The sequence below is a fragment of the Cetorhinus maximus genome, chromosome 23, assembly GCF_964194155.1.
Source record: "Cetorhinus maximus chromosome 23, sCetMax3.hap1.1, whole genome shotgun sequence".
Lineage (NCBI taxonomy): Eukaryota > Metazoa > Chordata > Chondrichthyes > Lamniformes > Cetorhinidae > Cetorhinus > Cetorhinus maximus.
The window spans coordinates 43,227,302-43,288,793 of NC_135901.1; the positions used below are offsets into that span (position 1 = coordinate 43,227,302).

General features: G+C 44.1%; 6 non-coding genes across 6 annotated transcripts; 5 read left to right on the forward strand and 1 right to left on the reverse strand.

Moving 5' to 3' along the window:
• Positions 1-25,122: 25,122 nt before the first annotated feature.
• On the forward strand, positions 25,123-25,194 carry trnae-uuc (transfer RNA glutamic acid (anticodon UUC)). Its single transcript has one exon. It is a non-coding gene; the product is annotated as a tRNA-Glu (tRNA).
• Positions 25,195-30,499: 5,305 nt separating this feature from the next.
• trnan-guu (transfer RNA asparagine (anticodon GUU)) lies at positions 30,500-30,573 on the forward strand. Its single transcript has one exon. It is a non-coding gene; the product is annotated as a tRNA-Asn (tRNA).
• An 8,596-nt stretch (positions 30,574-39,169) lies between these two features.
• On the forward strand, positions 39,170-39,242 carry trnat-ugu (transfer RNA threonine (anticodon UGU)). The gene has a single exon. It is a non-coding gene; the product is annotated as a tRNA-Thr (tRNA).
• Positions 39,243-42,351: 3,109 nt separating this feature from the next.
• trnai-uau (transfer RNA isoleucine (anticodon UAU)) lies at positions 42,352-42,446 on the forward strand. The gene is made up of 2 exons: positions 42,352-42,389; positions 42,411-42,446. It is a non-coding gene; the product is annotated as a tRNA-Ile (tRNA).
• Positions 42,447-48,729: 6,283 nt separating this feature from the next.
• trnas-uga (transfer RNA serine (anticodon UGA)) lies at positions 48,730-48,811 on the reverse strand. Its single transcript has one exon. It is a non-coding gene; the product is annotated as a tRNA-Ser (tRNA).
• A 5,887-nt stretch (positions 48,812-54,698) lies between these two features.
• trnal-uag (transfer RNA leucine (anticodon UAG)) lies at positions 54,699-54,780 on the forward strand. The gene has a single exon. It is a non-coding gene; the product is annotated as a tRNA-Leu (tRNA).
• Positions 54,781-61,492: the final 6,712 nt, after the last annotated feature.

The following is a 61,492-nucleotide window of genomic DNA, read 5'->3' on the forward strand; positions in this document are numbered from 1 at the left end:
GGACTGACAGGGATGGATTTTGGAAACTCCTTTTACAGGGGTTTAGAAGGGGAGGATTTACACACAGCAAACTCAAACCAGGAGAAATGTTTGTCTCTTAATTTCTATCTTGGACTGACGGTTAGTGTTTCTGTAAATTTCTGATACTGGATCTTCGAAGTTAAGGGTTGACAGATGGGAAACTCAAATCAAATATCAATTCAGATCTGGCAGAGTCACTCGATTCGTGAGGATCTGAATATCATCGGCCTTTAAATCTGGAAGGTAAACAGTTGGCCTGTCTGTCTGTGGGCAAAGGTTACTTGTAGGAGAAAGAATAATTAACTAGGGAAAGCCAACTTCCATAGGGTGAGAATGGATCTGACGCAGTAAAGTGGAATCAAAGGTTGGCAGGAGAAACTGTAATTGAGGAATGGGCTGCCTTAAAGAGGAAATAGATCAGACATAGTAATGACATATTCTTACAAATGAGGAAGGTGTGGCTAACATATCCACAGCTCACTAAATAAGAGAAGAGATTAAGATGAAGATGAATAAGTCTGCTAACAGAGATATCAGGTGGCTAATACAACCGAGAGACAGGATAAAGAAAGAAGATTCAGAGAGAAATTGGAAAAAGAAAGTAAGAGAAGCAAAGAGAGAGTATGAGAAGAGACTGGCAGCTAACATGGAAGGAAATCAAAACGCTTTCTCTGGCTGATACCTAGTAACAGGCCGGTAAAAGGAGAAAGGGGCTGGTTAGGGAGTTAAAAAAAAGGTGATTTACCCATTGGCACAGGGGGCATGGATGAAGTATAATTGAATATTTGGCATCTGTCTTTACCAAAGAAGATGATGCTGCACAGGTCATGGTTAAAGAGAAGGTAGTTCAAACACTTGTGGTGTTTAATATTGATAAGGAGAAGGTATTATATGGGCTGTCTGATAAAGTTGACAAGGCACCAGGATTGGATGAGATGTATCCAAGGATACTGAGGGAATTCAGAGTGAAAATTGTGGAGGCACTGACCATATTATTCCAATCTTCTTCAGACCCATGAGTGGTGACAGAGGACAGGAGAATTGCAAATCATACACCTTTGTTCAAAAAGGGTGTAATGATCAGCCCAGCAACTACCAGACCAGTCAGTTTATCCTTGGGGGGGATAATTCTGGACAAAATTAATAGACACTTAAGCAAATGTGGGCTAATTCAGGAAAGCCAGCACAAGTTTATTAAGGGAAAATCATGTTAAACTAACTTGCTTAAGGTTTTTCAAGAGTTAACAGTGTGGTTGATGAGGGTAATGCTGTTAATGTGGTGTACATGGTCTTCCAAATGGCATTTGGTAAAGTGCCACATAACAGACTTGTGAGCAAAGTTATAGCTCATAGAACAAAATGGGCAGCAGCAACATGGGTACAAAATTAACTGAGTGACGGGAAACAGAGAGTAATGATTTTTCAGAATGGAGGAAGGTTGAAAGTGGATTTCCCCAGGAGTCAGTGTTAGGACTCCTGTTCCTATGACCTAGACCTTGGTGTTCAGGCACAATCTTGAAATTTATGGGCATAGACTGTGTAGAAGGTCCTTTCTCTGGTGGACCTTAGTGAAGCAGTTGACTTTTTGTGACAATCCAGTATCTTTCATAGTCACTTTTCCCTCGTGCCAGCCTCACAAGTTCCCAGATTCATTCAGCTCAGTTTCATAATCTGTTTTTGTGGGTTCTCTCTCACTCCCTTTTTTCTGTTTTAAATTAATTTCACAGGATATTAGAAGGAGAGGATTTGCAGTCAGGAAACTGAAACCAAACATCACATCAGGATCTGATGGATTTTCACAGTTTATTGTAACCTGAATATCATTGGATTTTGAACATGGAAGGAAAAAGCACCGTTGACAGTGGGGAGAAACCATACACGTGTTCTGTGTGTGGATGAGGCTTCAGCCAATCATCTGACCTGGCAGGACATAAATGCAGTCCCAACAGGGAGAAACCGTGGAAATGTGAGGACTGTGGGAAGGGATTCAATTACATGGAAAGACATCGGTGCAGTCAAACAGCAGAGAGACCATTCATCTGCTCCGAGTGTGGGGTGGGAGTCACTCATTCATCCTACCTACTGAAACACCAGTGAGTTCACACTGACGAGAGACCTTTTAAATGCCCAGACTGTGGGAAGTACTTCAAAAGTTCCTGGGAACTGATGTCCCATCAACGTGTTCACACTGACGAGAGACTGTTCAGCTGCTCTCACTCTGGGACTGGGTTCAGGTGATCATCTCATATGACTGTGCACCAATGAATTCACACTGGGGAGAAGCCATTTACCTGTTCCAAGTGTGGGAAGGGATTCACTCAGTCATCCAACCTGCTGAGACACCAGCATGGTCACACTGGAGAGAGGCATTTCACCTGTTCAGAATGTGGTAAGGGATTCACTGATTCATCCCATCTGGTGACGCACCAGCGAGTTCACAGTGAGGAGAGACCTTTTCAATGTCCAGACTGCGGGAAGTGCTATAAAAGTTCCGGGGACCTGATGTCCCATCAACGTGTTCACACTGACGAGAGACCATTCAGGTGCTCTCACTGTGGGACTGGGTTCAGGCGTTCAGCTAATCTTATTTCACACCAGCGAGTTCACACTGGGGAGAGACCTTTCACCTGCTCCGAGTATGGGATGGGATTTACTCAGTCATCCAACCTCCTGGGACACCAGCGAGTTCATGAGTAACTACAGTGATTGAGTTTTGCAACTGAACCATGTTTCACTGGGGTCTGTTTCTGCTGATGTTAGTAAACTGCAGCCCAGTTATAGGTGTTAACGTTCTGGATAAAAATAAAATCATTAAGCTTTTTATTAAATAGATGATGTTGAATCTTTTTACTATCCCTAAGACATTAGTTCCTTTCGAAGGGCTCTCCCTCTCCCCTGTCTCCTCCATATTCACCTCCAGCAACAAGTGTGAGGAGCTCATGGAGCTTCTTTGTCACTAAGATTGAGACAATCCGATCAGCTGCCTCTGCTGCTTTCTTCCCTTCCACGAGCCCATTGGGACAAACTTTCTCTAAAGATCCCTCATGTCCGATTTCTGAACCCACATCTTTCTCCAGTTTCTCTCCCATCTCCCCTTCCTGCCTTCTCAGAGCTCACTTTGTCCATGAGACCCACCTCCTGCTCCATCGACCCTATTCCCGCCAAACTGCTGATCACCCATTTTCCCCATGTTCACTGATATTAATGGTTCTCTCTCTCCTGGTACTGCCCATCTCTCCTTCAAATCTGCCATCATCACCTGTCCTCAATAAACCCAACACTTGACCCCACGATCCTATTAAACTCCCGCTCCAGCCTCCTTTCGCTCTCCAAAGTCCTGATCACCTCCCAAATCCATGTCCACATTTCCCAGAACTCCATGTTTAAATCCCTCCAATAAGATCTCTGTCTCTGTCACAGTATCGAAACAGCTCTTCCCAAAGTCACCAATGACACCCGATGTGAATGTGACAAAGGAAAACTCCCTCATTGTCCTTCTCGGCCTGTCTGCAGCCTCTAACAACGTGGACCAAACCGTCCTCCTCCAATGCCTCTGCACTGGTGGCCAGCTGGGTGGGACATGATGAAACAATGTACAAACAATTCAAGGGCTGACTGACTTCAAGAAATAACCGGGCAGACAGGGAATGTCACAGTTACAACAAGGAGAGTCCGTGGTTTCAGTGAATGAACCGACAGAAGGGTGTTGTGGAGAATCTAAAACACTCGACATGAGTCAGCTGTGTGATGGAAAAGCAACATTAACAACAAATATGGGGATACAGGAGAGCCCCAAAGACATCTCATCGATAGAAGTTTCTCCCGTACGTTTGGAGTATTTTGTAGACATTACAGCATTGATGATGATTACAGAATGAACCGTGTGCCTTTGTTTATAATTTCGATCCTGTACGTTCATGCCTATGTAGAAATGGTCTGCACCCATACCTGGTTCCTCTGTTATTCCCCTCCCACCCCACACCACAAGTGCACTCCCTCTGACCTTTTCGACTTTCTAGCTCCTTCTCACTGTCTCCCTTTCCATCAAAAATCAGCAAATTGTTAAAAAAAATTTGTTAGCAATATTAAAAAAGACTCAATACACCATGTGTTTAACACAAATCTGATTCATCTGATTTTTATACAGAATATAAACCCCTATAACTGGGCTGGAGTTTATTAACATCAGCAGAAACAGACCCCAATCAACATGGTTCAGACCTGGATGTGATTCACAGCAAAATCCAATCACTTGTTAATTGTGAACTTGCTGGTGTTTCAGCAGGTTAGCGACTGAGTGAATCCCTTCCCACACTCTGAGCAGCTGAACAGCCTCTCTCCAGTGTGAACTCGCTGGTGTACAGTGAGTTGAGATGACCATCTGAACCCAGTCCCACAGTGAGAGCACCTGAACGCTCTCTCGTCAGTGTGAACACATTGATGGGACATCAGTTCACTGGAATTTTAAAGCACTTCTCACAGTCTGGGCATTTAAAAGGCCACTCGGCAGTGTGAATTTGTTGATGTGTCTGTAGGTGGGATGACTGAGTAAATCTCTTGCCACACTCGGAGCAGCTGAACAGCTTCTCCCCAGTGTGAACCTGCTGGTGTCTCACAAGGTTGTTTGAAAGGGTGAATCTTTTCCCACACTCGGAGCAGCTCAATGGCCTCCCCGCAGTGTGAGTTTGTTTGTGTCTCAGCAGGCTGGATAACTGAGTGAATCCCTTCCCACACTCCGTACAGGTGAATGGCCTCTCCCCAGTGTGAGCGTTCTGGTGTATGGTGAGTTCTGATAAATATATGCTTTCTTTACCACCTGATCCACCTGTCCTGCCACCTTCAGGGACCTGTGGACATGGACTCCGAGGTCTCTCACTTCCTCTACCCCTCCCAATATTCTCCTGTTTATTGTGTATTCTCCAGCTTTGTTTGCCCTCCCCAAATGCATTAGCATGAATTTTCTTTCTCTTTTACAGCTGATTTAAAGTTGCAGATTTTGCTCCAAAGGTTAAATTGGGATTGATATTCAAAGTTAGCTATTTAACTGCAGCAACAACTTCAGCTGGGAGTCAGTGAATTAAGAGGAAAGATCCCAGACAGCGGTTCTTCAAGGTACACTGCAGGCCCCACAGCTCAATCAGCTCCACTCTCAGCTCAGGAGAGCTCAACAACTCCAGATCCTGTGCACAGGGGAGTTCTCCTGGTGCAGTGGGACCAACATTCGTGCTTTAACTAAAAGCACCAAAAAAACTAGATTAATCAGTTAGTCTGATGGCTGTTTGTGGAATCTTACTGTGCACAAACTGGCTGTCATGAAACAGGAACAACTTATATAAAACATCCCAAGGTGCTTCAGAGGAGTTTCATAAAGAAAAAACTGACAAGTCACATAGGGAGATATTAGGGTCAATGGACAAAGCCGTGATTAAAGAGGTAAATTTTAACCAACATCTAATCAGGAGAGAGAGGTGGAGGGGTGGAGAAGTTGAGGGAGAGAATTTCAAAGCTTCACACCTAGGCACGGCCATCAGTGGTGGAGTAATTAAAATCAGGGATGCCAAAGAGGCCAGGAGGATGAGTGCTGAAATCTAGGAGGATTGTAGGACTGGAGATTAGAGAGATAGAGAGGGATGAGGCCATGGAGGGATTTGAAACAAGTATGCAATTTTAAAATGGAGACATTGCTTGACCAAGAGCCAATGTGGGTCAATGAGCACAGGGGTGATGGGTGAACGGGATTTGAGGTGAGAACACACAGAGTTTTTGATGATCTCATGATTCCGTGTGGGACGGGGTGAATGTGAGAGCCCGGCCAGAAATGTATTGGAATCATCCAGTCTAAAGGTAACACAGACATGGATGAGAGTTTGAGCAGATGAGCTGGGGGTGGGGTAGAGACAGGCGACATTATGGAAATTGAAATATCTGGTGTTAGTGATGGTGTGGATATGTGGTCAGAAACTCACCTTTGGGGCAAAAATGACACCAAGATTGTGAACAGTGTGGTTCAGCCACAGACAGTTCCCAGGGAGAGGGATGGACTCGGTAGTTAGGGAATGGAATTTGTAGTGTTGATCGAAGACAATGGCTTTGATCTTCCCAATTTTTAATTGGAGGAAATTTCTGCTCATCCACTACTGGATTTGGGATAAGCAGTTGGATAATTTAGTAACAGTGGAGGAATGGAGAAGGATGGTGGTGAGGTAGAGCTGGGTGTTGTCAGTGTACATGTGAAAACTAACACGGTGCTTTTGGATGATGTCACCGAGTGGCAGCATGGAGATGAGAAATAGGAGGGGCCAAGGATAGATCCTTCGGGGACACCAAGTACAAGGACTTTAGAGAGGAAAGGGAGGTTGGAGCTGGGGCAGTAGTTTGTGAAGACAATGGGGGATCAGAGATTGTTTTTTTCGATGGGTGATGACGATGCATTGAAAGGTGAAGAGGGACAGTCCCAGGAGAGAGAGAACACCATTAACAATATCAGCTACATGGAGAAATTAGATGATCAGCAGTTTAGTGGAATAGGATCGATAGATCAGGAGGTGGGTCTCATGGACAAGATGTGCACTGAGAGGGCACGAGGGGAGATGAGAGAGAAACTGGAGGAAGATGTGGGTTCAAGGTTCAGACAAGGGGAACTTTAGAGACAGTTTGACCAAGTGGGCTAGTGGGAGGGAGGGAAGCAGCAGAGGCAGCTGATCAGATTGTCTGAATCTTAGTGACAAAGAAGCTCCATGAGCTCCTCACACTTGTTGTTGGAGATGAGGGTGGAGGAGGCAGGGGAGAGGGAGAGTCCTTCAAAAGGAACTAACTTGTGTTCGAGGCATTAAAAAGATTCAACTCACAGTATTTCATACAAAGCTGATTTATTTGACTTTATCATATATATTTTTTAAATATTAAACTTATAACTGGGCTGAAATTTACTAACATCAGCAGAAACAGACCCCAATGTACATGCTTCACTCCTGGATGAGACTAACAGGAAAATCCACTCAATGTTACGAGTTACTTGTGAACTTGCTGGTGCCTCAGCAGGCTGGATGACTGTGTGAATCCCTTCCCACACTTGGAGCAGGTGAATGATCTCTCCCCAGTGTGAGTTCGCTGGTGTACAGTGAGTTGAGATTATTCCCTGAACCCAGTCCCACAGTGAGAGCACCTGAACGGTCTCTTGTCAGTGTGAACACGTTGATGGGACATCAGGTTCCCAGAACTTTTGTAGCATTTCCCGCAGTCTGGGCATTTAAAAGGTTTCTCTTCAGTGTATTTAGCTGGTGTGTCAGCAGAGTTGATAATTGAATGAATCCCATCCCACACTCGGAGCAGGTGAACGGTCTCTCCCCAGTGTGAACTCGCTGGTGTTTCAGCAGGTTGGGTGACCGAGTGAATCCCTTCCCACACTGGGAGCAGGTGAACGGTCTCTCCCCTGTGTGAAGTTGCTGATGTTGATGCAGCCCTGATGATCGGGTGAACTCCTGCCCACACTTGGGGCAGGTGAACGGTCTCTCCCCTGTGTGAACTCGCTGGTGTTGTACCAGCCCTGATGGTCGCGTAAATCCACTCCCACAATCGGGGCAGGCGAACGGCTTCTCCCCAGTGTGAACTCGCTGGTGTCTCAGCAGGCTGGACGATCGAGTAAATCCCCTCCCACATAGGGAGCAGGTGAACGGTCTCTCCCCAGTGTGACTGCGTCGATGAGTTTCCAGCTCAGACGGGAATCTGAATCCCATTCCACAATCCCCACATTTCCACGATGTCTCCCCACTGTGAACGGTGCTTTGTCCGTCCATGTTCAATAGGGCGACTCCGTCAGATCCTGATGTGATGTTTGGTTTCAGTTTCCTGACTGTAAATCCTCACCTTCTAACACCCTGTGAAATTGATTTAAAACAGAAAAAAGGGAGTGAGAGAGAACCCACAAAAACACAAAGGCAGGTTGTGAAATTGAGCTGAATGAATCTGGGAATTTGTGGGTCCGGCACGAGGAAAAAGTGACCATGAAAACTGCTGGATTGTCATAAAAACCCAACTGGTTCAGTGATGTCCTTCAGGGAAGGGAACCTGCCACCTGGTCTGGGCCAACACAAGACTCTGGTCTCTTTAGGAGCATAAGTAGAAGGAACAAGAGAAGTCCTAACACCCCTTCGAGTCTGCTCCACCATTCAATACGATCGTGGCTGATCTTGGGCTTCAACTCCACTTTCCCGCCCACTCCCCATATCCCTCGTCTCCCTGAGAGACCAAAAATCTCCCCATCTCAGCCTGAAATATATTCAATGATGGAGCATCCACAACTCGCTGGGCTGGAGAATTCTATGTGACAGAGGGAAAGAGAGACAAGGGGAGTAGGAGAGGCAGAGAGAGAAGGGGATTGGGAGAGGCAGAGAGAGAATGGGAGTGGGAGAGGCAGAGAGAGAAGGGGAGTGGGAGAGGCAGGGAGAGAAGGGGAGTGGGAGAGGCAGGGAGAGAAGGGGAGTGGGAGAGGCAGGGAGAGAAGGGGAGTGGGAGAGGCAGGGAGAGAAGAGGAGTGGGAGAGGCAGAGAGAGAAGGGGAGTGGGAGAGGCAGAGAGAGAAGGGGAGAGGGAGAGGCAGGGAGAGAAGGGGAGTGGGAGAGGCAGGGAGAGAAGGGGAGTGGGAGAGGCATGGAGAGAAGGGGAGTGGGAGAGGCAGAGAGAGAAGGGGAGAGGGAGAGGCAGAGAGAGAAGGGGAATGGGAGAGGCAGGGAGAGAAGGGGAGTGGGAGAGGCAGAGAGAGAAGGGGAGTGGGAGAGGTAGTGGATGAGGAGAGGTTCGATATAGATCTACAACTAAACCAGAACTTTGACAAAACTTCCCAAACCCTCAACCTCCACCACCTAGAAGGACCAGGGTAACAGGTGTATGTGAACACCATCACCTCCAAGTTCTTCTCCAAGTCATACATCGTCCTGGCTTGTCTGACATCCAGTACTGGATGTACAGAAATTTCCTCCATTTAAATATTGAGAAGATTGAAGACATTGTCTTCAGTCCCCACTACAAACTCCACTCCCTATCCACCGACTCCATCCCTCTCCTGACAACTGTCTGAGGCTGAACCAGACTGTTCACAACCATGGTGAAATATTTCACCCCAAGATGAGCTTCCAACCACATATCCACATCATCACCAAGACCGCCTATTTCCACCTCAGTGACATCGCCCGACTCCAGCCCAGTCTCAGCTCATCTGCTGCTGAAACTCTCATCCATTCATTTGTTATCTCTAGACTTAACTATCCTAACACACTCCTGGCCGATCTCCCACATTCAACCTCCCTGTAATCTTGAGGCCATCCAAACTCTGCTACCCATGCGCTTACTCACACCAAGTCTTGTTCACCCATCGCCCCTGTGCTCACTGACCTACAAAGGCTCCAGGATAAGAAGCAAAATTTTTAATTTCTCATCCGTATTTTCAAAACCCTCCAGGATCTCACCCTCCCTATCTCTGTAATCCAGCCTCACAACCCTCTGAGGTATCTCAGCTCCTCTAATTCCAGCCTCCTGAGAATTCCTGATTTTAATTGCTCCACCATTGGTGACCATTCTTTCATTTGCCTTGGCCACAAGCTCTGGAATTTCCTCCCTAAACTTCTCCACTTCTCTTTCTCCCCTTTAAGATGCTCCTTAAAACCGACCCATTTGACCAAGCTTTTGGTCACCTGCCCTAATATCTCCTTATGTTGCTCAGTGTTAAACATTGCTTTGCAACATTTCTGTGAAATGCCTTGGAATATTGTCTTACATTGAAAGTGCGATATAAATACAAATTATTGTTGTTGATCTGGATGTATATCAATGTTCCTTCCTCATCGCTGGGTGAATAACCTGTAACTCCTTACCTAACATCATTGTGGGAGCACCTTCACCACACGGACTGCAGCGGTTCAAGAAGGTCAAACATGATCTTCTCCACAGGCAACTGGGGATTGGCAATATTTGCTGGTATCTGTGGAGAGAGAAACAGAGCTAACATTTCAGGCCATGCAGAATGAATTACAGAGAATAAAAATTACTTAGAATTTGATGGTCAACAGAAGCTCAGAAGTGGAAGAGAAATGGATTATAGTGCGAGAAAAACAATTCCTGACTATGAAAGATGGGAAGGTAAAGCTGGGAAGACAGCAGCACATGGTCAGGTTTGGGGAGCGATGGAAACTTCCTTTAGACACTGTCGGCAGAAGTAACAGTAAAATCCTAAATGGAGCTAAAATACGCCCATAACTAGAGACAGAGGAAGTTAGACAATGGCAGAGAAGTGATCGGGGGGCAGAGGTGAAACAGAGGAATGGATGAACATGGATTTAGATCCACAGTAAAGAAGTCACACCAGCCCATGAGGCATGAAACCTCTTACAGATAACAGAGCACTGCACAAAAGTCTACATTGTAGATAAATGGTCAAAAACATTCAGCTGTGAAATAAATTCAGAGTTTGTAATGTTAAACTCTCCTGTTGGAGCCTGCAGCTGGAAAGATATCAGAAGCACTGGAGTCAGAGAAAAATCTCCCAGTTGAGGAAATACCTGGGGAGCGGGTTGATGTCACTGTGTAATTGTCGATGTGTGATGATGTCACAGTGTAATTGTCGATGTGTGATGATGTCACCGTGTAATTTTCGATGTGTGATGATGTCATACACACGGGCACAGAACATCCGGGTCTGTGCAAACCAGTGATCACCACACATTGTGAAGGATGTGAGGGTCCTTGAGAGGGGGCAGAGGAGATTTACCAGAATGGGTCGAGGGATGAGGGATGTTGTAAGATTACTTTGGAGAAACTGGGGTTGTTCTCCTTAGAGAAAAGTAGATTGAGGGGAGATTTGAGAGAGGTGTACAAGATTATGATAGGTTTAGATAGGGTAGTTAAAGAAAGGCTGTTCACAGTATCTGATCATAAAAGGATTACATGAATACAGATTTAAGGGATTACAAATTTAAGATTTGGGGCAAGATCTACAGGAAGCATATGAGGAAAAAATTTTACACAGCGAGTGGCAATGACCTGGAACTCAATGCTTACAATTCGAGGCCGATAATATCAAGTTCCGATGAATCAAGTCATTCTGTCAAATCTTAATGTGAAGTTTTGTTTCCGTTTCCAATCCGCAAATCCTTCCCATTTAATATCTCAGGATGTTGCCTGGGATGGAACATTTAAGTTGTGAAGAGAGGTTGGATAGTCTTGGGTTGTTTTCGTTGGAGCAGAGAAGACTGAGGGGCGACCTGATTGAGGTGTATAAGATTATGAAGGGCATGCCAGGGTGGATAGGGAGCAGCTGTTCCCCTTAGTTGAAGGGTCTGTCACAAGGGGACATAAGTTCAAAGTGAGGGGCAGGAGGTTTAGGGGGAATGTGAGAAAAAACTTTTTTACCCAGAGGGTGGTGACGGTCTGGAATTCACTGCCTGGGAGGGTGGTGACGGTCTGGAATTCACTGCCTGGGAGGGTGGTGGAGGCGGGTTGCCTCACATCCATTAAAAAGTACCTGGATGAACAGTTGGCACGTCATAACATTCAAGGCTATGGGCCAAGTACTAGAAAATGGGATTAGGGAGGTAGGTCAAGTGTTTCTCACGTGTCGGTGCAGACTCGATGGGCCGAAGGGCCTCTTCAGCACTGTGTGATTCTGTGAAAAAGGAGTTTACAAACAATCCATCACTGTCAATCCAGGACATAAATTAAGAGACAAATATTTCTCTTGGGCTAAGTTTGCTGTGTGTAAATCCTCCCCTTCTAACCCCCTGTAAAAGGAGTTTCCAAAATCCATCCGTGTTAGTCCAGGATAGAAATGCACAACATTCTGTCCTCCAGCTACCTGGACCAGTATGACCGCGCATGCGCGCTGCTGCACATTACCCCCTATAAATATGGCGGCCGTTTCCCCCATGCTGGTGAAGAGAGAAATCCAGACTTTTTCGGTCCGTTCCCTGCAACCGCAAACCCCGTACCTTGTTATTTGAGGTCTTCAACCTGCACTGTGTCTTTATGAAGCCTCCCTGCCCACTCCGCTGGCTCCATTCCTCCTCACACACCCACTAACTCTGTTAGTTTGCTCCACTCGATATTTCCTCTCCCGCTCTGAGCAGATTCAGTCTCAGACCAGCACTGCGCATGCTCATGAAACAGACCGCATTGCGCACGCTCCAAGCACATACAATAGTGCGCATGTGCGAAGAACTTTTCTCGTGAGAATAGGGCACATTCTGTCCCGCAGCGAATGCTGGGTGATCGCTCCGCCATTGAAGGGTGAAAATGTCGGATAGAAACCTCTGTCATATAGTCAGATACGATGGGTGCCATTGGGGAAAGGCATCAAATTGTTGAATCAATTGATACAGCGACCAAATTACTCTGGGCTCCACCATAATTCTCTCCTGGGTGTAATGAACAGCAGAACAAACCACTAGAGTTAGATCTGAACTCAGTGGAATCTCAGCAGTTGCGGTGAGTTGGTGGCTTTTAAACCGTCTTTTGCCACTAGCAATCCTCTGATTGTGGATCAAATCCTTTGAACCTTTAAAGATGGAGTGTTAACATGTGGGCAAACTAAATAAAGCCCTTTGTTCATGTGAAGTATCTGAAAGGCCTCCCACCGGTGTCATGAAGCTATTAATGTACATAATATTTTGGAAAATACTTTTCTTTTAAAATTGAGGTTTAGTCTGTGGGTGTGTCTTATTTGGATTAAGGCCAGCTAGCCTGGGTGCTTTGATGTGTGCTAGTTTTGAGATGTAAGAGGAATAACGTGCATTTGCATTTTTTAATAGAGTATTCAACAAGTAGGGTGAAAATGGACACCTACCTAGCAGCTACCAAGCAATATGTTTATATGTTTTAACAAAATTGGTATTATGAAAGGACTTTCATTGTTTAAATGTGGTGTTCAAAGAGGCTGGTTGGGAAATGAGAATTTGCATTCAATCAGTGATACTGGGGACAACAAGACAATCATTTTGGGTGTGCAGAACAGAGGCAACGTGAGATCAAAAGGCAGCTGCAAGCCTCCAATTGACTCCACAAGGAACAAATGAAAAGAACCTCATTTTGAATTCGTATGGTGAAAATGCTTTGCCTGGTGTCTGGTTAAGTCTATGGGTTGCTGTTGCCTTAATGGAGATTAGTTTGGGAATTTTTAAAAAGTTCTGAGAGTAATAATTTGTAGCCATGTGTATATATATATTTTCATCCGTGTAAATTACTAAAATGTTTCATTTTGTTTAATTTAAAACTTCGAGAGCTGATTCCTGAATTTAGGGTCGCATCTCAAACATAACACTTAAAATGATAGGTTGTGACAGTTGTTTAAGGTTTCCCTCTGGGAATTTTAAATAACTCCACTTTACCAACTGCATCAGTCATAACACCGGCGAGACTGTGTTGCTGTGTCAGTAATTGGGATGATAGGGCGAATCCCTTTCCATTTCCACCTGGTGAACAATCTGTTTACAATGTGAGCTTACCTGCACGTTTTCAGCTCAGACATGGATCTCGAAATCTGCTGGTAATGGGTTCCACATCCTTAACACTACATAAGAACACGGAGCAGGAGTAGGCCATTAGGCCCCTCAAGCCTGCTCCGTCAATTAATAAGATCATGGCTGACCTGACAGTAACCTGAAATCTGTACCCCGTCTACCCCCGATAACCTATCACCCCCTTGCTTACCAAGAATATATCCATCTCTGCCTTAAAAATATTCAAAGACTCTGCTTCCATAGTCTTTTCATGAAGAGAGTTCCAAAGACTCATGACTCTCTGAGAAAAAAAAACTTTGCCTCTCTGTTTTAAATGGGTGACCGCTTATTTTTAAACAGTGACCCCTAGTTCTAGATTCTCCCACAAGAGGTAACATCCTCTCAACACCCGCCCTGCCAGGTACGCTCAGAATCTTATATGTTTCACTAATCAGGTAAAGAAAAGCAACATATTACAGATGCTGGTCATCTGAAATAAAAACAGAAAATACTGGAATTCTCAGCAGACCTGGTAGCCTCTGTGGAGAGATAAACATAGTTTTCATTTCAGGTCTGTAATCTTTCATCGGAACTGCATTACATCTGAACTATAAATTATGCCTCTCAAATCAAAGATGCTGCCAGATGTAGTCAAGGAACTCAAAGAGAAAATGAAAATCCGCTTTGAGGAATGGAATCAGAGAATGAAGGGTGAACAGTCCGACTGACCAGAGACAGTCAAGGCACCTTTCCCTTCTTTAAGACTATGGAAAATTGACTCTGATGTTATCTGTGAAATTAACTGATCTGAGACATTTAAATGATTCTCGTTATTGCACATCAGGAATCCAAACCTAATATCGGCTTCGGGACAATCAGAATACTTGGAAACAGACAATACAGCAAGAGGCTTGAACGGAGACGGCATCGGTTGTAGGAGAGCTGGTTCCCGGTGATATGGTTGGGCCTGCAGTGGGCGGGACCAGACTGTTTCCATGTGTTCACAATGAATGACCCAACTTTTATTTTGGAAGCGCAAGACGGATAGAGAGCGATAGTCATCTGGGTAACAGCAATCTGAAGATTTGACTCACTGACACCCTGGTTAGGATACCTTGTAGACTGAACTTCTATAAGTCTCTGAGGCACAATTGGTCAGTGTGTTTTCTTGTTAACTGAAAGGTTGGTGATTCAAGACCATCCCGGAGTGAAGCTTTTACTGTTTTCCCCCATCAACATTCATTGTCATGCAGTTCCGGGTTGTCATTGGGTACTTGGGCTACAAGATAATATCCCCAAAACGGTTCCAGATCTACTGTTGTCCAGTGAGCTCCCGCACAAACAGCTTTTTGAAAAATATTATTTTTCTGTCAAATATTGTGAGAAAAGATTTCTACGAACTATGTACCTTCATCTAACCCAGTAGAAATGTAAGAAACTATTGGTTTCAGACAAACCCATCAACGATTCCCTCATCCTCAGCTCCACCGTGAGTGAGACAGGGAAAAGCAGCAATATTCCGGCCCCGCACTCTCCAATCACCCGCTGCCAGCAGAAAGCAGCAACTGCAGCTTCAACCAACGGGTTACTGCCCATCCCTGGGACGCGAGATACTCCGACCCGGGCCAAACCTCCAACTACAACGAGCACAGGCTCAGGAAAACGTAGGAAAATTATATCCCGGTCACTAAACCTCCGAGCAGCATTTACAGAATTCCCGAGTGAGTGAGTCACAAATAAAAATCGCACCACCTTTCCAAGTCTTTTCACTGTAAAATTCCTTCATTTTATCGAAAATCTGACTGTTGAAGATCTGAAAATGAGCACCATGGGATTTGTGTGACTGAGTTACTTGTTTTCCATTGTTTGTCCGTCAGGTTTGCAATTCAATTTGTGTGGATGTTGAAGGTAATCTGATTTCAAAATGAGTTCATAAAGCAGATAAATATTAAATCCAGGAACAAATCCTGTGGAAAATCGATCACAGTATTTGGAAGGAGGTGCAGCTAGGAAGTGGAAGATGTGAATGATGTTATTAATGATTGAGAGGAATGCATTGCAACCTTGGGGCTTTTGTAGGATGATTACCTTACACACTTTGATATTCGGAACAAGCTGAGGTATCAGGTTGAAAGCAACAAGTGTCTCCATGTGTGTTGGGATATGAAGCGGACCTTGATCACTTGCCCAGCTAGCTCAATCGGTAGAGCACGTGACTCTTAATCTCAGGGTCTTTGGTTTGAGCCTCTTTCAAAAAGGAGAAAAAAACTCCAACTAATCGCTGCAAGGCAGGCATTCACCATTGAAAGCAACTGGCAGACATCAAATTCAAAGCACTTTCATGTCGCATCTAATTCTGCTTCTGTCCCTGTCTCGTGTCCAGCTCCCAGGTCAATTAGCTGCTGGATGCAGACAGAGTCAGTTCGTGGGAAAGTCAGACACAAGGCAATAAATTTTCAGACAATCTTGCAGGGTAAAGAGACACCAGGATCTCATCTTCCTGATCCCCCCAGATTCTGATTGCAGGAATGTCCACAGTGCCTATTATCCACAGTCACACTCTCCTTCTAGTCTGTTTGTACGTTGTGCGAGCACATTATAGTACGATGTTCAACTTTGAAATTGTTCATATTTTCACACTGGATTTCAATGTGAAGAACGCAGAGCTGTGATAAGCTTATATTGTTCAGCAGATGTACTGCAAGAAGGTACATAGCAGGCTGATGGTAACAGTGCTCTTTGGACGTGGTGAGCTCCAGTGAAGAATTGGCACCATTAATGTGTCGCTCAATTAGTCTCGTGACAAACCTGGTCCTAGAAATGACAAGAAAATTCGCTGAATTTTCTCCGTGTTTTGGCTTGTTAAGAGCCGAATACAAGGAAGAAAGTATATGTCGCTCGAGTGGGTTATGAATGGCAGAATGACCCGTGTTATTGGGAAACATAAAATTATAAAAGTTAGAGCAAAGAAAGAGGCCATTCGTGCTGCTTTCAAAGAGCAGGGTGATTGAACAGGAGTGATAGTTGTGACGGTACAATCAGTAGAGAGCAACATTTGTCCTTCTCCCACCCATATTTTGCCTCGCACCCACATCTCTGGTCAGTGCTTTACAACCAGCCCTACTCTTCAGCCATTCCCTCACTCCGCCTCTGTGTTCTCCACTTGTTCCAAGTGTGATTTTTCCAGCTCCGAGGCGATACTCTCACTCTTCCGCTTCTGGCAGAGCTGCTAAATGTTTTCAATCAATAAGTAATCAATACTTGCTTAAACAATTTCTCGAAATCCACAAACCTTTATTCTTTGACTGGGAATCGAACCCAGGCCACAGCAGTGAAAGCGCTAAATTCCAACCACTAGACCACAAGGGAAGCGACCAAATCATTTCTCGAGCTGGCTTATCTATGCTGCTTTTGCCTCTTTTTGTTCCATCTCAAATCTCTTAAACCACAAAACTGCCTGTTTAGGTTCAACACAAACGACTTCTTCAGCCAATGAAAATAACGGTATCTGTGAGCAGGAACATGAAATTGACAGTGAGGTGAAATAGTCCCACAAGCTGCTCATGTGTACCTTTCAATTTCCAAAACCCTCCACCCTATTCGCTGTTGGTCCACTGGAAGCGCCGATTCCTGGTCAGTTGTCATCAGGGAAACTGCCAATAAACTGAATATTTGGCTTTTTTTTCATTCCCGATCTCTTCACCAGAGAAAACTTTCTCCGTCTTGTTAAACTTGAACTCAAGTGACTTCTTCACTAATGAGTAGCACCATTGCTGTTTGCTGGAACATGAAGTCGATACTTTCCTACTTTAAGACAGTTCTTAAAGTCTCCCCTTTGACCGAGCTTTTAGTCCTCTGACTGAATATGTGGCTCAGTGTCACACTTTGTTATATAATGCTCCTGGGGAGCGCCTTGTGACGTTTCATTTGGTTAAAGGCGCTTTATAAATATAAGTTGTTGTTGTAGGATATACATAGAAAGGGCCAATCTCTTATTATATCTTTCATGCTGATATTTTTCTTTGTTTTATCCATTCTCGGGATGTGGGCATCGCTGGCTAGGCCAGCATTTATTGCCCATCCCTAGTTGTCCTTGAGAAGGTGGTGGTCAACTGCCTTCTTAAACCGCTGCAGTCCGTGTAGTGTAGGTACACCCACAGTGCTGTTAGAAAAGGAGTTCCAGGATATTGACCCAGCGACAATGAAGGAATGGCAATATATTTGCAAGTCAGGATGGTGAGTGACTTGCAGGAGAACTTCAAGGCGGTGGCGTTCCCATCTACCTGCTGCCCCTGTCCTTATAGATGGTTACAGTCGTGGGTTTGGAAGGTGCTGCCTAAGGAGCCTTGGTGAATTCCTGCAGTGCATCTACAACACTGCTACGGTGCGTCAGTGGTGGAGGGAGTGAATGTTTGTGGATGCGGTGCCAATTAATTGGGCTGCTTTGTCCTGGATGGTGTCAAGCTCCTTGAGTGTTTTGGATGCTGCACTCAGCAAGGCAAGTGGAAAGTATTCCATCATACTCTGACTTGTGCCTTGTAGATGGCTTTGGGAGAGTCAGGAGATGAGTTACGCATCACATGATTCCTAGCCTCTGACCTGTTCTTGTAGCCACAGTATTTATATGGCTAGTCCAGTTCAGTTTCTGGTCAATGGTAACAACGAGGATATTGACACTGGGGGATTCAGTGATGGTAATGCCTTGAACATCAAGGGGCGATGAATGGATTCTCTCTTGATGGAGATGGTCATTGCCTGATACTTGTGTGGCACGAATGTTATCTGCCTCTTGGCATCCCAAGCCTGGATACTATCCAGGCCTTGCTGCATTTGGACATAGACTGCTTCAGTATCTGAGGACTCGCGAATTGTGCTAAACATTGTGCAATCATCAGCGAACATCCCCACTTCTGACCTTATGATGGGCGGAAAATCATTGATGGAGTAGCTAAAGATGGTTGGGCTGAGGACACTATCCTGAGGAACTCCTGCAGTGATGTCCTGGAGCTGAGATGACTGACCTCGAACAAGCACAACCATCTTCCTTTGTGCTCGGCATGACTCCAACTAGTGTAGAGTATTCCCCCCTGATTCCCATTGACTCCAGTTTTGCTAGGGCTCCTTGATGCCACACTCGGTCAAATGTTGCATTGATGTCAAGGGCAGTCACTCTCACCTCACCTCTGGAGCTCAGCTCTTTTGTCCATGTTTGAACTAAGGCTGTAATGAGATCAAGAGTTGAGTGGCCCTGGCGGAACCCAAACCGGGCATCAGTGAGCAGGTTATTGCTAAGTAAGTGCTGCTTGATAGCATTGTCAGTGACCCCTTCCATTACTTTACTGATGGCAGAGAGTAGACTGATGGGGTGGTAATTGGCTGAGTTAGATTTGTCTTGATTTTTGTGTACAGGGCATTCCTGGGCAATTTTCCACATAGCTGGATAGATGCCAGTGTTATAGCTGTACTGGAACAGCTTGGCTAAGGGCGCGGTAAGTTCTGGAGAACAAGTTTTCAGTACAATTGCCAGAATATTGTCAGGGTCCATAGCCTTTGAAGTAACCAGTGCCTTCAGTCGCTTCTTTATATCATGTGGGGTGAATCGAACTGGCTGAAGACTGGCATCTGTGATGCTGGGGACTTCTGAGGAATGCCGAGATGGACCATCCACTCGGCACTTCTGGCTGAAGATTGTAGCAAATGCCTTATCTTTTCCACTGATGTACTGGGCTTCCCCATCATTGAGTTTGGGGATATTTGTGGAACCTCCATCTCCAGTGAGTCGTTTAATTGTCCACCACCATTCTCGACTGATTGTCACAGGACTGCAGAGCTTAGATCCGATTCATTGGTTGTGGGATCACTTAGCCCTGTCCATCATTTGCTGCTTATGCTGTTTGGCATGCAAGTAGCCCTTTGTTGTATCTTCACCAGGTTGACACCTCATGTTTAGGTATGCCTGGTGCTGCTCCTGACATGCCCTCCTGCACTCTTCACTGAATCAGGGTTGATCCCCTGGCTTGCTGGGGATGGTACAATGGGGGATATGCAGGGCTATGAGGTTACAGATTATGTTCAAGTACAATGCTGCTGTTACTGATGGCCCACGGCGTCTCATGGATGCCCAGTCTAGATCAATTCGAAATCTATCCCATTTAGCATGGTGGTAGTGCCACACAACACGATGGAGGACATTGTTAATGTGAAGACGGGACTTCGTCTCCGCAATGACTGTGCAGCAGTCACCCCTGTCAATACTGTTATGGACAGATGCATCTGAGGCAGGCAGGTTGGTGAGGATGAGGTCAAGCATGTTTTTCGCTCACCACTTGCTGTAGACCCAGTCTAGCAGCTATGTTATTTAGGACTAAGCCAGCTAGGTCAGTAGTGGCACTACCGAGCCATGCTTGGCGATGGACATTGAAGTCTCCCACCCAGAATACATTCTGCACCCTTGCCACCTCCAAATGGTGTACAACATGGAGCAGCACTGATTCATCAGCTGAGGGAAGATGATACGTGCTAATCAACACGAGGCTTTCCTTGCCCACATTTGACCTGTTTCCAGGAGACTTCATGGGGTCCGGAATCAATATTGAGGACTCCCAGGGCAACTCCCTCCCGACTGTGCCGCCACCACTACTGGGCCTGTCCTCGGTGGGACAGGATATACCCAGAGATGGTGGTGTCTGAGGCATTCTCTGTAAGGTACGATTCCATATGTCAGGCTGTTTGCTTGACTAGTCTGTTAGGCAGATGTTAGTAAGGAGTACTTTGCAGGGTCGACAGGGCTGAGATTGCCATTGTCGCTTCCAGTGCCTTGGTCAAATATTGGGTAGTCCGTTCATTCCTTTTATGTGTCTTTGTTACAATTGAGTGGTCATTTCAGGGGGTATTTTAAGAGTGAACCACAGTGCTGTGGGCCTGGAGTCACGTGTGGCCAGACGAGGTAAGATTTCCTTCCCTAAAGGGCATTAGTGAACCAGACGGGTTTTTACAGCAATCCACACTCGTTTCACCAATTACAGTGGAAATATCACAGTCGAGGACAAACACAGAGGCAGAGTGTGGGAATGAAAGAAGAAGAGAAGGGATTCGAACCCGGAGTGTTACCCTGGCTCCCTTGACTATTAGTCCAGCGACAATACCATCCTATTAGCTTTCCTAATTACTTGCTATGTTTGCATGCTAACCATTACATCTCGGAGCCCGGCAATCTTTCACCATTTAGATAATATGCTTTTTCATTCTTCCTGCCAAAATGGACAATTTCACATTTGCCCACATTATATTCCATTTACCAGATCTTTATCCATTCACTTAATCTATCTATGTCCCTTTTCAGGTCCTTATGTCAACTCCACAAATTACTTTTCCAACTATCTTTCTGTCGTCAGCATATTTAGCAACCATTCCTTGGGCAATCATCCAACTCATTTATACACATTGTAAAAAGCCGAGTCCCCAGCACTGATCCCTGTGACATACCACTGATCCCGTCAACAAGAAAGTGAGCCATTTTTCTTAATCTCTTTTCCTGTTAGCTAGCCAATCTTCTATCCATTCCAATCTGTTACCCCCTCCACTATGAACTTTTACTTTCCACAAAAAACACTTGATGTGTCACTTTATAAAATGCCTTCTGGAAGCCGAAGTGCAGCACATCCACCAGTTCTCCATTATCCATAATATATGCTAATTCAAAGAACTCTAACAAATTGGTCAAAGACGATTTTTCTTTAACAGAACCCTGTTGACTCTGCCTGATTACCTTGAACTTTTTAATGTGTTCTGCCATAACGTCACTAAAAATAGCATCGAACCTTTTGTTTCCTGTCTCACTCAGTTTTGGAGCCAACGTATTACATTTGTTGTTTTCCAATCTCATGGGATCTTGCCCAAATATAGGGAATTTGGAAAATTAAAACGAATACATCAAATATCAGATAAATCTGGGATGTTACTTGTCTCCTCTGAACTGCGCAGGCACCTGGCTGGAATGTTAAGCGGTGACGTCATGCAGCAGCACTTTTGGTCTTTGTTTTGAAGAAATGGAATTTGGCTGTTCTCATTAGGAATGCTGGAGACAGACTGATCAACAATGTCATCATCAAATGGCAAAGCGCAGTAAGAGAGCCTTCCACTTATCCTTTCTATGCCTAAGCTTTCTAAGAGCCTCCTCATTCATCCGATTTTCCTTCCTTCTCTGCATAACCCCGATTTCCCCCTCTCAACTTATTCTCCAATTTCACTTGGAAAATACTGATTTAATAAAAATGATATTGAAAGATGAGAAGGAGCTTCTACGGTGCCCAGTCTGCTAAATTCTGCAGCGTTACCAAAGTTTCCTTGACTCAATGACACCAAGAATTGCACTTATGATTATTCCGTAGCTTTTGAACAAAAAAGTACTTAAACTGTTGATTTGGATTTAACGAAATTTATTCTGATCAAGCATCTCCTCGTTTTCTCAGTCGATATATACAATCTTATTGCTCTTGCTGTAGAACCTGTTGGGAAAGGTTTGCTACAGCTATACAAAGCCCTGGTTAGGTCACAACTGGAGGACTGTGTGTAGTTCTGGGAACGGCACCTTATAAAGGATCAATATTTGCATTGAAAGTTTCAGAGGAGCCGCATTGATTAAGTTGGTGGGTTTTGGAAATAGGAAGTTCTACATCTGCAACTATTACATTGAGGAAACCTAACGCAGACTGGGTGACCACTTTGCAGAACACCTTCAATCTGTCCACAAGCATGACCCAGGCCTTCCTGTCGGTTACCATTTCATCACCCCATCCTGCTCTCATGCCCACATGTCTGTCCTTGGCCTGCTGCAATGTTCCAGTGAAGCCCAACGCAAAGTGGAGGAACAGCACCTCATCTTCTGCATAGGCACTTTGCAGCCTTCTGGACTTAACATTAGTTGAACAACTTCAGACCATGAACTCTCTCCTCCATTTACACACTTTTTAAAATCCCTTTATAAAAATGTATTTTATTTACTTTTTTTTTACTCATTTATTCATTATTTCATCCCCCTTTTTATCCCTTTTCAATCCTTTTTTCCCAACTACCTCCCTCTCTTCCCACCCCACCCCAACTCCAAAAGCGCCATCTGTTACTCGTTCCATGTTGTTCTTTCCCAGAGTGCTGACCCTTGTTCTGCTATTCACACATTCTGCTTTCGTACTTTTATGCAACTATCAGCACCTTCTTCAGCCCTCACCACTGCCATTAACACTCCCTTTTTATTGTGTCCTTGATACGTTTGTCAGTCTCTCCTTAGCTCCCACCTCTCGCTGACATTCTACCCAGCTTCACCTGCTCTATCCTCCCCGCCCCCTCCCCACCCTGCCCCACTTGAACAGTTTAAACCCCATCACTTTTTACTTCTCTTCAGCTCTGAAGAGTGGTCACATGGAATCGAAACGTTAACACTGTTTCCCTCTCCACAGATGCTGTCAGACCAGCTGAGTTTTCCCAGCATGTTCTGTTTTTATAATATATAAGAGGTGCTTGGCTAACAAGACGGCAGACGGAGAAAAATGTTGCAAAGACTGAAGTAACTCACTTGGTCGTAAAAGTAATTTTTAAAAAGCAACAAAGCAGGACATGTTTCAAAAGGTGAGAAAGTTGTGTGTTGATGTGCAAAGAGACTTGGCTATGCTTGTATAAGGAAGACAGGAAGTTGTATTAGTTCCTGCAGCAGCGTGTTCGACCAACTGAAAGTTTGGTGGTTCAAAACCACTCGGGGACCAAACTTCCGATTCTCCACCCACCCCCCGCCATCAACACTCATTGTCATACGGATCTGTGTTGTCAATGGCGGCAAGAAAATTTTCCACAAATGTTGCCAGTTCTAATGTGAGTTTCCAACCAGAGAATCTTCCGCGTGTAAAGGAAATGTGATAACTACTAGGCTACGACAGCAACATGCAGCTCTTTGCAGAACATCAAACTATGCTGTCTTATTGCACTGCAGGACCTTGTTTTGTGGAAGTACAATTCGGTGGAAAACCTTAGCCATGCAGCAGAGAAATTGATCTAACATTAGAATCATCAGGTGACAGAGCACATCAGCAGCTCATTCAACACCTCACACAAGTGCGAACAAACTTACGGAAAATCCGCCCCCATCTTTCCCTCTAATTTCCGAGCCATGCATTTTTCAGAAGATCATTCAAAACCTGGAGAAGTATAAATGTCACTTTGTTTTGAGATGATGCATCCGGTTACTATTTAACAACAAACAGGAATGATGCAACCTTTCCCTACATTTAATACTGTTAATGCTTCAAGCGGGTAAACTTTCCGTGTGTGAGAGACCGTGATCCCTATTACCCTACACAAACCCTGCAATGTAGCGGGGAAACTTTCCGTGTGTGAGAGACCGTGATCCCTATTACCCTACACAAACCCTGCAATGTAGCGGGGAAACTTTCCGTGTGTGGGAGACCGTGATCCCTATTACCCTACACAGACCCTGCAATGTAAAGAGCCCAATTTCACACACACAAGACAGAGAGTCGGGATTTTTCAGGTTGGAAAGACGTAACTAGTGGAGTGCCACAAGGATCAATCCTAGGACCTCAATTATTTACTATCTATATTAATAACTTGGAGGAGGGGCAGAGTGTAATGTATCCAAATTTTCTGACGATACAAAAATAGGTAGGAGTGCATTTTGTGATGAGGACATAAGGAATCTGCAAGGGGGTATAGATTGGTTGAGTGAGTGGGCAAAAAACTTGGCAGATGGAGTTTAATGTAGGAAAGTGTTTGGACGGAAGAATCAAAAGGCAGTCTATTATTTAAATGGAGAGAGACTCCAAAAAAGTGCAGCACAGAGGGATCTGGGTGTTCTTGTGCATTAAACACAATAGGTTAGCATGCAGGTGCAGCAAGTAATTAAGAAGGTAAATGGAATGTTGGCCTGTTTTGCTCGTGGTTGGAGTTTAAAAATCTGGAAGTCTTGTTACAACTGTGCAGGGTGTTGGTGAGGCCGCATCTGGAGTACTGTGCACAATTTTGGCCCCCGTATTTAAGAAAGGATATACTGGCATTGGAGGCAGTTCAAAATAGATTCAGCAGGCTACTTTTTGGGATGAAGAACAGCGAAACAGGTTAAACCTTTATTCATTAGAGTTTAGAAGAATGAGGGGTGATCTTATTCAAACCTACAAGATTCTGAGGAGTCTTGACAGGTTCATGTAGAGAAGGCGTTTCCACTCGATCTAGGGAACATAGTTACAGAATAAGGGAGCACTAATTTAAAACTGAGATGCAAAGGAATTTCTTCTCTCAGAAGGTAGTAAATGTCTGGAATTCTCTACTCCAGAGAGTTGTCGAGGCTAGATCATTGAAAGTATTAAAAGGAGAGGTAGATAGATTTTTGAAATATCGGGGAATTGGGGGCTATGAGGAGCTGACACGAAAGAAGAGTTGAGGCCTGGGCAGATCATCCATGATCTTATTGAAAGGCTTGAGGGGCCTTTCCTGCTCCTTCTTCTCATGTTCTTATGTTCATTTGAAACGTGTCTCTGGTGAAAGGGGTCGGAAATAAAAATAAAATGCACAGGTAACATAGATAAGCCAGGTTGTAAAAATTTAGCGCAGCTTCCCTGGTGGTCTAGTGGTCAGGATTCGGCACTTTCACCGCCGTGGCCCGGGTTCGATTACCGGTCAGGGAATGATAATTTGTTGACCTCGTGCAAACAATGAAAAAGAGTTTGGATAATTCCGTTAGAGAAATGCCGATCACCTTTGCCGGAATCCGTGGCGTGGGAGCTTGAACTTTGCACCAGAGTTGGAAATGTCATCCGGTTACACCCGGTAAGGAACAAACACAGGGGTCAAGATAGTGAATGAGAGAAGGGCTGTGATCGGCTGCAAAGCGCTGACAATAGAGAGGATGCTGCACGGCAAAATTTAGCGGTAAGAGGGAAGATTTTACCGTTTACATCGGCACAAATATCTCCCAGATCTGGTCCCAAATCTCGTGTTAAATGAGGAGAAAACTCCTCGCTTAATCTTCCACTTCTTAGCTGCACCTCCTTCCAAACATTGCAAACTCCCCCTGCATTTTCCATCCTGATATTTATGTCTGTAACATTTTGATATGAAACTGCACAGCTAATGTGAATAAAGTGTGTGGTGGAAAAAATGTGTTCACCGCCTCGGGAACTGAACCACATTGACACACACAGAGGGACACACACAGACATATACACCGAGAGTGACAGAAGACAAGGGTTTGTCTCTAAGGAGAGACAAAGACCCAGAAAGCAAGCATATCACCAACCTGGCTCGGTTTTTGTTCCCCTACGACAAGTTTCGTGAACGTTTTCATGAATGAACGGAAATAGGAAAACCCCCTTGGACGATTTAGTGCTTGGATGGATTTGATTGAATCTAACCGAGAATTAACTCTGCAGACACAGAGTTAAAACCAGGAATAATGAGCAGCGGGGAAACCCCAATGGATTTGAACTCCATCGCCTTAACCACTCGGCCACGGCAACTGACCCTATGGACAAGTTAATGTTGTTGGTATATAAGATGACTACAGCAGAGAGGCGGACTTTCGGCCCATCTTCTCCGTGCTGGCTGTCTGGAAGAAAACTCAACTACTTCCACTGCCGTGCATTCTCACAAAAGCAATTAATATTTGTATTGCCTCTCCTCCTTCCAGTTAAAATTAAACCCAATACACGCCCGCATTCACTTTGAGCTGGCACTTTGTCATCAGAGGAGAGCATTCAAAGTTACCCACAGCTGAACCACCTGTAACTTTGGCAGCGGATCCACAAATATGGACCTGAATCCAGCGCCTGAGGCCGTTCGGCCAGGCTACCTCTCTCAACCTACTGTTTTCCGTCGCCTTGATGGTGTTTCCACTGAACACTAAACATTAAAAACATCGAAAAAGGAACAGGAATTAGCCATCAGCCCCCTCGAGCCTCCGCTACCACTTAAGAAGTTCATGTCAGATCCCCAAACTCAGCACCAATTTCCCATCTGATCCCGATAGCCCTTCATTCACTTAAAGTCCAAACATTTATCCATCTCAGCCTTCAATATACTCATCGACTGAGGATCCACAGAGCTCCAGGCTACAGAATTCCAAAGATTCACAAGCCTTTGGGTGAAGAAATGTCTCCTCACCTCAGTCCTAAATGGCTGACACATTATCCGGAGAATGTGAGTCCAGTTCTAGACGCTCCAGACAGGGGAAAACAGCCTCTCAGCATGTTCACTGTCACTCAGGAATCAACCCAGTGAATCTTGGTTGCACACAGACAGCGAGTGAATGGAGGGAACAAAGAGCACAAAAGTGAACAGAGATCGAGACACAGGCAGAGAGACTGAGAGAGTGAAAGAGAGCGAGGCAGATATACAGGGACAAAAAGAGGCAGACAGAGGGAGAGAGAGTGGTAGACACTGAAAAGAACAGATACACTTCACCATTTCCACATGATTGTTAACTTAGATTGACAGACAGAAAGAGAGAAATAAAGACTTACATTTAAACAGACCCTTTCACCAACCCAGGACAACGGGAAGCCCTTTAGAGTCAATGAAATCTTTTTGAAATGTAGTCACTGTTGTAATCTAAAAGCAGAGAGAGTTTGACAAAAATGCTGATTCAGTAGATGAGAAAATTCGATCTTAAGAAATCCATCTCAATGTAGAATCTTTCTTTCAATCTCCTAAACATTTCATGGTTTGTTTGATGCAGATTCAGCAGATGTAAATCTGCAGGTGAGTGAATAAATTTCACCTCGAATCCCTGACGAAACAGGGACAAAGCATCCCGTTTCTAACAGGTCCTCTCTCAGCCTTCTCTTTTCTAGAGAAAAGAGCTTCAGGCTGTTCAGCCTTTCCTGGTGATTATAACCTATCCGTTCCTGGAACATTTGTGAATCAACTTTTATATTCCTGTTCCTTCCGACACCCGACAGCAGTAGAAACAGTTCCTAATGTCCGAGTGATTTCAGTTTGGACTATCTGTATTTAAAAATTCATTCTCTCGATGTGTCCATTGCCTTAGCCACTCAACCACAAGGACTCGGTGTCTGTCTGTTTAAATGTTGCTCAGTGACAATTTCGTTCATCCTCCACTTTGTACCTAACCGACCCTCAGAAGCTGAAAAGTCTTCATTCAAAAAAAAGAAAGAAAGCTCCTCTTGTATATTTTAAAACTGCTCTTTTTATTCTCTGTACCACCTTAATATGAAGCCACACAACTAACGTGAATAATGTTTGGATGGTGAAATGGGGAACTGAACCGCATTGAAACACACACAGGAATATACACTGAGACTGACAGAGGGCAAGGGTTTGTCTCTAAGGCGAGGCAAACATCCAGAAAGCAAGGCTTTGTTTTTGTCCCATTTCTAGCTGTAACTTTTCTGAACGCTTGCAGATGAATGGAAATTAGAGAACGCTGGGGGTTTTGGATGTTTTTTATTCAACTTAGTCGAAATTTAATTGTGCAGGTACACTGTAAATTTCAGGAATGATAAGAAGAGTAGTTGTCAGGATTCCAGCCCACCTGTGGAGACCCCAATAGATTCAAAACCTGTTGCCTTAGCAAGACAGTCGCGAATCCAAGCCCCAGATTTGCTTGAATGTAGTTTGTATAAAATCATAGACGGCTACATCAGACGGTCATTCAGCATATTGTTCACATGCCGACTCTCTGGAAGAGCAACTCACCGACTGCAATTTCACACCCCGCCTTTTTCCGACAGCAACTCATATTTATATTGTCTCTCCTCATTCCCCCGATCAAAGTAAAACACGGCACACTCCGCTGGGTTTAATGTGAGTTGGGATCTGTTGGTTCAAATGGGACAGCTGCATATTCTAAAAGGAAGATAACTTGAACGTTTGGCGACGGTGGGATTCGAATGGAATCTATGTTTCTATAGAGACTGGAGCCTTAATCCAGCGGCTTAGACCACTCAGCCACGCCAACAGTTTCTAAAGGGCTAGTCATAATTTACTTCACTGGTCTTGCCAACGGAAAGAACAGAAGCAAAGGAGTAGGGCGGGGGGGGGGGGGGGGGTCATTGGGAAACTCGAACCAGTTCCGCCAGTGAATCAGATCATCCTGCACTTTGTAACAAACAGAAATCATCTCCACTGCTAACTTCTTTTTTCAATGTTTCATTATTTCGATGTTTCAAATGATGTTTATTTTTTTCCTTTGTGACTCTGCGTGTTTACTCAATGAAATGTTGGTAATAGATAATGAGATTGTATATATTGACTGAGAAAAATGAGGAGATGTTTGGTCAGGGTAAATATTTTTTGATAATTCGATTTGACATCAACGATTTCAAAAAATTTGAAAACTGTCAAAGGTTTCAGAATCCAACTCTTCAGGTCAGGAAAACTTTGTTAACTTTCAGACATTGTGCATAGACACAGCAGAGGGCCCTGCATCTCTTTCAATATTGTTTTTTCTTAACGCAGAGTTTTCAAAATGGAATTGGACAATGACTTGAAAGGGAGAAAAAGATCAGGGTTATGGAAAGAGACAAATAAATTGAGATTAACTAGAAAGCTCGTTAAACAAAACTAACATAGATTGATTGTCCGAAAGACCTCTTGTAGAGCTGTGCCATTTGATGATGATATTGTTGATCAGTCTGTCTCCAGCATTCCTAAAGAGAACAGCCAAATTCCATTTCTTCAAATCAAATATCCAATGTGCTGCTGCATGACGTCACCGCTTAACATTTTAGTGAAGCCAATTGAGCCTTTGTGCTGTTTTCTGTTTCTGTGGTGAAGTGATTTTCATGCTTGTCTAACACATGAAACGTTCTCCGGTTTAAAACTGGGCAGAGCCATAATCATAATTTGTGGGTTCACGTTGAAGCCACGTGACCTGGTCAGTGTTTATCCCTCAACCAAGAGCACATGGTCTGCTCATTGTGACGTGCCTGCTTTTGGCTGTTTCCTGAGCGGTGATTGGCTGCCGTGTTCCCTGCATTACAACAATGACTCCACTTCAATAAAAGCAAAACTGCGGAAATCTGGAAAGGAAAACAGAAAATACAGGAAAAACTCAGCAGGCCTGACAGCATCTTTTGAGAGAGAAACCTGCTGAGTTTTCCAACATTGTCTGTTTTTATTTCTTAATTGGCTGGAAAGTGGCTTGAGACATCCACTGGTCTGGAATAGCGCTATTAAAATGCAAGTCTGTCCTTCTTTAATTATCTTAAATCCCATTCCTCTGGTTGCTGACCCCCGTCAGTGGAAACAGTTTCTCCCCATCTGCTCCATCAAACCGCCCCGTCCCCGTTGCCCCCACCCCCATCACTTTGAGCAGCTCCGTGAAATCTCCGTTTAACCTTCTTTGCTCCATAGAGGACAATCCCGGTCTCCATAAACTCTCCACAAAACTGAATTTCCTCATCTCTGGACATGATGCAATGCGGAGGATTGAGACGAGATTTTGGAATATATTGTCAGTTGGCAGGTCGGAAAATGGAGAAAGAACCAAAACAGAACTCTCAGTCTCCAGCTTTGTGAATCTTCAGATATTCTTTGGGAACCGGAATCAGAGGAGAATGAAGGGTGAACTGTCCGACTGACCAGAGACAGTCAAGGCACCTTTCCCTTCTTTAAGACGTTGGAACATTGACCCCATGTTATCAGTGAAATTAGCTGATCTGAGACATTGAAAGGATTCTCGTTACTGCACCTCAGGAATTCAAACTTAATATCGGCTTTGGGACAATCAGAATACTTGGTAACAGACAAGACAGAGAAAGACTCGAAGGAAGACGGCACCGGTTGTAGGAGAGCTGGTTCCCGGTGACAGGGATGTGTTTGCAGTGGGTGGGATCAGACTGTTTCCATGTATCCACAATGAATGTCCCACCCTTTATTTTGGAAGAGTAAAACTGATAGAGAATAATTGTCATTCCTGGAGCAGCAATCTGAAACTTTAACTTGATGACACCATTTTAAGCAGTTGCGTCGGTCTCTGTGGCGCAATTGGTCAGCGCGTTCGGCTGTTAACCGAAAGGTTGGTGGTTCGAGACCACCCAGGGACGAAACTTCCCCTTTTTTTCAGCATTAATTGTCACTCAGTTCCCGGTTGACATTGACTACTGGAGCTGAATGTCAAGACCCCGGAAAAGTTGCCGGCTCCACTATTATCCAGTGAGCTCCCAGGTAAGCAGCTTTTTTTCGAATATTCATTTCAAATATAATGAGAAAACATTTAGACCTACCATGTACCGATATCCAACACACTGGAAATTTATGAAGTTATTGGATTCAAACAAACCCATCAATTGTTCTTTCTTCCTCAGCTGCACAGTGAGTGAGACAGGGAAAAGCAGAAAAGCAGCAATATTCCGGCCCCGCACTCTCCAATCACCCGCTGCCAGCAGAAAGCGGCGACTGCAGCTTCAATCAGCGGGTTACTGCCCATCCCTGAGACGCAAGATACCCCAACCAGGGCCAAACCTCACAACACACCGAGCACAGGCTCAGGAAAACTCAGGTAGATTATATCACGGTCACAAAACCTCGGAGCAGCATTTACAGAATACCCGAGTGAGTGAGTCACAAATAAAAGTCACACCAACTTTCTAAATCTTTTCACTGTCAAATTCCTTCATTTTATTCAAAAACTGACTGATGTGAATCTGAAAATGAGCACCATGGGATTTGAGTTACCGAGTGACTTGTTTTACAATGATTGTCCTTCAGATTTGCAATTCAATTTGTGCTGGATATTGAAGCGAATCTGTTTTCAAAATGAGGACACAAGCAGTTAAATGTTGAATCCAGAAACAGATCCAGAGGAAAATGGATCATAATGTTTGGAAGGAGTTGCAGCTGAGAAGCGGAAGCTATGAATTATGTTATTGATGATTGAGTGCAAAGCACTGGGGCCTTGGTCAATCGTCGTGTCCCAGTGGTGAAAACGATGCTTTTAAAATCCACTGGGGTTTCCCCAGGAAAGTTCCAATCTTACCGACTGTGCTTCTTATATTGCTGATTTCAACCTGGTGTCCACAGAACTCTCGGATCAATGGAAGAAAAAATATCCAAACATTCTCCTGATTTTTGGACTCTAAGGGAATGAAGGGCGATCGGGATCGGGTGGGAATTTGGTGTTGAGGCTGGAGATCCGCCATGATCTTATAAAGTGACGGAGGAGGCTTGTGGGGCCTTGTGACGTATTGTTGCTGCTTTGATTCTGTTCTATTTGAGTAGCAATGCTAGGAAAGGCGATGAGCAGTAATAATGAAGCTCGGTTTCAAATACCACTTCCACTGCTGCTGAAATTGTCCTTTTGGTCGAAAAAGTGGCAGCTCACAGTTAAAGCAGGTGTGTGTGGTGTTTCACTTTAACAGAAATACTGAGAGACAATAAAATATAAATGGCTGTGGAGAAAAGGCGGGGTTGTTGAATTAGCTGTGAAACTTGTGCAGGACAGATATTCGCCTCCAGCTCTTTCTGCCCATCCAGGTCAATTAGCTGCTTGATGCAAACACAGTCAGATGGTGTGAACGTAAAACAGAACGTGATCGGTTTACAGATAGCAGCGGACAGAGACACCAGGATCTTCCTGATTCGCCCGAGTACTGATTACAGGAATGTGCACAGTGCCGATTATCCACAATCTCACTTCCCTTCCAGTCTTGTCTACGTTGTTCAGCTTTGAAAATGCTCATATTTTCACATTGGATTTCAATGTGAAGAAAGCAGAGCTGTGAAAAGCTTATATAGTTCAGCAGATGTACTGCAAGAAGTTACATAACAGGCAGACGATAACAATGCTCTTTGGACGCGGTGAGCTCCAGGGAAGGATTGACACCATTAATGTGTCGCTCAATTAGTCTTGTGACAAATCTCGTGCTGGAAATGACAATAAATCTCGCTGAATTTGCTCTGTGCTTTGATTTCAAACAAGCCGAATACAAGGTAAGAAAGTACATCTCGCTCGAGTGGGTTATAAAATGGAAGAATGACTCGTGCTGTTGGGAAACATAAAATTATAGAAAGTTGCAGCACAGAAAGAGGCCGTTCGGCCTGGCGTGCAGCTGTCAACGTGCAGTAATGATTGGTTGATCCATCAGGAGTGATATTTATGTCAGTGCAAACAGTAGGCAGCCAAATTTGACCTTTTCCCACACATATTTTTTCTGGCGCCACCAGCTCTGTGGTCAGTGCTTTGCACCCAGCCCCTCTCTTGTCCTCTTTTCATTCCCTCACTCCGCTTCTGTCTTTGTTCTCGACTTGTCCAAATATGACATTTCCAACTCTGCGGCGGAAGTTCAACTATCACCCCACTGGTTCTGGTGGAGCTGTTAAATTTTTTCAATCCATAAGTAATTAATACTCATTTTAACAAGATAACAAATTTACATTCCCTGATCGGGAATCGAACCCGGGCTGCTACTGAGAAAGTGCTGAATCCTGACTACTAGACCATCAGGGAAGCTGTCATCTTAATTTCCGTGCTCCTCTCCCCCACTCTAACCTGTATCTCTCTGAACTTGCTGCACTCCGTTCTCTCAGGTCCAACCCTGACATTGTCATCAAACCCGCCGACAATGGTAGTGCTGTTGTTGTCTGGCGCACTGACCTCGACTTCGCAGAGGCTGAGCGTCAACTCGCAGACACTTCCTCCTACCTGCCCCTGGACCATGACCCCACCACAGAACATCAAGCCATTGTTTCCAGGACTGTTACTGACCTCATCTCCTCTGGAGATCTTCCTTCCACAGCTTCCAATTTCATAGTCTCCCAGCCTCGGATGGCCCGCTTCTACCTCCTACCCAAAATCAACAAACAGAACTGTCCCGGCAGACCGATCGTGTCAGCCTGTTCCTGCCCCATGGAACTCATTTCTTGCTATCTTGACTCCCTTCTCTCTCCCCTTGTCCAGTCCCTTCCCACCTACATCCGTGATTCCTCTGACACACCGACATCTTATCAACAATTTACAGTTCCCTGGCCCCAACTGCCTCTTCTTCACCATGGACGTCCAATCCCTCTACACCTCCATCCCCCACCGGGATGGTTTGAGGGCCCTTAGCTTCTTCCTCGAACAGAGGCCAGAAAAATGCCCATCCACCACTACTCCCCTCCGTCTGGCTGAACTTGTTCTCTCACTGAACAATTTCTCCTTAAACTCCTCTCACTTCCTCCAAATAAAAGGTGTGGCTATGGGTACCCGCATGGGCCCCAGTTATGCCTGTCTCTTTATGGGGTATGTGGAACATTCCCTGTTCCAGTCCTATTCCGGCCCCCTCCCACAACTCTTTCTCCGATACATCGATGATCACTTCGGTGCTGCTTCATGCTCTCGTCGGGACCTGGAAAAATTTATTAATTTTGCTTCCAATTTCCACCCCTCCATAATTTTCACATGGTTCATTGCTGACAATGCCCTTCCCTTCCTTGACCTGCCTGTCTCAATTTCTGGTGATAGACTGTCCACTAATATTCATTACAAGCCTACCGAATCCCACGGCTACCTTGACTACAACTCCTCACACCCCGCTTCCTGTAAGGACTCCATCCCATTCTCTCAGTTCCTTCTCCTCCGTCGCATCTGTTCTGATGATGCCAATTTCAAAAACAGTTCCTCTGACATGTCTTCCTTCTTCCTTAATCGAGGTTTTCCACCCACAGTGGTTGACAGGGCCCTCAACCGTGTCCAGCCCATCTCCCGCGCATCTGCCCCCACACCTTCCTCTCCCTCCCAGAACCATGATAGGGTCCGCCTTGTCCTCACTTATCACCTCACCAGCCTCTGCATTCAAAGGATCATCCTCCGCCATTTCCACCAACTCCAGAATGATGCCACCACCAAACACATCTTCCCTTCACCCCTACCCCCGGCAGCATTCCGCAGGTATCGTTCCCTCCGGGACACCTTGGTCCTCTCCTCCATCACCCCCTACACCTCAAACCCTCCCACGGCACCTTCCCATGCAACCGCAGAAGGAGCAACACCTGCCGCTTTACTTCCCTCCTCCTCACCGTCCAAGGATCCAAATACTCCTTTCAAGTGAAGTAGCATTTCACTTGCACTTACCTCAATTTAGTCTACTGCATTCGTTGCTCCCAATGCAGTTTCCTCTACATTGGAGAGACCAAACGCAGACTGGGTGACCACTTTGGGGAACACCTTCGGTCTGTCTGCAAGCATGATCCAGGCCTCCCTATCGCTTGCCATTTCAACACACCACCCTGCCCTCATGTCCGCATGTCCATCTTTGGCCTGCTGCAATGTTCCAATGAAGCTCAACGCAAACTGAAGGAACAGCACCTCATCTTCCTATTAGGCACTTTACAGCATTCCAGACTGAATATTGAGTTCAACAACTTTAGATCATGAACTCTCTCCTCTATCCCCACCCCCTTTCCGATCCCCCTTTTTTACCAACAATTTATGTATTTTTTTCTTTTCCCACCTATTTCCATTATTTTTAAATGAATTTCCATCCATTGTTTTATCTCTACCTTTTAGCCTATTTCGATCCCTTCCCCCCACCCCACCCCCATTAGGGCTATCTGTACCTTGCTCGTCCTGATTTCTACCCTTAATGTCACCTATTAGCACATTTCTTAGCTAATATCACCACCGTCAACATCTCTTTGTCCTTTTGTCTATGACATCTTTTGGCAATCTCCACCTATCACTGGCCCTCTAGCCAGCTCTACCTGTCTCCCCCCAACCCCCCCACCCCCCCCGCCCCCCACCCACCCCCCCACACCCCCCCACACCCCACCCCCCACCCACTCCCTCCCCCGCCATAAAACAGCTTATATTTCAGCTCTCTTCTTTTTTTCCTTAGTTCTGTTGAAGAGTCATACGGACTCAAAACATTAACTGTATTCCTTTCCGCAGATGCTGTCAGACCTGCTGAGTTTTTCCAGATATTTTTTTTTCTGTTTTTGTTAGGGAAGCTGTCAAGTTGCTTTCAGTTTGGTTTATCGACGTTGCTTTTATCCATTTTTCCATTTTAGATGGAACCAATTCTTCAGTCAATGACGACAACGGTTTCCGTGAGCTGGAACAAGAAATTGACAGTGAGATGAAATAGCCCCACAAGCTGCTCAATTTCCTAAACCCATCACTGCGGCTCCTGTGAAACTGACAAGGGAACACACGGCAGACATTCATCACTGAAAGTAACTGAGACACATCAAATTCTAAACTCTTTCATGTCTCATCTCTTTCTGCTTCTGTCCCTGCCTCGCCTCCAGCTCCTTCTACCTGTCCAGCTCCCAGGTTAATTAGCTGCTTGATGCAGGTACAGTAAGTTCATGACATGGAAAGCAGGGACTGGGAATGTGGGACCCACGGATTTTAGAAATAGTGAGTTTGCAGGTGACATGGAAAAGATAAACTAGAATCTCATCTTCCTGATTCTCCCAGATACGGATTACAGGAATGTGCACAGTGCCGATTATCCACAGTCGCAGACTCCTCCCAGTCTTGTGCACGTTGTTAAGCTTTGAACCCACTCGCAAGAGTGGATTATAAAATGGCAGAATCAGTGTGAAAGAAGTAACCGTGATGTTAGGAAATATCAAATTGTAGAAAGTTATGGTAAAGAAAGAGGCAATTCGGCCCTGTGTGCTGCTTTCAAAGAACTTTAAAGAAGGGTCATACGGAAATACATTAACTTTGTTTCTCTTTCCAGACATGCTGAATTTTTCCAGCATTTTCTTTTTTTATTTAAATCCACAGTATTTTGTTTTTATCTCTGGATTTCCAGACCATGACAATGCCACTACGCCACCTCCTGAATGCCAACAAATTAATAATAAAATACGAATGTGTTTGGATAGGTTTTTTTCCTATTTAAATGATAAATCCTCAGGCGGCAGGATTCGAACCCATGTGTTCATTTTTAACAACAAATGTAAATTATTGAACATTCAATCACACTTAAATGAGCAAGTTTGGATCATGCTCTTACCCGGTTTCAAACCGTTGCTCTGCCACATGTGAAATGACCGTGAACCCCCACTGCCTTGCACAAACCCTGCGCTGTAAAGAGCCCAATGGAGCTGTCTGGAAGGTTAAACGGTGACGTCATGCAGCAGCACTTTGGGTCTTTGTTTTGAAGAAATGGAATTCGGCTGTTCTCATTAGGAATGCTGGAGACAGACTGATCAACAATGTCATCATCAAATGGCACAGCGCAGTAAGAAGATCTAAGATGGAAGCAAAATACTGTAGATGCTGGAAATCTGAAATAAAAACAGAAAATGCTGGGAAAAACTCATCAGGTCTGGCAACATCTGTGGAGAGAGAAGCTGAGTTAACGTTCCGAGTCCATATATTTCTTCTTCAGAGTCATGCCGACTTGAAGCATTAACTCTGCTTCTCAATCCACAGGTGTTGTCAGACCTGTTGAGTTTTTCCAGCATTTTCTGTTTTTACTACAACGTGAAGCCTTTCACCCCATTGTATCTGTGCCAGCTATTTTTAAAGAGCTAACCAATTCTTCTCAAATTCCTTCTCTCTTTACTTAAACGCGAGTTTTCCCCCTTTCAATCATTGTGCATTTCACGCTTGAAGAAGGAGTTTCTGCAGAATCCATGCACAGTTTGCCTTCGTTAACAATGTTTCCCTGACACAATGACATGAAGAGTTGGACTAGGATTCCTCAGACAGTTTTCTATACAAACATTATTTATTTATGCAATTGATTTCATTTCGAATTACAAAAGAACTTTATCCTGATCAAGCAGGTCATCATTATTTCTGAGCTGATATCTACAATCTATTTCCATTTTCTCTCCAAACTGGAGAGCTGGATTCAGGTTCCAGTCTCTGGAGGAGTGGGTCCAAAACCCACCGCTCCCAAATTTTCAGTTGCTTCCCACTTTTGGGCACGTTAGGAATTCACTTTGGGTGAGCAAGAGACAACTCCAGTTTAATACGGGGAGTGGGGCGGGTTGTGGTCCTTTATCTTGACAGGGTGAACGAGGGGAGACAATGTCGATAGAAACTGGTGTGGAGGAAAGGCGGGTGTGTGGAATTGGTTTAGTTGCTCTTCCTGAGAGCCAGCACAGACACGACGGGCAGAAAGACTTACTTTATAGCCATCTCTGATTTGATATGAACATGTTTTCCCGAAGGAAGTGCTGTTCGTCGCGGGCGAGTGTTGAGGGCGATGGTTCTGGCATCCATTGGGGTTTCTCCAGTGTTGGTTTGCTGACTGCAGTTCTCGTTGTTCCCTATTTTAACCAGGTGCCAACAGGATTAGTTATCGGGTAAATAGAATCAAACAGAAACTCCCGTGCTTTCTTATTTCCATTCATCTGCAAGGATTTGTTTAATCCAGAGATGGAAATGGAGCAAAACTGAACCAGTTTGGTGACATCCTTTCTTTCTGAGCATTTGCCTCTCCTTCGACGTTTGTCACTCTCGGTGTATATGTCAGTGTGTGTTCCGCTGTGTGTGTCAATGTGGTTCAGTTCCTCATTTTTACCATCCACACTTTATTCACCTTAGTTGTGTGGCTTCATATTAAAATCATAGTGGGAAAATAAAAACAGGTTCAAAAGATTTAAAAGGGATTTTCTTTCTGTATTTCTGAGTGGAGACTGTTCAGCTGCTGAGTGTCCATATGCTACAAAGTGGAGGATGATTGAAATTTTCACTGAGCAACATTTAAACAGACACCTAGTCCTTGTGGTCGAATGGTTAAGGCAATGGACACATCGCGAGAATGAATTTGTAAATACAAATAGTCCAAACTGATATCCATCAGACATTAGGAAATGTATTTCTTCTCGAAGCTGTTCCACGTGTGCCATTTGCAACTCTGATGTGAAATTTCAACTCTCACTCCATTGGTTCTGTCGAAGCGGTTGTGCGTTTCGGTTTTCAATCAATAAGTAAATCAGGCCTGTTTTAACAGTTTGTGCCAGATCAATAAACCTTCATTGCCTGGCCGGGAATCGTTTCCACGGTGAAAGGACTGAATCCTCACCTCTAAATTAAGAAGAAAGCTATCTATAACCCTTGCAACATGCTTTATCTACGCCGCATTTGTCCTTTGTCAGATTCTTTCTCCAGAGATAAGTTTCTGCTACAGAATTTTATCATAAATGACATCTTCGGGCAATGACAGCCACTGGTTTTAAGGGGTGAGCTGCAGTGAACGGTTGGCACCAATAAAGTGTCGTTCAACTGGTCTGGTTCCAAACCCTGTGCTGGAATTAAAGAAAAACTTTGAGTTTGCTCAGTGCCTTGACTTCAAAAGAGAGAATGTAAGAAAGTACGTTCCCATAGAATGTAATAAAATGTCGGAATGACTGGGAAATGATGCTGGGAGACATAAAATTATAGACAGTTACAGCAAACAAAGAGGCCATTCGGCCTGGCGCGCTGCTTTCAAAGAGCAGTTGCGATTGATTGGTCAGGAGTGATATTTGAGTCAGTGTAAACATGCGGCAGTAAAATCATTACCACATTACCACGGCAGACATTCATCAGTGAAATCAACTGACACACATCAAATTCTGCCGTTTCATGTCGCATCTTTTAATTCTCTGTTCTCCATCTCAGACATTTCCAGGTCTATCAAATATCATCCATGTAGAGCTTTGCCCTGTTCCTCGTTCCACGAGGAGACTTACTGTGAACAGGACATAGCAAGTGGCTCTATAGCTCAGTGGTTAGAGCACTGGTCTTGTGAGCCAGTGGTCGTGAGTTCAATTCTCACTGGGGCCTATAGCTGAAATTTGGTGTAAGGTAACCTTTGAGGAGAGCACTTTAAAAATATATCGAAAGGTCATGTGAGTGGGCAGCAAGATGGCAGATAGAATATAATGTCAGCAGGTGCGAATATGTTCACTTAGTTGTAAAAGTTCGAACAGCAGAATGCTTTTGAAAGTGAATGTGCTGATGTTCAAGAGACCTGGGTGTCCTTGGACAAGCAATGTCGAAAGTTAGCATGCAGGGGCAGCAAGAAATTAAGAAGCTCAATGGCCTTTATTACAAGGGGATTGGAGAGCAAGAATAAAGAAGGGTTTTGGTGAGACGGCATCGAGAATGCCGTGTGCTGTTTTCATCTCCATATTTATAAAAGGATATACTGTCAGTGGAGACGGTACAGAGAAGGTTCACTAAATTGGTCACTGGAATGTGCTAGTTGTCCAATGACGAGAGGCTGAATAAATTGGGCTTCTATTCTCTGGAGTTTAGAAGAATGAAAGGCAATCTCATTGAAACATACAAAATTCTGAGGGGTCTTGATAGGGCGGACACAGAGATTGTTTCCGCTGGTCAGGGAGTCTAAAACACTGCGGCACTGTCTCAGGGTAAAGGGTCGATAATTTAGGGCTGAGATGAGGAGAAACTACTTCATCCAAAGGGTTGTGAATCTTTGAATTCTCTACCCAGAGGTGTTGTAGATGCTCCATTATTGAATACATTTAACGCTGGGATGGACAAGTTTTTGCTCTCTTGGGGAACTAACAGATATGGGGAATGGGCAGGATAATGGAGTTGAAGCCCAAGATCAACCATGATTGAATTTAATGATGGAGAAGGTTCGATGGGCCGTGTGATCTACTCTTGCTCATATTTCTTGTGATCATGTGTATGATAAAGACAGTAACTCATGTTATAATAAAAACAGAAAGTGCTGGAAGTTCTCAGCAGGCCTGACAGAATATGTGAAGGGAGAAGCAGAGTGAAGGTTTCAAGTTTAATATGACTCTTTTCCAAACCATCAGTTGTGTGCTAGTTACGACATTTTGCACAACACTGAAACAGGGAATGGAACCCAGGCGGTGAAAGCATCGAATCTGAACCATTAGGGTGTTTCTATAGCATGCTTTTGAACGAAATTAGCTTCCAACTGAAGGTTTAATGGTTTAAGACCACCGAGGGTCAAGTAGACTCCCTCTCTTCCTGCTTCTACTTATATTACCTACATAATTCTGCTTTGTGTTCTTTGGCTGCAAGGAAATCTTGCCCAAAGTTTTCCAGTTCTGCTGTTATTCAGTTAGTTCCCACACAAATAGATTTATGAATATTCATTTCAAATAAAGCGAGAAAATGGAACAACATGTGCATAACATCCATCCTATTAGAAAGATTGGGTTCAAAGCAACGAATAGAAATTGATTCTCTGATTGCATATACCGAACTGGAACACACCATCACACCGAGTGAATCCACTGTCTGTTCAAATGTTGCTCAGTGAACATTTCAATCTTCCTCCGCTGTGTCACATATGGACACTGAATCAATAAGCAGCCTCCACTTAAATAATCACAGAAAGCGTCAATCTACTCTTGCAACTTTTATAGCTGTTGTTATTCTCTGTACCATTTACCATGAAGATATATAATACAAGTGAATAAAGTTTTGTGATGGTAAAAATGTGTTCATCTCTCGGGGAACTGAACCACATTGACACAAACACATGAACACACACAGACAGAAACACCGAGAGTCACAGAGGGCTAGGGTTTGTCTCTGAGGAGAGGCAAACTCTCAGAAAGCAAGGATGTCACCAATTTAACTTAGATTTATTTCATTTCTGACTGCAGATTCTGTGAATGCTTATGGATGAACAGGAAAGAAGGAACACAGAGGTGAAACAGGAAAAACAGACGGGAGCGTTTGGAAGGTTCTGACTCCATTTAGCCAATAACTAATCCTGGGGGTTCCAAAAGGACAGAACACTGAGCAGTGCAATCGCCAGGATGCGAATGTGCGGGGGCAGATCCCAGTGGAGTTCCAATCCATCGCCTTAATCACTCAGCCATGACTGGAGACCGTACTCTGGTGTAAATGTTGTTCATGTAAAACCATGGAATGGTTACAGCAGAGACTGAGAGCATTCAGCCCCACCAATTCCCACTCACCCTACAATTCCTACAGCCTCCCTTGTTCTTCCTACCAAGACGAACCACATCATGTGTCAAATGCCCTGATCCTATCCTAAGGGATTTGATGAAACGTCTGAAAAGACGAACCAACTGAAACTTTGGCAGTGATAAGATTCAAATCCACGACTCGATCGAGGCTGCAGTCTAAATCCAGCGCCTTGGACCACTCAAACACACTACTGCTGGCAATATGATAGTAACCATTGCCTTGAGTGGTATTGGTGCTGAATAAAAACTTAACAAGTAGCAGCAGAAATAGTCCATTTTGTCGCTCGAGCCCCTCACAGTTCCATAAGATCAGGGCCAAGGTAACAATCTTGAGGCCATTCAGCCCGGGTCAGAGGAACAGCGGCCATTCAGCTTTTTGATGCTGCTTCGCCATTCAATAAGATCATGGCTGACACAACAGAAACCCTGCGCAGCGAGTTAGCCAGAGGGACTTGTATAGAATTTCTAACTGTGTCCTCATGCTGCAGTTCTGGATTATGCTTTGCAGAAATAGGATTGGGCTGGGATATTTAGGAACACCGGAGAGAAATTGATCGTGCAATAGAATCTCTCATTGGGTCCCATCGTGCCCTCGCCAGCTTTTTTCAAAGAGCTGCCCAGTTAGTCCCAAAATCTTTCTCTTTCTTCATAACCCAGCAGCTTTTCCATTTCAAATATTTGTCCAATTCCCTTTTGAAAACACGGAGTTAAGGAAAACAATATTGAAAAAGGCGCAGGAGCTCCGGCAGTGTCCATGCTCAGTGTGTGAAAACTAACAAAGTTTCCCTGGCCCATTCTCGGCATGTTATTTTATTCAAAATATATTGCAGTTCATATAGTATCATAAAAATTTATTGAGATCCCATTGACCAATCTGCCACCAAGGAATCATGTCTGACCCCAGTGATCTGTGAAAAATGTAACCAGATCAAATGCAGCCACTTGCGGGCGCTCCAGTGGCGCAATCGGTTAGCGCGCGGTACTTATAGAGCAGTGCGATCAGTGGGCTATGCCGAGGTTGTGAGTTCGAACCTCACCTGGAGCAGAGGTTTTACTGGAGCTACTACATGTGGAACCACATTTGGATCCTAGATTCTTGAATTAATGGTACGGTTTTCAGCCGGCAGCATTGCAATAACAGGGCATAAGCGCACCCCCGCCCCACGTACGGGTTTATTAAATTCTGTTACACAGAGGTGTTGTACAGGAAGATCAACAATGAATCATTTACCATCTCTCGCATGCTTGTAACTTGTAGTATTTGACAAAAAACGTTAAGAAAATCATGTTTAAATTGTTGCATTTCCACCACTGATCACACAAGATAACACCCGGCTGGAAGTGGTTAGTTAAAACTGCTCCCCAGGTTCCACGGTGACAGATAGTCTGCTCCTTGATGCAGTTCCTGATACACGCACGGGGAAAACAGATATCACCTGACTCATGAAACGCGCATAACATCAAGCTGACCTTTGGCACCAAGCTCATGGTGTATTAGGCCTGTGTCCTCAGTACCTTGCTGTCTGGCTGTGAAACATGGAAGACTTACAGCTATCAAGAAAAGAAGCTCCGCAATTTCCATCTGCGCTGTGTGCGGTGGTTATTGGGTTTCTCCTGGCGGGACACAGTCAGAAAGCGGCAGTCCTCACAAAGACAGATCTCCCGAGTCTGTTAGGCTCATCAAACAGAGTGAGGTTGGATGGCTCGGGCCTGTTTACAGGATTGAAGGTGGTCACATCGCTAAGGGCCAGGCGGCCAGTGAGACGCCCAAAGCTCTGCTTGTAGGACAGTTACATTCGTGACATGGAGGCCCTAATTAGCGATTATCAGACATGAATTTCACTAGATGACTACAAAGGAAGATTGCAGCACTTCCTGTGAGCTGTTGTGCATCACCATGATGTCCATTTGCTACAGCGGCTTGGCAAAAGACGCCAAGACTAGTAACAACAACCCATAACATCGCTTTTAGCTTCATGTGAGGCACTTGTGATGGAAACTGCCCCCAAGGATTGACCTCCTCAGCCATCAGAAACTGTGCAGCATATAGAGACAACCCATCTGAAATAGATTTGTTTGCTGTGTGTCCGTCATCTTTCATGAATGGAAGGATGACGAAGATCATTGGGAAATTCATTTGCAAAAAATATGACGTGTTTCACACACAAACACACACATACACACACACGAACACAGCCAGACACACACAGACGCATATGCACACACACACATACACACACATGAACACATACACAAGCACACATCAATACATACAGATAGACAAACACGCACGCGCAGACACAAACAGACACACACACATGCACACACAAACACAGACGTGCATAGGTGCACACAGACATACAGGCACACATGCACACACAAACACAGACGTACACAGGTGCACACAGACATACAGGCACACATGCACAAAGACACACACACACAAGCACACGCACATTCACAGACACACACATATAAACGCACACTCACACACACAGAAACACAGAAAGACACAAAAAGAAACACACAAGAGCACAAACACACGGACACACACACACACATGCACACACAGAGACACACACGCACACACCACACACACTGACACACGCCGACACACACACACATACACACTCTTTCTCTCACACACACACGCACATACACCCACAGAAACAGACACACACACACGCACATACATACACACATACACAAACACAGACGCTGACACAAACACACACTAACGCACACAGACACACATGCACATTCACACACATACACATGCATAAATACAATCACAGACACACACTGATACATACAGGCAGACATACATGCACACACAGACACAAACAGTCAAAAAAACAGACAGAGACATACACAGACGCACACAGACATACATGCACACACGCACAAACACACACACACAGACACATAACCACACACACGCACACGCACACACACGCCAATATGCCATCTTGCTCTAACGCCGGAAAAACCGCAATTCAAATGAGTATTCCCATCTTGACGACCTGGGTGGCTCCGTAGCACTGAGGAAAATGTCACCCAGTATCTTTCAGGTGGTATCATGAGCCAATAGACACTGGCATCCTGTTTCTTGAGGTGTAATCGTTGCAATGGTTGCATGAAGGGGGCACCTATCATTTAATTTCTAATAGAAACTTCTATCGTTATTATTAGTGGAAACCTTGCACCTGTCAGTTTTCAGTCGGAACCTTTATCTTTTATTGCTGAAGTTGACGCTGCTGTTGTTAGTTGCTTCAATGAGACCTCTTCATGTTTTATAATACAAAGCATTTATTTTCCATTTTGCTGATACAAAGACTTGCATCTTCGAATGTATCATCAGGACCTGTCCCTCTTCTCCCCAAACTAGCCCATATCTCATTTGTATATTAAATCCAGGGACAGTTAGTGTCCTCACTGCACAAACCCATATCTCTGTTTATGTTACAGCTGGTCCTGCCTCTCCAATCACTGAAGTAGCCCATATCTATGTTTATAACGTACCAGCCCCAGTTACTGTTATGACTGTACTGGTCCATATTTCTATCTATATTACAGCAAATCCTGTCCCTATTATTTATTCACAAGCCCATATTTCTATTTATATTACACGAGATCAATGTCTCTGTTAATACTGAACAAGTAATGTCTCTATTATGACTGCACTAGCTGATATCTCAGTTACTGTTACAGTAGAGCCCGCCTCTGTTATTGCTGCACTAGCCCATATCTCTTTTTATATTGCACCAGGTCGTTTATCTCTTTATGCTACGCCAGACCCTGAGTCATTTCAGATAAGATTCCATAGATTATACAAATTAACTAGACCGACAAACCAATCCAAAAATGATTAGAACGGTCGGGGTGGAAATTTTAAAGCTCACAGTTAAAAACCGTAGAAAGAGAACAACGGGAGTTTCAATCCTTTCCAACAATTGGAATAATAAATCGGATAATTTCAGGTGTGTGAATATCATGTCAGGTAAACGTACAGGCTCATTTTTTCCGTCGCTTGCATACATCATCATACATTTGAGGTAAATATCAGAAGCTTCTGTGAGATGCTGCAGTGATCATTTTCCAATAAGATGCTCGTCATTCTGGATGTGATTCTAATCCCTGAGTTCCTCAGGGCAGTTTTCCGAGGCCCAAGCATCTTCTACTGCCTCATCAATGTCCTTCCCTCCATCATCAGGTCAGAAGTGGGGTTGTTCGCTGATGATTACACAATGTTCAGCACCAGTCATGATTCCACACATTCTGAAACAGACTATGTCCAAAAGCAGCAAGACCTGGACAACATACAGGCTTGGGCTGATAAGTATCAAGCTACATTCGCGCCACACAAATGCCCGGCAATGATCATTTCCAACAAGAAAAAATCGAACCACTTCCCCTTGACATTTAAAAAGGAATTAGTATCACTGAATCCCCGACTATCAACGTTGTGGGCGTTACAATTGAGCAGAAACTGAACTGTACCAGCAATGTAAATACTGTGGCGATAAAAGCAGATCAGAGGCTGAGAATGCTGCGGAGAGTAATTCACCTCTTGAACCCCCAAACTCGCCCACCACCTACAAGGCTCAAGTCAGGAGTGTGATGGAATACTATCCACTTGCTTGGGTGAGCGCGGCTCCAACAACACACTAGAAGCTCGACACCATCCAGTACAAAGTAGCCCACTTGTTGACACCTCACCTACCACCATCATCATTCACTCCCTCCACCAATGATGCACAGTGGCATCAGTGTGTTCCATCTACAAGATGCACTGCAGGAACTCATCAAAACTCCTTCGACAGCATCTTCCAAGCCCATGACCACTACCAGTTAAATGGGAAAGGACAGCAGAAAGATGGGAACATCACCACCTGGGAGTTCCCCTCCAAGTCACTCACCATCCTGACTTAAAAATGTATCGCCGTTCCTGCACTGTCGCTGGGTCAAAATCCTGGAACTCCCTTCCTAACAGCACTGTGGGTGTACCTACACCACATGGACTGCAGGGTTTCAAGAAGGCAGCTCACCACCACCTTCTCAAGGACAATTAGGGATGGGCATAAAAATGTTGGACTAGCCAACGACGCCCACGTCCCGTGAAATAATAAATAATAATTTTCCAAATGATTTTTGGGAACAGAAATGTCGATTCTTGGAAGCGACATGGTCAGTCTGACATCATTTTGTAAACAATGGAAAACAACCGAATAGTTATCAATAAATAGTTGCAGTATTAAACTATCTGTAATTAAAATGCAGGAACTCTTTGGGATTTAACACATTCACTGAGGGGGGAGATGGGCTGTAGTTTATCATTGAGGTTAATGTCAGGAATTATTCTTTATTAAGTTTATTTTTTCAAAAAAGCATTATTAGAATACCGGAGATTTAAATGAATGGGGAATTTCTCAGAGACAGAGAGAGAGAGAGAGAGAGTGAGAGAGAAATAAGTTTCAGTGAGTTAGACGCTGTCTCAGGTAGAGAGATGATAGACATTCAATGAATGTGGTGACAAACCTGCCCGTCTTACCAAATAAATGGTTGGCATGACATAAATTTTTTAAAAGACCACACAACAGAATATACTATCAATAAATATTTGCGTTATTAGAGGATCTGTAGTTACAGTTTGAATAAGCGAAAATAAAAAAAGTTGAAACATTCTGGTGAAGGTAAATCTTTGTGGAATGATGCAGAATGATTTTTTTTCACACACACACACACAGAACAGGCGATTTCTCATATGTAATTCTGTTGGCTTTAATGAAAATGAATATCAGGAGCTGCGCGGAACAAACAGTCAAAGAAACACAACCTGTAGTTTTAGGCCAAAGTCAGAGGCCCATTTGTAACACAGCGTCCACCTTATAGAGACATAGAATAGTGTGGTAACAACAGAGACAGAGCCTGGCGTGGTAATTACTGAGACAGGGACTAGTGCAATTTAAGCAGGAACATTACGAGTGCAGTAATAATAGAGAAAGCATCTAATGTTAATTAAGCAAAGACGTGACCTAGTGCACGAATAACAGGGATGGGGAGGAGTGCTATATTAATATAGACAGGGTCTACTGCTGCAATATCGGAGACGGGGCTAGTACAGTAGTTACTGATACAGGGCCTGGATCAACATCAAGTGAAATAGGGCAGTTATTACAGACACAATGCATAGATTAATTGTTTCCCAGAGAGTCTAAGGCCGTAATAATGGAGACTGCCTCCAGTGTAAGAGAGACAGGTATGATCACGTGGAGTAAAAACAGAGACAGGGAGAGTTGAATAGAAGCAGAGACAGAGGTACAAAGACAAAGTCTCTGCAAAGACAGGATCCATTTTAATTAAAAGACAGACAAGTCGAATGTGATACAGGCTGATATGGAGTCTAGTGTAAATTGTTCTGAAATGGTCTAGCGGAATATAAGTGCAGACATTATTCAGTGTGTTATAAGCAGTGCCGAGATCTAGTGAAATATAAGTGAGGCAGTGCCGAGTGCAGTAATAATTGAGACAGGATCTTGTGTAATACGAACCTGCCTAGTGTAGTAATAACACAGACCGGATCCAGTATAAGAAAACTGATACAGGGTCTAGTGGAGCTTCACATAATTCAGGGCTCTTTGTAATATAAACTGACGCAGTGTCTGGTGAAGTAAATACCGCCAAAGATACGAGATTAATACAAACAGAGACATGGACAAGTACAGAAATGAGAATAATGGTATAGGACAATAACAACAGAAACAGGAAATTGTGTGAGATGAATGGAGGCAGGTTTTGGTGCAGCATTACCTGAGACAGGGCCTAGTTTCATAGACACGTGGCAGGTTCTACTGGAGTAATAGCTGAGACAGGGTCTTGTGAAATGCTACTAAAAACATGTTCTAGTTTTCTATAACTAGAGACAAGCTCTAGTGCAGTGCCAGCTGGGGCATGGCTTATTGTAACTTTAGCCGAGACCTGCTTCAGTGCAGTCATGACTGAGATAGTGCCAACTGTATTATGGCCCTAGTCCAGTACATAAACAACTGTGGCTGAGCCAATTACAGGCACAACTGAGAGATGACCTTCTCTAATATGACCAGAGACATGTCCTGGTATAATAGAAATAGAAACGGCGTCTAATTTAATTTGAACAGAGACAGTGCCAAATGCATTAAGAATTGAGACCGCGCCTGCTTCATGTGATGTGAGCAATCACGGTTTCACTGCCACCCACTGGTCAAACTTTGCTACTGCAGGTGTTGTGAAAATGTCGATTCCATTTACTGTTTCTGAGATCAATGGTTAAAATCAGAAATAATGGAAAACTTAGTCGGCAGGATTCGAACCTGTGCGGGATAACCCTAATGGATTTCAAATCCATCGTCTTAACCATTCGGCCACGACTAAAGACTTTGGCGGAAGGCCTGTATTATTTATACGAAATCATAGAATAGTTGCAGCAGAGACAAGAGGGTCTTCTGCCCGCCCTGTCACTGTCACAACGCGACCTTTTCCCCGGAACCCTCCAATTTATATTGTCCCTCCTCGTTCTCCCTCCCAAACTGGGAATGGAAGAGTGAGAATGAAAGAGGAAGAGAAGTGACGGGTTTTGTAGATCCCAGGGGAAAGAGACTCCAGGAACAGTTCATTGTGACAGTTCACACAGCAACAAGAAAACAACATTCCCTGAGGAGGGCCAAACCCGGGCGGCAGGAGTGGGAGCGCCGAATAATAGCACGTTTAGTTCAAACACAGAAGATGTGTTCAGCCAATAACAGCATCGAGTGTGTTAGATATGAACATGAAATGAACAGTGAGGTGAAATAGTGCCACAAACTGCTGATGTACAGCTTCCAGTTTCCAAAACGCACCAACCTCATCAATGCAGCTCCTCTGAACATTTCAAGTCAAATATTGATCCTTTATAAGGTGCCGTTCCCAGAACTATACACAGTCCTCCAGGTGTGATCTAACCAGGGCTTTGCATAGCTGTAGCAAACCTTTCCCTCTTTAGTATAACAGCCTCTGTTACAGGGTATACAGCAAGGGGAATTAGATTGTATAGATCGAATCAGAAAAATATGGAGATGCTTCATCAGAATAAAATTCCTTTTCAAATTCCATTTGAAATGAACTTGATTGTTTCGAAAGCTGTATAAGAATCCCCAGCCCACATCTCTGTGACATTGGGTCAGGGAAACTTTGTTAATTTTCACACACTGAGCATAGACACCGCAGAAGCTCCTGCACTTCTTTCAGTTTTGTTTTTCTCAACTCAGAGTTTTCAAAAGGGAATTGGACAATGACTTGAAAGGAAGAAAAAAAATCAGAGTTATGGAGAAAGGGAAGGAAATTGAGTCTAATTGAAAGAACAATGTAAAAGGCTGATAATGATATGATGATTGAGTGGTCTCCTCAAGCGGTCTGCCATTTTATGATGACATTATCAGGTTAATTTGACGACAACATTTATAAATCTGCAACCGAATTCCATTTCTGTAAAGCAAGGACCCAAAGTGCTGCTGCAGGACCTCACAGTTTAACATGAGGTGCAGGTGCCTCTGGCTTTGTCAGGTATTGTTCTGTAGTGAACTGGTTATCACATGTGCACGAAATCACCAAGCCTCCTTAGACAGCACCTTCCAAACCCATAACCATTACTACCTGGAAAGACAAGGGCAGCAAATAGATGGGAACACTACCACCTGGAATTTCCCCTCCAAGTCACTCACCATTCTGACTTGGAAATATGGCGCTGTTTCTTCACTGTCGCTGGTTCAATATCCTGGAACTCCCTTCCTAAAAGCACTTTGGGTGTACCTACACCACATGGACAGTTGCATTTCAAGAAGGAAGCTCAGCACCACCTTCTCAAGGGCAACTAGGGATGGGCAATAAATGCTGGCCCAGCCAGCGAACCCCACATCCCGAGAATAAATTGCAAACTGTCTGCAGAATTTTTGTTTTTATGCAGAATTAATCATCGGTTAAATAAAATTAAAACCAACCAAACACCCCTTCCTTCTTACTTCCGTTCATCTCCATTCAGGATCATAATTCTTCTTATCCGTGTTACTAAACGTTATTTCAGTTGCAAACATTCACTAAATTTGCAGTCTGAAATGGAACGATAATTGGTCAAGTTGGTGACATCCTTGCTTTCTGGGCCTTTGTCTCTCCTTCGGCCTCTGTTACTCTCGGTGTATATGTCTGTGTGTTTTCCTCTGTGTGTGTCAATGTGGTTCAGTCCCCTGAGGAGTTGAATACATTTTTACCATCACAAACTATATTCGCATTGGCTAATCCATTTTAACTGTGCCTTTTATTGTAATTTCAGGCTTCTTTCATGAGAGAAACGTTTCTCCCCAAAATGACACGTTTATATAAAACACAATCAATATGCATTATCACACAGTCCCAGGTTTTTATTGGGTTCTTAAGCGACAATGAGAAAAAAATCCAACTCTCCTGTGCCCAACGAGTCCCAACAGCAATGATATTTTTATCTGAATATTAATTTCAAATATAATTTAACAACTGACCAACCATGCACCTACAAATAACACATTCGAAATCTATGAAGCTATTGGATTCAAATAACCCCATTACTTATTCTCTCTTCCTCAGCTCCATAGTGAGTGAGACAGGGAAAAGCAGAAAAGCAGCAACATTCCGGCCCCGCACTCTCCAATCACCCGCTGCCAGCAGAAAGATACAGTCGCTTTGCTGAGTGTTTATTCTGTGAAATGGTGAAGAGCGAATATAAGACGCTTGTAAGATACTGCGTTCAGTTAATATCCAACAACAAACAGGAACAAGGCAGCTTTTCTCTCACTTAAAAGGGCAAGTTTTTATAATGCTACAGCATACAACAACAACTTATATTTAGAAAGCGCCTTTAACCTGTTGAAACGTCACAAAGCGTCCGCCATGGTCATTATATAACAAAGTGTGACGCCGAGCCTCATAATCGGTCAGCTGACTAAAAGCTCTGTCAAAGGGGGAGGCTTTAAGAACTGTCTTAAAGGAGGAAAGTATCGATTTCATGTTCCATCCAACAGCAATGGTTCTTCTCATTGGCTGAAGAAGCCACTTGTGTTCAACCTGAACAGACCATTTAGCCGGAGAAAGTTGACTGGTGAAAGAGATCGGGAAAGAAAAAATTCCAAAAGTAGCCTCTGAGCCAAATTTCCAGCAGCTTCCTGATGGCCGACTGGTTCGGGTTCAGCACTTTCACTGCGTCACCCCAGGTTTGATTCCCTGTCAGAGAATTGAGATTTTCTGCTCTTGGGCGAACTGCTAAAGCCAACATTATTGTCTTCCTGGCTGAAAACAACACAGAACAGTTCTGTCACATTCAGGGCAATGAGAGTTGAAGTTTCACATCAGAACTGAAATGTCTCACGTGCAACAAGTCGAGAATAAATCGAGAGTCGGAGTGAGGAAGTGAAAATAAAAGAGGAGGGCGATGATAGGTTACAAAGCACTGACTATAGAGCTGGTGATGCGAGGCAGAATATTATTCCTGTATTCCCCATGTTACCTTCAATTCTAATTTCCTTATTTATCCCATTCCCAACATTCCCACTACAGTTTGGTGGCATATAAACTCCCACTAATGTTTGATGCCTCTTTCAGGTTATAAGCTCCACTCAAACTTATTCTTCAATCTAAGATCCTCTCCCACTAATGTGCGGATCTGGACCCTTATTAACAGCACTAACCCACCTCCTTTTCCTTTTTGCCCATCCTTCTTAAATGACGATTGCTCTTGAATATTCAGATCAACCAATCACACTGCTCTGTCAAAGCAGAACACATGGCCGATTGGCCAATTTATTTGTTGTAACTTTCTGCCATTTTGTGTTTCCCAACACCCCAGTTGTATCTCTCTAAGTTTTACTGCCATTTTATAACTCAATCCATCGAGATGTAACCCCTGCCCTTCTATCCGACGCTTTGAATTCAAGACAATGAGCAAATTCAGCGGGTTTTCTTGTCATTTCTAGCACTGAATTTGACACCGGACTCGTTCAACGGCAGTTAAATAGTCTCAACCGTTCACCCCTTCAAAATGAACCTGTTGTGTTGCTTCTTGCAGTGCATCTGCTGAACAACATAAGCTCATCCCAGCTCCGCTTTCTTCATAGTGAAATCCAGTGTGAAAATATGAACAATTTCAAAGCTTAACAACGTGCACAAGACTGGAGGGAGAATGTGGCTCTGGATAATTCACACTGTGCACATTCCTGTTATCAGCATCTCGGACAATCAGGAAAATGAGATCCTGTAAACCCTTCCCTTCTCAAATTCTCTTGTTTTCCTTCCCTATCCCTGATTCCCAGGGAAATATTGAGTTCATGGACTGACTGTGTCTGCATCAAGCAACTAATTGACTTGGGAGCTTGGGAGGTGAGGCAGGGACAGAAGCAGAAACAGATGTGACATGACAGTGTTTAGAATTTGATGTGCGTCAGTTACTTTCAGTGATGAATTTCTGCCGTGTGTCCCCTTGTCAGTTTCACAGGAGCCGCAGTGATGAGGTTGTGGGTTTTGGAAATTGAAAGTTGTACATGAGCAGCTTTGAACAGCAGGTCGAACAAGTGCCAGTTCAGATTGAATGTATGGGTTTGTGTGCGGTGTTTCATTTTAACAGGAAGGGTGAGGAGAGACAGCATCAATATAAATTGCTGTGGGGAACAGGCGATTTTTTTGGAATTCGTTAAATGGCTCTTCAGAGAGATGGCATTGGCACGATGGGCTGAATGTACTCCTCTGCTGTAGTCATCTATAATTTTATACCGACCATATTAACTTGTGCATAGGGCCGTTCGCCATAGCCGAGTGGTTAAGGCGTTGGAGTCCAAACCCATTGGGGTTTCCCACTTCTCATTATTCCTGCTTTTAACTCTGTTTCTACAGAGTTATTAACGGTTACATTGATCAAGTCCATCCAGAAACTCGGGAGTTTTCCTATTTCCGTTCACTCCTGAAAACATTCACGAATCTTGCATTCGGAAATGGATCAAAAACGGAGCCAGGTTGGTGTCAGGCTTGCTTTCTGGGTGTTTGTCTCTCCTTAGAAACAATAACTTGCCCTCTGTCACTCTCGGTGTCTATGTCTGTGTGTGTTCCTCTGTGTGTGTCAATGTGGTTCAGTTCCTCATTTTTACCATCCAAACATTATTCACCTTATTCCTGCGGCTTCATATTAAGATGGTCCAGAGAAAACAAAAGCGCTGTTTTAAAAGATGTAAGAGGACATTTATTTCTGTTTCTTTTTGAATGCAGGCTGTTCAGCTACTAAATGCCCGGACGTGACAAAACGGAGGATGATTATATATTCTCATTCAGTGCCAATGCCGGCCAACGTAATGGTTGTTTCTGCTCTGACTGTGGTTGAGTGGCCGAGTGGACTGAGCTGCTGGTCAAGGTTCCTGTGATTTGGGCTCCACTCCCGCGGTTATTAAACTTTCCGGTGGTTTTCTTTTGAGACACTTCCTAAAAATGCTCCGTGCGGCCGGCTGATCTGTGCAGTGTTGCATTTTGGTTGGGAGGATGGGGAGGGGCAGTCGAAGTTGGGTTAATGGCAGGGACTGAAAATCCTTTTTCTCTGTTACTCCCTGTATCCATTCTATTATTTTATACAAACAACAGTTCGATTTCACTAAATAGTTGTGGCCAAGTGATTTTAACTGACGGTCTGTAGAATTACTTGTCGGTTAATTGGAATAACAACCGTCCAAATACCCCCGTGTTTCTTATTCCCGTTCATCTGCAAACATTCCCTAAATTCGCAATTGGAAATGGAAGCGTAATTGACCACTCCTGATCAACCAATCACAACTGCTCTTTGACAGCAGCACGCCAGGCCGAATGGCCTCTTACTTGCCGTAACTTTCTATAATTTTATGTTTCCCAATACCACGGATGCTCTTTCCAGGTGATTCTGCCATATTATAACCCAATTTACCGAAATGTACTTTGTTACCTTGTGTCCTGTCCTTCTGAAGTCAAGACCCGGAATGAATTCAGTGAGAGGTTTTCTTGCCATTTCTAGCAGGAGATTCGGAACCAGACCAGTTGAATGACAGTTTAAATGGTGCCAACCCTTCACTGCGGCTCACTGTGTTTTTGAGTGGAGATGATTTCTATTTGTTACAAAGTGCAGGATGATCTGATTAACTGACGGAGCTGGATCCCGATTACGAATGGTCAATTCCTACTTCATTGCTTTTGTTCTATTTCAGTGGCAATGCTAATGAAGGAGATGATTAATAATTTGCACCGATGTGGTAGCGTGGCCGAGCGGTCTAAGGCGCTGGATTTAGGCTCCAGTCTCTATGGAGGCGTGGGTTCGAATCCCACCGCTGCCAAACATTTAGCAGCCCCATTTGGACAAACACACACCACCGAAAATTGAGCGTCCTGTGCTGCATTTTGTCAAGAAGAAAGAGGAGAGACAATACAAATATGAGTTGCTGTGCGGAAAAGGTAGGGTGTGGAATTATAGTAGTTGAGTTCCTCTTCCAGAGAGTCGGCTTGTGAACGACATGCTGAATGACCGTCTGATGTAGCCGCTTCTGATTTTATACAAACATCAGTGACGTCAGTGCAGGTCCTGTGTTCACGGTGGAGTGGATAAGGGGATCGGGTTGGAATCCTGTGGGGTCTCCTCACAGACTTCCAAATCCTACCAGCTCCAGTTCTCATTATTCCTGATTTTGATAAGGTGCCTATGGAGTTAATTATTAGATTAGTCAAAAAGAAAATAGAAGCATTTGTAAGGGCTAGAAGGCTGGGAACAGAAGAAGCCCGTGGAGAATATAAAGAAAGTAGGAAGAAACTTAAGCAAGGAGTCAGGATGGCTAAAAGGGGTCATGAAAAGTCACTGGCAACAAGGATTAAGGAAAATCCCAAGGCCTTTTATACATATGTAAATAGCAAGAGGGTAGACAGGGAAAAGGTAGGCCCACTCAGGGATAGAGGTAGGAATTTGTGTGTGGAGCCAGAAGAAATGGGAGAGAAACTAAATGTATACTTCTCATCAGTATTCACCAAAGAGAAGGACTTAGCGGTCGATTTGTCTAGGGAAGAGTGTGTAGATAGCCTGGAACATGTTGAGATCAACAGAGAGGAGGTGTTAGGCGTCTTGAAGAATATTAAGGCGGATAAGTCTCCAGGGCCAGATGGGATCTACCCCAGAGTACTGAGGGAGGCAAGGGAGGAGATTGCTGGGGCCTTGACAGAAATCTTTGTATCCTCACTGGCTACGGATGAGGTCCCAGAGGACTGGAGAATGGCCAATGTTGTTCCACTGTTTAAGAAGGGTAGCAGGGATAATCCAGGAAATTACAGGCCGGTGAGCCTTATGTCAGTGGTAGGGAAATGAGGGGCAGCATGGTTTTGTCAAGGGGAAGTCGTGTCTCACTAACTTGATCGAGTTTTTCGAGGAAGTGACAAAGATGATCGACGATGGAAGGACAGTGGATGTTATATACATGGTTTTCAGTAAGGCCTTTGACAAGGTCCCTCATGGCAGACTGGTACAGAAGGTAAAGTCACACGGGATCAGAGGTGAGCTGGCAAGATGGATACAGAATTGGCTTGGTCATAGAAGACAAAGGATAGCAGTGGAAGGGTGCTTTTCTGAATGGAGAGCTGTGACTAGTGGAGTTCCGCAGGGATCAGTGCTGGGACCTTTGCTGTTTGTGGTATACATAAATGATTTGGAGGAAAATGTAACTGGGCTAATTAGTCAGTTTGCAGACGACACTAAGGTTGGAGGAGCTGCAGATAGTGAAGAGGATTGTCAAAGGTTACAACGGGATATAGAGCGGTTGGAGACTTGGGCGGAGAAATGGCAGATGGATTTTAATCCGGACAAATGCGAGGTAATGCATTTTTGAAGGTCTAATACAGACAGGAATTATACAGTAAATGGCAGAACCCTTAAGTGCATCGACTGGCAGAGGGATCTGGGTGTACAGGTCCACAGGTCACTGAAAGTGGCAACGCAGGTGGATAAGGTAGTCAGGAAGGCATATGGCATGCTTGCCTTCAATGGCAGGGGTATTGAGTATAAAAGCTGGGAAGTCATGCTGCAGCTGTATAGAACCTTGATTAGGCCACACTTGGAATATTGCATGCAATTCTGGTCGCCACATTACCAGAAGGATATGGAGGCGTTGGGGAGGGTGCAGAGGAGGTTTACCAAGATGCTGCCTGGTCTGGAGGTTATTAGTTATGAGGAGAGGTTGGAGAAACTCGGATTGTTCTCACTAGAGCGACGGAGATTGAGGGGCGACTTGATAGAAGTTTACAAAATTATGAGTGGCATGGACAGAGTAGATAGTCAGAAGCTTTTTCCCAGGGTGGAAGAGTCAATTACTAGGGGTACATAGATTAAAGGTGAGAGGAGAAAACTTTAGAGGAGATGTGCGGGGTAAGTTTTTTACACAGAGGGTAGTGAGTGTCTGGAATTTGCTGCCAGAGGAGGTGGTGGAAGCAGGTACGATAGTGGTGTTCAAGAGGCAGCTTGACAAATACATGAATAGGATGGGAATAGAGGGATACGGACCCCGGAAGTGCAAAATATTTTAGTTGACGGGCCATATGATCGGCGCAGGCTTGGAGGGCCGAAGGGCCTGTTCCTGTGCTGTACTTTTCTTTGTTCTTTGTTCTATAAACGGAATCAAAACCATTCCCATAGTTTCTTCTTTCCGTTCGTCTGTGTGATTGTCAATGTGGTTCAGTTCCCCAAAGGAAAGGACACATTTTTAACAGAACAAACTTTATTCACGTTAGTTGTGCATCTTCAGATCAAAAATTATCAGGGTGAAAGGTACAAAAAGAGTCTGTCTCCTTCTCTGTGTGCCCCATTGCAACAACAGCTTATATTTAGATAGCGCCTTTAACGTAATTCAACCGCCAAAGATAGTTCACAGGATCATTATATAACAGAGTCTGACACTGACACACATAAGGAGATGTTAGGCCACGTGACCAAAAGCTTGGTCGGAGAGGTAGGTTTTAAGAAGGGTCTTAAAGGAGGAAAGTGAGATCGTGGCGGAGAGGTTTAGGGAGGGAATTCCAGAGATTGGGGCCTCGGTAACTGAAACCACGGTCACCAATGGTGGAGCTATTCTGTTTGGGAATGTACAAGAGGCCAGAATTAGAGGAACACAGATATCTCAGAGACTTGTGGGGTTAGAGGACATCACAGAGATTGGGAGAGGCGAGAACAAGGAGGGATTTGAAAACAAGGTTAAGAAATTTTGAAGTAGATACATTCTTTGAACGGGAGCTAATGTAAGTCAGCGGGTAGAGGGTGATAGGAGAATGGGACTTCCTGTGAGTGAAGACACAGGCAGCAGTTTTGGATGACCTCAATTTGCGGGTGGGAGAATGTCCACTTACATTCCAGAACTGACATTCTGCTGGATCAGCACTTCCCTGTTTCCAAGACCAATATTGATCCTTTATAAGGTGCGGTTCCCAGAACTACACACAGTCCTCCAGGTGTGATCTAACCAGGCCTTTGTTTAGCTGTAGCAAACCTTTCCCTCTTTTCTATAACAGCGTCTGTAACAGCTTGTACAGCAAGAGGAATCGATTGTATAAATCGACTGAGAAAAATGAGGAGATGTTTGGTCAGAATAAACTTCTTTCAAATATTCAATAGGAAATCAATTGCTTAAATAAATATTCCTCTTTATTTCGAAGACAACATGTGAATCCCCAGTTCAACTCTCCATGCCATTGGGTCAGGGTAACTTTGTTAATGTTCACACACTGAGCGTGGACACTGCAGAAGCTCCTGCACCTCTTCCAATATTGTTTTTCTTAACTCAGAGTTTTCATAAGGGAATTGGGCGATTATTTGAAATGGGAAAAAAAACTGCAGGGTTATGAAGGAAGAGAATGATATTGGAACTAAGTTGATAGCTCTTTGAAGAAAGCGCACACCCGATGGGTAGAATGCCCACCTAATGAACTGTGTCAGTTTACAATTAGATTAATTTCTCTGCAGCTTTCCAAAGTGTCACACCCCAGTTCTATTCCGGTAAACAGGATCTTGCAGCGCAGTGGGTCTACACAGTTTGAAATTCTATACAAGTCCCTTTGGCTTTTTCTTGCACATTGTTTCTGTAGTGTAGCGATGTCAACATACCATAAGTTAACAAATAAACAAGTAGTGTTTATCACATTCACTTCAGATGCGCAAGGTCACCGGTTCGAAAGCTGGCAAAAATATTTTGAAAACTGAATCATCTAATTGTGAGAAGTTGTACAATTCCTGTTTCTTGCTAAACAATAGCCGAATACATTATCTCACAGCCATGTGACATTGGCACTTCACCAGGCTTTGAATGATTTTCTCCAAAAGGCACGGTAATGAGAAAGAGACAAAAAATGAGACGAATTACAGTAAGATAGTTTGTGCATGTGTGAAGTGTTGAATGACCTGCTGATGTGCTCTGTCATTTTATGATTCCAATGTTAGATCAATTTCTCTGCCGCATGGCTATGTTTTTCAGCCGAATTGTACTTCCATAAAACAGGGTTTGGAAGTGCAGTAAGGCTGCACAGTTTGATATTTTAAGTCGGTCCCTGTGGTTCTGCCCATTGTTTCTGTAGTTACCAATTGGTTATCACGTACATGCAAAGGTCCCCTGTCTGGAAATGGGTAGAAACATTATTGAAATTTACACATTCAAGTGTGAGAGAAAGTTCCATAATTCACATTTGTTGTTGAATATTAACTGAATATAGTATCTCGCTGCTACAGTAAATTTGCCCTTCGCAAAGCTGTAAAAAGCATTCTCAAAACGAGGAAGGGTGAAACTGACTAGGCACAAAAAACTAGCAGTTCCTTTCATCAACAACAGAAATTAATGAGTTTACAAATACAAATTCACAGTTACTTACTGACTGAAAGATGACTACCAGTGTGATCCAAAGACTAGCTTCATCGTAAAGACAGACGCAATTGATACTGTGATTGAACACGAGACATTGGGAGAGATGGTCCAAAATTACTTTGTATCGCACTTCATCATGGTTCTTAATTCTTTCATGAGCATCGTTGGCCAGCATTTTTGCACATCCCCAAATCCCCTTGAGCTGTGTAACTTGTTAAACCATTTCAAAGGTTAGTTGAGAATCAACCACATCACTGTGGGTCTGGTGTCACATGCAAGTCAGACCAGGTAAGGACGACCGATTGAATTCCCTAAAGGACTGGTGAATCACATGGGTTTATATGGCAATATCAGTGATAGTTTCATGGTCATCATGACTGAGAAAATACTGAGGACATGTCTGATCAGAATAAACACCTTTTGTAAGTTCACCATGAAATGATTTGCATAAATAACTTATGTTAATATCGAAAACTGCGGAAAGAACCCTACTCCAACTCTTAATTTCATTGTGTAAAGGAAATGTTCATTAAGGCAAACTTCATGGATTCTACAGAAACTACTTCTTTGAAAAGGAATTTGGCAATGGTTGAAAGGGAGAAAATTCTGATAAATGGAAAGAGAGAAGGAAATTGGGACTAATTGGCAAGATCTTTGTAAAAAAAAACTGATATAAATATAATGGGTGGAAGGACCTCTTACTGCGCTGTGCCACTTGACGATGACATTGTTGATCAGTCTGTCTCCAGCATTCCTAATGAGAACAGCCGAATTCCATTTCTTCAAAACAAAGACCCAAAGTACTGCAGCATGACGTCACCTTTTAACATTCCAGACAGCTCCATTGGGATCCAGGCAGGGAAATGTTCCTGTAGCGTTGTAGTTACCCTGCTCATTTCGCATGTGTAAGTTATTCCATTCGATGCTCGGGGAAACATTATCACCCAACTGTGTGGAAAAGTTGCATCGCTCCTATTCCTGTTTGTTGTTGAATATGAACTGAATGCTGGATCTTGCAGCCACATTAGATTCGCTCTTCACCATTTCTGAAGATAACATTCAGCAAAATAAGAAGATGTTTCCGCTGGCAGTGGGTGATTGGAGAGTGCGTGGCTGGAATATTGTTACCTTTTCCTGTCTCACTCACCGTGGAGCTGAGAAAGAGCGATTAATTGATGGGCTTGTTTCAATCCAATAGCCTCGTTGATCTGTATTGATTTAGATGGGGGTTCATGATCGTCCATATTCTTTGTTATATCCGAAATGAATATCCATAAACAAAGCTTCGTGTGGGAGCTCAGTGGGCGACAGGTGAGTTTTCAACGTGGGGGGGTTTTCTTGTGGTTTCAGGGTCCCAGAACAAGCCAGAGAATTAATGAGTAATGATGGGGGGGAAAATGGCTATAACTTAGCCTCTGGGTGGTTTCGAACCACCAACCTTTTAGCTCACAGCCGAACAGGCTGACCAATTGCGCCACAGAGACTTAAGGAAAATGCCTGCACGCTGTAGGATATCCTAAAGCAATGGCTCAGCGAGTGAAAGCTTCAGATTGCCGCTACCCGAATGATAATTATCCTCTCAGTTTTACTCTTCCCAAATAAAGGGTGAGACATTCATTGTGGATACATGGAAACAGTCTGATCCCACCCACTGCAGACACATCCATGTCACTGGGAACCAGATCCCCTACAACTGGTGCCGTCTCCCTTCGAGCCTTTTGGTGCCTTGTCTGTTACCAAGTATTCCGCTTGTCCCAAAACCAATAATTCTAAAGGAGTTTCTCTGTTTCACAGGGAGTGGTTAGGATCTGGATTGCACCACCTGAGAGTGTGAGGGAGGCAGATTCAATCGCGGATTTCAACAGAGAATTGTACAGAAAATGCAGATCTCCGGGGAAAAGGTGGGGGAGTGGGACCAGGTGAGTTAGTTTCCAGAAGAGTAAGAGGCCTCCCTTTTCAGACGGAGATGAGCAGATTTTCTTATTCTCTCAGAGGTCGTTAGTCTGTGGAATTATTTTCCCCAGAAAGCAGTGGAGGCAGGGTCATTGAATTTATTCAAGGCAGAATTAGACAGATTTTTGATACACAAGTGGGTCAAGAGTTATGGGGGTGAGGTGGGGACAGACAGCAAAGAGGAGTTGAGACCACAGCCTGATCAGCCATG